This window comes from Calidris pugnax, unplaced genomic scaffold (assembly GCF_001431845.1).
Source record: "Calidris pugnax isolate Ruff unplaced genomic scaffold, ASM143184v1 scaffold111, whole genome shotgun sequence".
Classification (NCBI taxonomy): domain Eukaryota; kingdom Metazoa; phylum Chordata; class Aves; order Charadriiformes; family Scolopacidae; genus Calidris; species Calidris pugnax.
The window spans coordinates 1595256-1666711 of record NW_015090872.1 but is presented as its reverse complement, the minus strand read 5'-3'; the positions used below and the strand labels follow the sequence as shown (position 1 = coordinate 1666711).

General features: G+C 41.6%; 2 protein-coding genes across 3 annotated transcripts in view; one reads left to right on the top strand and one right to left on the bottom strand.

Moving 5' to 3' along the window:
• LOC106890140 (ovocalyxin-32-like) overlaps positions 1 to 5800 on the bottom strand; it is a 10255-nt gene extending 4455 nt beyond the window's left edge. Inside the window, exon 1 of the mRNA XM_014945757.1 lies at positions 5556 to 5800. Coding sequence (XP_014801243.1) covers positions 5556 to 5774 — 219 coding nt within the window. The 5' untranslated portion in view covers positions 5775 to 5800. The remainder of the gene's footprint in view (positions 1 to 5555) is intronic.
• A 29225-nt stretch (positions 5801 to 35025) lies between these two features.
• MFSD1 (major facilitator superfamily domain containing 1) lies at positions 35026 to 49974 on the top strand. 2 transcript variants are annotated; one of them, XM_014946028.1, is made up of 17 exons: positions 35026 to 35220; positions 35292 to 35344; positions 35480 to 35592; positions 35967 to 36009; positions 36553 to 36620; positions 37411 to 37519; positions 38682 to 38784; positions 39653 to 39751; positions 40621 to 40732; positions 41231 to 41287; positions 41457 to 41613; positions 42647 to 42744; positions 43064 to 43176; positions 43783 to 43830; positions 44586 to 44646; positions 48095 to 48209; positions 48456 to 49974. In XM_014946028.1, the coding sequence occupies exons 1-17, from the start codon at positions 35040 to 35042 to the stop codon at positions 48513 to 48515; spliced, it is 1590 nt and encodes a 529-aa protein (XP_014801514.1). In that variant the 5' UTR covers positions 35026 to 35039; the 3' UTR covers positions 48516 to 49974. The 2 variants fall into 2 exon arrangements, with proteins under 2 accessions (XP_014801514.1, XP_014801515.1); XM_014946029.1 differs by lacking the exons at positions 48095 to 48209; positions 48456 to 49974 and adding an exon at positions 47096 to 47893.
• The last annotated feature ends 21482 nt before the right edge of the window (positions 49975 to 71456 follow it).

The window sequence follows — 71456 nt, the reverse complement described above, 5'->3', positions numbered from 1 at the left end:
ATTTTGTCTCTTTTAACTGCTAGGTACATTTCCAAGCCTTACTTTTTGTTAAATCGGCCAGCAATAAATGAAATAAGTCTTTTTGTATGATAAATCACAGTATAAAAGACAAGCCGGGTCGCTTCTCTGTCTGAAAGCTTGTTCCTTTTGCCTGTATTACCTGTTTAAGAGGCATTCTCTCTTCTCTTAAACCTTTTCTTGCTTCTTGTTGTTCCTGGTGTAGGATATATTGTTACATGGGGGCATGTGTGAGATATACTTCAAAAGGCAACTTGCATTCTCCAGTAAAATGCATTTTCTAGTATCTTTAAGTCACATTACTGTATTCCAGCAAGTGTACTGATTTTTTAGTCTTACTTGTTTTTAAATACAGTACTTTTCAGATAAACAGGAGGGGAATTGTGGCTGTTTGCACAATTTTGAAGGTTAGAACCCAAAGCAAATGTGCACACTTTATTTATCTAAATTTGGGCACCTTTGTGTTCCCATCATGCTTTCTTCCAGGAATTTGTAGAGATGAAAGAAGGGTCTAATCTCTCACAATCACTGTAGTTAAGTCTACCCAAGAGGTATTATCTATGTTATTTCTGATGTTATTTATTTGATCACGTTTGGGTATTTTTTAAGTACAGTGACCTTGACTTATTTCTTTTCTTGTCATCAGTACCGCTGATGACAGAACCTGAAATAAAGTCAGTTGGACTACAACACTTCTTAAGCCAGAGAAACTGAGCTCTGATTTAATGGATGACAGTGGATGAGTTTTCCTGCTGAACCTTTTCCTCAAAGGGTACAGCAGCCTGACTGCATGCTCCCAGTTACACCACCAGGCTCTTAAAGACTGTAACAGAAGCTCTTTTATAGGTAAGCCAGATCTTTTCCATCCAGCATAACCAGTCATTTAAAATATGTTCAACTTTTCTTCCAGTATTATTTGTAATTGCATTGGTGTTGCCTGTTCTCTCTGCTAAAAAAAAAATAAATCATTTTTATAGCTGTGGTCACTTTGAGAATAGTTTGTAATCAGATTCTGACAAAGTATCTCAGTGGGTTCATTGACTATTGAGCACTAATGAAGAAAACAATAAATTGGGTCTTCTTATGAATTCATCATTCAGCCTCCAGTTCTTCTCAATAGAAGGATATAAACAATGAGTAATGACTTGGTAAATACTCACTTTAAAAAGAATACATAATTCTGTGCTTAAGTGTTTTTTTTGAAGGAGATACTATCTCTTCATTTGCAAGAACTCCACCATAGCAGTACTACATCCCTAGAAAGCGTTCAAGTGGCACTACACAGCTAAAATACACATTTGATACTGGGTACACATACCAGACACCTTCTCTGATCTTCCTAGGGAGAGTGAGAAGATATGTTTGGCACGGAATAATGTTTTTACAAAAGTATTTCTAGTTTCTAAGAAAAACATCACTTTTATTTCCACTGTTATTTTCCACTATCGTCCCAAAATGCATCACTGTCAACCATAACAAGTGTGAGTTAAGTAAGAGCTCAGAAATATTTGACATCGCACAACGATGGCTGGCTTGAAGGCAGCCAAAGATAAAGGCATCCAAAAGAGAAGAAAACAAGTGAGTAATTCATTTTTCTACTGAATATTCGAGTCATGGGATTGTTTTATTTCCGGACTCAAAATTAATACAGCTTTCATGACAGATTTTTAGTATTGCGTAAAGGCCAGAATAGCAATATAAAAGCAGTTCATTCCAGGTCCCAAAGGAGGTGGTTTCACAGTCGGTTTACACAGCTCTAACTCCCCACCAGCACGGAAAGGGGTGATCCCTCTCTCACCCCTTTGCCACAGGTTTCCATCGCTTCACCTCCATGTTTCCCCACCAGCAGTTCTTCTCTGGGACCAGTTTTCAGTCGCTGGATCCAGAGTCGCCTGGAGAAGCTGGCACCGCTGAGAGGTGACAGAGATTTGTCCTTCAGGGGCTTACCTCGAGGGATCCCACCTCACCACCCTGCCACTGTCACCACAAGCCAGCTCAGGTGGCCTGTGGCTTCTGGAGGGGTCAGATCCACAAGCAGCCAGGTGAGCTCTCTGCCCCAGGCAGGAGGGAAAAGCCAGCTGAGGTGGCTATTTTCTCTACCTCTCTGTATCTGGCTTTTCCTAGATAACTTACCTGCCTTTCTGCACCCTAACATGGGATCCTGACTGTTGGAAACAAGTGGAAATATTTTAACTGACTTCTAATATTTGGACCATAGTCCTGATATTACACTGTTTTGTGTCAAGATGAGCTTGTGAAGAGAAATACCCAGCTGTAAAATTGTATTTTGTAGTCCAATTTAAGCAAATGTTGCAGTTCAGCCAAGAGGTTAGCTAATTTTACCTTTACACTTCATCTCCTGGTTCACCTACCTACGGCTCAGACAGCTTGGTGTGGGAGACTGCTATGTCAGTGTTTTGAAAGTTTCTTTCTCGAATTCTAGCATCTTCAGCTGGCACACACTAATGCTTCTCTCCTCAAAAATGTATTTTTGAAGTGCAGCTGTCAGCAATTCCATGAGATGCATGCTGCTGTTTCTTAGACGATACTCACTAAAGTTAAGAAAAAACCCACGTCAATGAGAAGGGACAACAAAAAGCAAACTGCAGCCATTGGCAAGGTAGGAATTATAATATGTTTGGTGCATCACTGCTATTTGTTGCTAGGAGAGAAAAGCACTGAAATTTCATTTTACCTGAACTTGAAAAAATCCTCCCCATCTAACAGAGTTACCATACTGGTGACTATCTCCAGTCCTGTTTCTAATTACCACAGTTTAACTGGCTATTGGGCTAATAATATCAGTTTTAAAATACAATGCTCAATTTAATAATGCTCATTATTAAATTCCATGAGAAAATTATCTTATTTTTACTAGACCCAGTAATATACTAACCAACAGGAAACTAGCCTGCTATAAAAAGAAAAAAATATTTAAAAGAAAAACCAAACAACAAAAACCAAACAAAAAACCCCCAACCTCCAACATTTCTTTCTCTAGAATTCACATAATATACCACATTCCTTCCAGCAAATTCTTTTCATTTTTTTTTTATTTTTACAGTGGAGGACAGGAAAGAAGGAAGTGACCCTGTCTAGTACATTTTTCCTCGTTTTCACAGAGCATGCAAAGAAAAAGGGGAAATAACCTGCAGAAAGGGATTACAGCAAGCTCCTACAGCATCCTACAGCATCAAGGACTTTGAGGAAAGGGATTACAGCAAGCTCCTACAGCATCAAGGACTTTGAGGAAATAAAGCATTTCACTTCTGTACTGAACCAGTGGGGTTTTTTTTCCTATATTAAAAGGCAGGTGCCTGATAGCAGGTGGAAAAAATCCCTTTCACTCCCCACAACCAAAACTACCTTGCAGATACTCTGTTACCCTGGGGTTGGAAAGAGGATGTGCACCAACATTTTACTCCTGATGCATCTCTCTACAAGACCAGTGCTCCCAGAAACCATGCTGTAGTCCTTAAAAGAGGCACAAGCATTTGTATATGTAAATATATACATATTGGTAATACCTAGTAAATACAGAAGGAGCCCTTGTAGGTTTCAAGAAAAGCATCAAATATCATAGTAAATTTCTGACATAGATGTCTGCAGGGATTCCCCAGGAAGAGTGAAATGCCACACCAGCACATCCATCCTCAGCCTGGACTACACTATATGTTTACTGAGGTGTTTGGGAACGATGATGAGACCAGAGAGTTACCTAAATGGTCTCAGATAAATCTGTAGCAGGACATTGTGTTCGCATTCCCAAACAAGGAGCACAACCAACGCTACCTTTCAGCCTCGTCTTACACAAAGTCATAGGCAAATTCCAAGTAGTTATACAGTAATTTGTGTTTGTTGTCAAATTTAATCGGAAATTATTCTGGTCTGTTATATATTATGTGCAACTCAAACAGGCTTCAAGTTGGTTTGGAACCACTGTCAACTGGGATATATGTGGAAGATGGAGGCTCAACTTCAGTGATGCAAGGACTGCAACAGTACATCCTTAGCACTTTAGGCTGGCTTGGAACTTCTTTCTTGGATGAGAAGATTTTACACTACAGACTATTACTGTAAATTTTAAGACTGAGGGCCTGGATTGAACAAGCCATGCAGATGCCAAAGGACAAATGTAAGATCTCCTGTTTTCCTTTTCAGATGCTAGAGCTGCGAAAAGGATCCAGTAGAATCCAGTGCTCCATTTGGCACTTCAGACTGGTAATCCAAAATAACCAGCCCTCGCTTTAGGGCACTGCCCAGCACTAGCCTAGAGAGAAAGACTAGGTTGAGAAGGGCTGGTTTTAAATCCCATCCACTGTGGCAGCTCAGACCTTCCTCAGCTCTGCAGGAAGGCGGTGCTTTCCTTCCAGCAGCTACAGCCTTGAAGAAACATTACTCAGAAGTTTTTGCCTGTTCTTTTACTTTCAGAAACAGAAAAAGCTGTAAAAAAACCCAAACCCACCCTGGCCAAAGAAAGAGAATCCCTTGCCAGGGTACACTGGGCACATTGTTCCTATCTAGGACTCTCATCCCTTTCTGTCACCTCAATTTGACACATTTTTTTGGAAGATACAGGCATGTCTTCTGCTGGCTACTGCATCGTCTTTAGTTGAGCTCCTGGTGTCCAGAAATAGAAAGCCAAAGCCCTTTCCATCCCTATTCACACGAAATAGCTTGTTGCTCCAGCAGTGAGTCTGCTGAACATGTTATCAAACTTATTTCTATTGTATGCCCGCCGAGTGCCTCCCTTTCCTCTTTCCCTCATCTACACTATGGTGCTTTGGATTCCAGGTCGGGGCCACCTCAACCAACATATGGGGCACTGGCCTTGGATTTGTGGGATATTTAAGTCATTAGTAAGCTAACCTTCCAAGGTGGACCTTCACTCCCCACTGAGGGGACCTGGTGCCCTGATACCCCCAAGGGAAAGGGTAATGGGACAGCGGTGCCCTGAGTCCCCTGAGGGAAAGGGTGGCTGAACAGCAGTGGCATGAGGGGACCTGGGTACCCTGAGCCCCCTGAAGGAAGGGGTGGCCGGACAGGAATGCCCTGAGAGGAACCAGTGCACCAAGCCTCCTAAGGGAAGGGGGTGGCCGGAGAGCAGCACCTGGGGGGACCCGGTACCCTAAGTCTCCTGAGGGAAGGGGGTGGCCAGAGAGCAGCGCCATGGGGGGATCCAGTGCTCTGAGTCCCCTGAGGGAAGGGGGTGGCTAGACAGCAGTGCCCTGAGGGAAGGCAGTGGCTGGACAACAGTGCCCTGAGGGGACCCGGTGCCCTGATCCCCTGAGGGAAGGGGGTGGCCGGACAGCAGCGCCCTGAGGGGATCCGATGCCCCGATCCCCTGAGGGAAGGGGGCGGCAGGACCGCAGCGCCCTGAAGGGACGCGGGAAGGTGCCCGATGCGGGGCTCGCGCTACCCTCAGGCGGCTCAGCTCCGCACCACCGCCCTGTTCTTTCATTATAACAATTCTCGTTAATTGTCACTTTAAAGACCGCGTCCCCCCGCCCCCTTCCCGCACCGCGCTCTCCCCTTACCTTCAGCGTGGCCTTGCGGATCTGCCCCAGCTGCTGCAGCGCCCCGGGGGAGCCCGCCTGGAAGTTGAGGTAGTGCAGGGCCACCCGCGCCGCCGCCGTCGCCAGGCGGCTGCTGGGCTCCAGCTCCTGCTCGGCCCCCGCCGGCACCAGCAGCGGGCTGAGGAGGCTGAAGAGGAGGAGGAGGAAGGCGCCGGTCGGCGCGGCGCTGAACCCCTGCATGGTGCTAAGAAGCGGTAAGGGACCGAGACGGCTCCGCACTGAGGGGGGGCTCCCCGGGGTGCGGGTACTAATAGCGATGGGGGGCGCGGCCGCTCCCTCCCTCCGCCCCCTCTCCCCCTGCCCCCGCTCCCGGTGCCGCCCAGCTCCCGAGGAAACGCTCCGCTAAAATTAGCCGTAGGACACCAGCGGAACCGCTCCCCTGCTTAGAAGCGCCTCTTGGCAGTGTAGAAGGCTGCCGTCTTCCGATTTATTGATCTCTAATGACCTGCTCTTAACTACCCGAGCAAAGGGGTCTTGATGGCGTTCGGCCTTGAACCTGTTTTTATCCCCCTGCACGTGTGTGTTGGGGCATCCTAAAAAACAAACAAAAAAATCAAAACAAAGAGCTTAAAGGGAATTAAGGGCTTGTTGATCTGGCTCTCTGTCAGTCGTGCTGGAAAAGCCTGATGCTCGAGGGCTGAGGCTCTGACCCCGTCCATAACTCGGGGCGTTCTTCTGGGATGGGGCGTCAGCAGAGGCAATTTAAGTCTTGGTTAAAGACTCACAACTGCCTCTCATGGAGCATTAAACTGCCTTTATTGCTGTGAGGCTTTTTCATAGAACTTGAAATTCAGTATCTTTTGAGGCTTCCTTAAGGGTAGGAAAGAATTATTACGGAAAAAAAAAAAAAAGGCATGACAACATTCTGTATTAGACAGTTTTATTTAATTTAATTGCCCTGACTTTACTGGTGATTATGATTTTCCTTCCTGAAATACTTTCAATAAATAATAGTTCATATCATCACATTCTCTTGCACGCTGTTTTCTTTCTTTCTGCTGGGGTAGCAAATGCAAATGTAATTCCTCCCTTTTTTCTTACCTTCCCAGAAACCCCTTACTGTTTCTGTGTCGTCCTTTCTGCAGCTTTCTTTATTCCTTTTTGTTGCTTGTTAACAATTTCTGTTACAGATTCTTTGTAACAAAGTCTAAAGTACCTTAAGAGAAACGGGCCACGTTTTGGGTGAAAATGTAAGATGAAGACAGCCCCATGGGGTGCTGCTGAGGCCAAGGGCTCATCTAGTCCAGTGTGCTCTGGCAGCGCCTGTGCTCCTCTCCAAGCCTAATGATTGATGATGGCTCTAGACAGAATGACAAATGTGTTCTTTCTTAAACTCTTTTTTTGCCATTATTTAGCTTCCTGTCTTCATCCCCAGAGAGTCTGTGTAACCTGTGTGGCAGTTTCCTCCAGGACTTGTATTAGGAAAATAAAAGAATTTGTTCTCTGATACCAATCGTATTGGAAGACGGTGAAGTTTTAGTAAATTCAGACAATTTCAGTATCCAAGCATTCAGTATTCAGCATCCAAAAGAAAGTGTGCAGCTATACAGCTCAGGTTTTTGTGCCTTCAGTCTTAATTGACAGTGTCAATAACTTATGCAGCAAATTAAGTTTCTTTTATCTAATTTAGGGGCCAAACTTCTCATCTGCACCTGACTTATATCCCATATAGAAAGGTTAGCTTTAATTTGGCATCTCTCCCAGTTTCACAATGTGCTGCTTTACTTAATGTTGTATCTGGAGTCACACAGCTGCTTATTAGAGGGTAATGGCACTTTTCTAACATTTTGGGGGGGAAGTGTTTATAATACATTGCAGAGGGAGCAGGCTAATTTTTTCCTTATTGAAACACTTGCCATGCTTGTCTCTTCAGCTGGAAGAAACCAAGATCCGGTCTTTTCTCATTTATCCTCCCTGCGATGACAGTGCTGGTGTTACTTTTAAAATGAAACATGAAAGACATGATTCTCCTGAGCTGGTGCTTGGAGTTTCAAGCAGCACCAGGTTCTCCTGCTGCTGCCGTGCTGTGTTTCTCTCAGCAGGGCCCCGGCAGTAGGACGGGAGGCTGAGGACATCATGGGACCAGGGGTGATGCAGGGATGGCTGGTGAGAAAAGCTTCGGTGCTGGGTGGGGAGGGAGGAGGAGGAGGCAAGGACTGCGAGGGGCCAGCTTCTCCCACTCACAGAATTAGTGCACTCATCTGCTGCAGCTGGACCTGGTCAAGGAAAGAAGTTAAAACCACCCTGCACAGAGGTTTTGTGCTTGTGGTTTATGCCTAATAGCGATGGGGGGCGCGGCCGCTCCCTCCCTCCGCCCCCTCTCCCCCTGCCCCCGCTCCCGGTGCCGCCCAGCTCCCGAGGAAACGCTCCGCTAAAATTAGCCGTAGGACACCAGCGGAACCGCTCCCCTGCTTAGAAGCGCCTCTTGGCAGTGTAGAAGGCTGCCGTCTTCCGATTTATTGATCTCTAATGACCTGCTCTTAACTACCCGAGCAAAGGGGTCTTGATGGCGTTCGGCCTTGAACCTGTTTTTATCCCCCTGCACGTGTGTGTTGGGGCATCCTAAAAAACAAACAAAAAAATCAAAACAAAGAGCTTAAAGGGAATTAAGGGCTTGTTGATCTGGCTCTCTGTCAGTCGTGCTGGAAAAGCCTGATGCTCGAGGGCTGAGGCTCTGACCCCGTCCATAACTCGGGGCGTTCTTCTGGGATGGGGCGTCAGCAGAGGCAATTTAAGTCTTGGTTAAAGACTCACAACTGCCTCTCATGGAGCATTAAACTGCCTTTATTGCTGTGAGGCTTTTTCATAGAACTTGAAATTCAGTATCTTTTGAGGCTTCCTTAAGGGTAGGAAAGAATTATTACGGAAAAAAAAAAAAAGGCATGACAACATTCTGTATTAGACAGTTTTATTTAATTTAATTGCCCTGACTTTACTGGTGATTATGATTTTCCTTCCTGAAATACTTTCAATAAATAATAGTTCATATCATCACATTCTCTTGCACGCTGTTTTCTTTCTTTCTGCTGGGGTAGCAAATGCAAATGTAATTCCTCCCTTTTTTCTTACCTTCCCAGAAACCCCTTGCTGTTTCTGTGTCGTCCTTTCTGCAGCTTTCTTTATTCCTTTTTGTTGCTTGTTAACAATTTCTGTTACAGATTCTTTGTAACAAAGTCTAAAGTACCTTAAGAGAAACGGGCCACGTTTTGGGTGAAAATGTAAGATGAAGACAGCCCCATGGGGTGCTGCTGAGGCCAAGGGCTCATCTAGTCCAGTGTGCTCTGGCAGCGCCTGTGCTCCTCTCCAAGCCTAATGATTGATGATGGTTCTAGACAGAATGACAAATGTGTTCTTTCTTAAACTCTTTTTTTGCCATTATTTAGCTTCCTGTCTTCATCCCCAGAGAGTCTGTGTAACCTGTGTGGCAGTTTCCTCCAGGACTTGTATTAGGAAAATAAAAGAATTTGTTCTCTGATACCAATCGTATTGGAAGACGGTGAAGTTTTAGTAAATTCAGACAATTTCAGTATCCAAGCATTCAGTATTCAGCATCCAAAAGAAAGTGTGCAGCTATACAGCTCAGGTTTTTGTGCCTTCAGTCTTAATTGACAGTGTCAATAACTTATGCAGCAAATTAAGTTTCTTTTATCTAATTTAGGGGCCAAACTTCTCATCTGCACCTGAGTTATATCCCATATAGAAAGGTTAGCTTTAATTTGGCATCTCTCCCAGTTTCACAATGTGCTGCTTTACTTAATGTTGTATCTGGAGTCACACAGCTGCTTATTAGAGGGTAATGGCACTTTTCTAACATTTTGGGGGGGAAGTGTTTATAATACATTGCAGAGGGAGCAGGCTAATTTTTTCCTTATTGAAACACTTGCCATGCTTGTCTCTTCAGCTGGAAGAAACCAAGATCCGGTCTTTTCTCATTTATCCTCCCTGCGATGACAGTGCTGGTGTTACTTTTAAAATGAAACATGAAAGACATGATTCTCCTGAGCTGGTGCTTGGAGTTTCAAGCAGCACCAGGTTCTCCTGCTGCTGCCATGCTGTGTTTCTCTCATCAGGGCTCCGGCAGTAGGACGGGAGGCTGAGGACATCATGGGACCAGGGGTGATGCAGGGATGGCTGGTGAGAAAAGCTTCGGTGCTGGGTGGGGAGGGAGGAGGAGGAGGCAAGGACTGCGAGGGGCCAGCTTCTCCCACTCACAGAATTAGTGCACTCATCTGCTGCAGCTGGACCTGGTCAAGGAAAGAAGTTAAAACCACCCTGCACAGAGGTTTTGTGCTTGTGGTTTATGCTGGCTTAGGTTTTGTGGGAGTTCAGAGGTATAAAGAGAGGTAAGAGCTTAAAAAGAGGTAAGAGCCTAAAGAGAAGTATGAGCTTAAAGAGAAGTTAGAGCTTGTAGATCTGGCTCTTTGTCACTTGTGCTGGAAAAGCCTGTAAATGCCTGAGCATTGAGGCTTTGACCCCATCTATAACTTTCTAGGTACATCTTTTCTCCTTTTATGTTGTCCTCCTTTTCCTGCTTCCTCAGCCAGCACCAGTCAGTGATATGGCTGCTTCCTTCCTCCCCAGTGCAACAAAAAGACCGCGAGTAACTGAGACCCGAGGGTCAGTACAGCAAGGACAGAGAACCTGTATCACAAAGCAGGGACAAGAAGGAATTTCCATGGCAATTTCGGGAATGGCTGTAGATATTATGTTGCTATAATTTGCTGTTGATTGAATGTGACTCCATGTTTACGAAGAAACTTTTTGACTTGGGAAAACAAAAGTTGAAATGTTGAACAGGTCCAGGTCAGGGTTGAGAGGATGCTCCTGAATATGTACAAACAAATATACATATTTTAAATCCTGATTTTACGTGTCCCTTAAAAACTGAAAGTACATGTCCTGATGGCCAGGCCTCAAGCCAGGCTCTGCTCATTTGCTTCAGAGTTTGGTGGCAGTAAAAATGAAACTGTACAGCATGTAACATCTGAACACAAGGAACCGCAGTGATCAAACTCAAAGTGACATGTATATTCTTGTTGGCTAGAATGTAGTGTGTGAAGGTTTTATCTTTCTAGAGTATCTTTTTACTTCTCATCCCAGTTAAGTTGGTCCAGATTCGAAAGGGACAGTGGCGGTGTAAGTTACATGTTAAGAAGCCTCTCTCACTCTTCCCTTCCCTGTTCTTCTTTAACAGACTGTACATTATGGCAAATTTCCCAACGTTAACATTGAGCGGTGGTTTGCATCACGCTTATGTCACATCTGACTTGGACCCTTTAGAAATGGAAATGAGGGTTGTTTTAGGCAGCTGGTCTAAAAAGCATTCTGAGGTTTTCATTTTCTTACCATCTTTTTTTTCATACATCAAATGCTTGTTTAGAGGCCAGTTATTTCTAATTTGTTTCATATTTGAAGACTACTTCTATATCCTTTGTAAGCATTTTACAACAGACCTCACTGGCTCGTAATCACTAACAGATGAGGGTAATACAGTACAATGAATTTTGGACAAACTTCAGTTTATTTTGTTTTGCAACTTTTCCAGTTCTAACTTCAGCATCTTGCTGTAGTTAAAAACAAACTCTGTTACTTGATTTTAAGTGAATTGTTTATGGCTTTTTTCCCCCCTGCCATCAATAATTATGGCTTGATTTTATTCACAATAATTAATCACAAGAGCTTAATTTCTGTGTAATTAGTCTCCAAATTTTTTGCTGGGTAAATCAAGCATTGAATGGGTGATCTAATGCATTGCTGGGCCGAGCTTGCCTATGGTTAAGCACAGGTATAAGTATATTGTTTTTAGTGGGGCTTTTTTTTTTTCAGGAAAATTGGGATTTTGAAGGCTTCTGGCTATTTTTAAATATTTCTGTTTGTGGGCAGGATGTTTTTTTTAAAAGACAAATCGGTTCAGTGTCAGCAGCAACAGATGTCCTTCTTGTATACCCAGTGGCAGAATTTTTCCATTGGTTTTTATATACGTGACTCAACACAGACTGCGTTTCTGGCAGGTGTTGGTGCTCAAAATGGTATGATAACTTGCATTTTTTTACAAAAGGCAATGTTAAAGCCAAAATTAAGTCTCTCATGTTTTGAGTGAGTGTAGAATAGACAAGTTTCCTAAAAACCTGTGTATCCTACATGTCAATTGGCCTATAGGGAAGTTTGCTGTGTAGCTGTAATAGTTCCATAGGGAACTAATAAAAAATAAGCAAGAAGAGAGAAAGCAGTTGAAGCCAATAAAATATTCTTTGTGACATTAATTGCCTTCAAGGCCTTTGACATGGTCTCCTGTTAAACTTAAGGGATTTTTTTGACCAGGATTGCTAAAGCCAGGAAAGAAAGAAAAGTGAAAAGGACTTGGAAACTTTCACTTCCATGTAAGTTATTTGGGTCAGTACAGGAATAACACTTGACATGTAAGGGACTGCAATATCCATGTCCGTCAAGAAGGTCTAGTAACCAATTCTGGCCAAAAACCTGCAAATAGATTGATTCTATCTGTTTCCATTATTTTGTATATATTTATATTGCTTTTAAAATGCATACAACATCCTATAAAAGTGAAATAGTCATGAGTAAGCTTCAGAGCTCTCTTTTAATCGCTCTTGTGTTGTTGACAAACTTTTCCAGTGAACTACCCACCAAGTCTTCTGGTCTTGTTGCTTGGGTGCTCCTTCAGTTCAGAAGTGATGTTTGATGATACAAATCATCTTTAATCTCCCATTCTGCTCTCTTTCCCTAAGGTGTTTGAAGCCAAGTGCCATTACTTTGAATCTACTGCAGCTTCACTGTATCAAATCAATACCTTGTACGGTGTCACACGTTTTAAGTGCAGGAAAAAAGCTTTGTAAGCCCAGTGAAACAGAGAAGCACAGAAATTCTCAAGCATATGATCATTTCTAGGATCCTTTTATGGTAATTTCCCAAATGTGAACAGTGTTTGCTGTATAAATGTGCTAGCATCAATTCTAGCAGCACAAAGCACATGTAATTTGGATCTTTCTCTTTAATGGTGATATCGTATGTACCTGGGGAATTCAGCATGAAACCACATTTACCTTGGGGAATAGTCAGAAAGCTTAAGATTTACCGCTATTTTTCCTTTCTTCACCTTTATCAAGTGTACGAGACTGATGCCACAGGCGTTGCAGTGCCAGCACCTCTGGAGTCTGTCTGGCAGAGAAGCAAGAGGCTCAGCGTGTCGGTCTGTAAGGTCTGGATGGTGTTTCTTGGAATGGACTTTGCTTGGGGGTTTCTGGGCTCAAGAAATGAGTCAGTCTTAGAGCAGATGGCTAAATTTAGGAAATAAATAATGGAATCAGAAATGGCATTTTGCTAGAAAATCAGAATATATATGAAATGACCTAAACCCAAGAAAAGTGAAAGGCCATATATTATAACAAGGGGGAGTAAATAATTGCAGATTATTATCATTGTTTTCTAACATTAAAAGGAAACACAGAACATTTTGCTGATGTGTTTAGGTAATTTTCTTTTGCTTATGCAACAGGTATGGAACAGAGAAATCTTAGTTTTTGGACTGGCCCCAGAAAACAAATCCCTTATATGCCCAGTAAGATATAATCATACAGAGCCAAGAATAAACACAAGCAATAAATAATGCCTATTAATAAACTCAAATCACAATTCTGCCTTGTAAAACTAACCAATGGATCTTGGGCACATGCTCAGGCCTGTCTAAAAATAAACAGAAATTACACCAGCCATTTAAAGATGAAATTCTGATGGTAATCCACACCTATTTGCGTATTTTGTCCCATTGATGGCTGTCACAGAGGAACCCAGTGGTAAGGCTAGGCAGAGCTGTGATGTTTTTCCTTCTGGAGTCGTTCCTTCCTCTGTACAGCTCTTACAGCCATAGTGCCTCTCTGGAGATGTTTGGACACCGCTCCAGATCCCCAAAAGATGGGTCTAAAATGAAGCCTCTAAAGCGCTGTTTATACTAAATTCCTCCCAACAGATCCAGATGGATCCTAAGTCATGACCCCTCACCTCACACACAAACTATTTTAATTTGTTTGAGGCTGACATTTACTCATAGCTGATAGCAGTAAAAATACCCTTGAAATTCCGGCTTTTTTTGACACTGGTTTTATAAAGATCCAACGTATGTCACTGCTAAATAACTATTGCAACAGAACAATAATTTTTGAAGTGTTCAGTTGCACAATGTTTGGACAAGGTATTAAATATTTGCACAATAAGGGAATGACGCCTCAGTTTGTGCTTTAAATAAGGTGGGGACAAATGAGTGAATTCTAACGCTAAATTCCATGAGATGGAATCACAAACTGTCTTTCTTGTGAGGTGACGTATTTGAAAGGATCCGGCAGAAGTAACAATTGAGAGGAAACACATTTCCCATGTCCTGCTCCCTACATCCTCTGGTTTGTCCCCTCCTTTGTGACCCCTGTTCTCTCTGTCCCTTGCAGTGATGGTTTCCAGGGCTCTGCTCTCCCCGGGAGCCGCGGATGCTGACCTGTAAGGTCCCCAGCTCCTATAATCGAAAGCCAAAACACGGGCAGAAGCACAGCTGGGGACAATCCTACGCTGTCACTCCTGAGCAGATCACTGGGCAGACAGACCTAAAAGGTGATCCTAACTTATTTATTTTTTAATAATTTCTGACGCCTCTCGGACAAAAGACGAAACATACAAAAATGGATTAGCTAGGGATGTTGTTTAGGCTGGAAAATAGGTAAAATTTATTGTTAATTCTCTGGTAAGAAGAATTCTTGTTGCAGGGAGACTTTTGAGAGATTGATTGATCTATGTGTGGCATTTTGTCTTCACATAATGAATTTTGTGCTTACTTTTTTTCTAAGATTTGCTCAAAATTAAATACTGTAATCTGTATTTATGTTAGTAGATATATTACCCAGTTTTCAGCTCACATCTATGAAATGGTGTGAAGACAATTTGCAGGTTGCTAATTTTATTCTTCTGCAGAGTTTCCTGTAACACCAGATTAGATAGAGTCCTGGAGCAGATTGGCAATAAAGGCAGGTTACCCTTCAAGAGCTTTTGAAACCATCTCACAAAACAAATCAAAACCCATATTATGATTTTTTTTTCATTGCGAGGTTCATATTTGGTTATTGTAGATACCACTTATGTGGCTTAAAAATTGGAACGTTTCCTGTAACACCAGATTAGATAGAGTCCCGGAGCAGGTTGACCATAAAGGCAGGTTACTCTTCAGGAGCTTTTGAAACCATCTCAACAAATCAACGACAATCAAACCCCATATTATTATTTGTTTTCACTGCAAGGTTCATATTTGGTTATTGTAGATATTACTTATGTGGCTTGAAAAATGGAATTATATTTTTATGCTGAGCATTAGATGAATATGGAATAAAATCATTCAGGCAATTGTCTCCAGTTCTTTAAGTAATTCACACATACATTATGTCCTTTCAATGGTTTGTTTTTATCTCCTAATGAATGGGTTTTTTTCTCAGCACTTATGATTTTTTTTTCATTGCGAGGTTCATATTTGGTTATTGTAGATACCACTTATGTGGCTTAAAAATTGGAACTATATTTTTATGCTGAGCATTAGATGAATATGGAATAAAATCATTCAGGCAATTGTCTCCAGTTCTTTAAGTAATTCACATGTGTGTTATGTCCTTTGAATGGTTTGTTTTTATCTCCTAATGAATGTTTTTTTTTCTCAGCAGATCTCTCATTGGTCAGTGCTGCTCCATCTCCTGATAATCTCATTCTCTCAGTTCTGATTAGGAATAGAATTATAGAATGGTTTGGGTTAGAAATTTACCAACTGCCCTGCCCTGGGCAGGGACACCTCCCACCAGACCAGGTTGCTCCAAGCCCCATCCAGCCTGGCCTTGAACCCCTCCAGGGATGGGGCAGCCACAGCTTCTCTGGGCAACCTGGGACAGGGTCTCACCACCTGCACAGCAAGGAATTTCCTCTTAATATCTAATCTAAATTTCCCCCCTTTCAGTTTAAAGCTGGCATCCCTTGTCCTATGGCTCCACTCCCTGATCAAGAGTCCCTCCCCATCTCTCCTGTAGCCCCTTTAGGGACTGGAAGAGGCTCTGAGATCTCCTTAGAGCCTTCTCTTCTCCAGGCTGAACAACCCCAACTCTCTCAGCCTGTCCTCACAGCAGAGGGGCTCCAGCCCTCACATCATTTTTGAATAATTCCTTCTTTGTCCTTTTCTGCATCACCTTGTGTTCTCAGAATTTCTGAGAAAATGATTTTATTTTTTTTTGATTAGTCATACTGGTTTGACAAATATGTACTTCTTTCCTTACGGAACTGTATAAGAACGATTGTGTTTGTTTCTCAACATTGCAGAGTTGGGCTTAGTCAGCAGGATGATGGTGGAGTCAGAATGAAAATCTCTCTGTTAGATCTAAGGATTAAAGAAAACAGGGGAAAAGAACTCTCTTACAAAGTGCAGACTTCAGCGTGGCTAATGCCGTACTTTCCGTGAGCATTCTAGTCCCTGACACGGTGTTTACACTGATAAAAATCCCAGTGACAACCGAAAGCTATGATCTCAGCGGCGGCTTTCATCCTGTAGTAAGACTGACTAAAAGACTTTCAGCCATTCAAAGCTCAAGGAAAAAACAGTTTGTGAAAAACAGTGGAGGAGCACTAAACAGGAATTCTCAGCAACATTAATTCCAGTTGGAGAGACCACAAGGAGAAAGTTCTTCAGCTTTCCTTGCTGTTAAATTTGAAGTGAGTTTGTGTAATCTGGTGAACCACCGCTGCCGGGAGCTGAGTGCTGCACGAGGGCATCGTCCCACAGCAGGGACTGAGCTGAACACTCCTGTGGTCACCTCCTGCTACAGGCCATTGTAAAAATGGGTTTTATCCCTGTAGTCAAAAATGCTGAAAAAGGTGTTGTTGTTTAGCATTTTTCCTATTAAGAGCTTCTATGAGAAATAGGGCAATTGAAAATGGGAAACATTTAATGTCATGTATAGCCTAAACAGTAGTTCTCCTGTGGTCACCTCCTGCTACAGGCCATTGTAAAAATGGGTTTTATCCCTGTAGTCAAAAATGCTGAAAAAGGTGTTGTTGTTTAGCATTTTTCCTATTAAGAGCTTCTATGAGAAATAGGGCAATTGAAAATGGGAAACATTTAATGTCATGTATGTCATATAATGGTCTGGGAAAATAAGCATTTAGTATATTCAAATGTTTGATATATTTTATGAGATTTTTTTGGAAAATCTATACCCTTGTTTCTAATTTTACACATCAGCAGATTGGTAGGTCAATACGTAAGAATTTTATGGATTTTTACTGATATTTTACTGACGGGGAATGTGATATTTAATGAGTTTCCCTGGAAACGACTGGCATTTTAGTATAGATCAGGAGATGTTTATGCCCAGCTCCAGCACAAACCACTGCTTGTTTTTGGGGTGGGTTTTTTGCATATCTAGATCTAGACATAATGGCATTAAAGAGTCACTGGGTTTCTCCTGCAATTTTTGGAACACATTAGTTTTCACCTGGTGACCAGCCTTTCTAGCGCTGTGTTTGTTATCCCTAGCAAAGTGCATCTAACTCATTAGCTAAGCCCCTCCTCACAGGCAATACAGTGTGATCTGGGAAATCATCCTGCTGTTTCACTAAATCAAAGTGAAATGTCAGGGATTTGGGTTTGATACCCTCCCAAGTCTTTAAGAAAATGCAATTTATGGCAGAAAACAGATTAATATTTTTGTATTTCACAGATGCAAATTTGACATTTTCTGTTGGAAGATCTCTGGTTCTGCTGTCACTGACACATTAGCAAGGAAACCCTGGGGTAGGGCAAGGTCTGACCAGGAGCTGTATGTGATGCATCAAACAAAACTCTGTGCCATTTTGCGTTTATGGGCAAGTTGCTTTTTAATGTCACACTCTCTGTACCGACTCGGTGTTAGTAGGAAATATGAGGTTTGGGTTATAATGTAAAACTATGTTCAGGATGGTTTTGCTCATTTTTTCAAAAGAAAAAATGCATTCACGATTATGGAATTTTATTCTTCCTGATATCATTGTTATTAGGTGTTATTATAACGTGCTAAACTATTTGTATCGACATCTCAGATGAAATTATTTGCTGCCAGTTTAAAAGCCTGATGCTATAACCTTCTATTAGGTAGGACTGGGCTTCAGATCTGCAATACATTCATGACCAAAACATATTGCCACATGTATGAGGCAAAAGTATATATATAGAGATAGACAGAGGTGTAACACACACCACTGAAGTACTGCTGTGAATATTGTGTTTAAGATTTCCTTCCTGAATCCCTGATCGCATCCACCCTTTCCTCTTGAAGGAATTTGTAATAGAGGGTAGTATTCCATTCTTGATCTTGTCCAAACAAATCTAGAAGATTTAAGGGAAATTATTGTGTAAAGAAAAAAGAGGGAGAACTTTTACTTTTTTATCTCTAAGACATGATGATTGCAGAGTTTTCCATGCGTATAGCTCAAACCCATACTGACATTTTGTTTTGATTTTTTTAAAATAGTCCTGGCCGACCTTGCTTCCAAAGGTGAATGTGAAAAACAATAGCAGGGCAGCGAATGCCGAGCGTATTTAAAGCACAATAATGGGAAATGCTGGTGACCTCCCATTGCCACCGAACCCTTTTCCTTCCCCTGGCAAAACCTATGGCTTGTCCCCACCTTTGCGCTACTGGCCTCTGATTCTGTGAGCCTCTTCCATAAGGTAATTGCTATCAATATTAAAAACATATATCTTCTAGTGGTAACATCTTAAGGGTGTGATAAATTCTGATCACAACAGGACTAAGATAAACTTTTAAAAATTATGCATAATTTACTGCTTATGATAGAGACAGGTTAATTTTTAATAGTGGATTTGTTCCAGTTTAGTTTCTAATGAATGCTTGGTTAAGTACTATTAGTGGTCACTTTGAATAAAAGCATTGTTTATTCCATACTTGGATTTTTCCTCTTCACATTTTTGGGAAGCATGAGGTTAGGTTCAATAAGTCTGTTATACATTGGCTTCTTACAATAATAGATGAATTTCAATTTTAATAACTGGACTTTTGTACTGACCTGAGTCAAGGTGCTTTCCAAAGTAACTTCATGTAGCCCAGTTATGATTTAAATCGAGAAGTTGAATGCAAGTTCCTTTATTGCTCTGGTTTCTGTATATTCTACTCTGCCATAGTCTAGAGGCTTTCTTCAGAAGGTTATGCACGTATTTTTAACTGTTACAACTTCACCACAATGCACAAACTGCAGAGAGAGATGGAGAAAATAATGTACTTTCATAGTAGCTGAGGATTTTCAGCCGCCAGGTCTCGGCCCTGTGCAATTGCAAGTTTGCACAGAGAAAGCCCAGGCAAGGCAAAACATGTTCCTGGACAGAGAGGAGAAGGCAGGGGGTTTCATAAAGCACTGGTGAGAGCAATGTCGTTTTGGCTAGTAATACGGCACTGGAGACACCAAAAGCTGGGAGGATGGTACTTTTAACTTATGTTTCCTCATGGGCGTAAACACAATCCCCGTTTTGCACTCTGAACTTTTATCAGTACAGAAACCTACAGATTTAACCTCGAATTACTCATGCAGAGCTTTCATTCAGCCTTCTAGGTGGAGCCCAATGTAATTATGTGATCAGTTGTGCAAGTGCCTTGTGAACAGTGGCACTGCTCAAGGGACTGGGTGTAGTGACAGGGGGAATTGTCAAATCTGCACGTGTTGTACCGTAACTGAGGAATTAGGAATAAAAACACACAAAGAAACTTGCTACATACAAAGCTAGAAGTAATTGCCTCTAGCTGGTTTTCACAAGTGATGTTATGAACTAGGCACCCTTACTAACTTCTGGTGTAGACAGAAAATATTTCTCTGTATGCAACTTTGAAATTGTGAAGAGAATCAAAATCTACTGGAATAGATTATTTTATGCTGAGATTACACAGATGTTATGATTTTGGTATTTATTTTTAATAATTTTTTTCCTAGATTTCTGGATTCTAATAAGCAACTTCACATAGTTGCAGTGAATGCAGGATTTCAGAAGGAGCAGAGTAAATTTGACTTAGGCATAAAAACTTGTTTCTTAACAAGACACTTAAAGTTGAGGGGTTTTTAATATTAATATTTTGCTTATGAAGGCAGCCTATTGATTGAAAGAGGAAATGCCTGGCAATTCCAGTGAAAGAGTCACAAGCGCTTGCTCTTGGGTCAAACAGATTTTTGGCAGGAATGGTCTAACTGCTCATGGTGAGTGGGGTAGAAAACATTTTCTTGTACAAATAATGAAGGTACCTGAAAATAGATGACTGTATCATGATGTGACACCACTGAAATTAAAGAAAGTTTTAAAATGAGCTAGAGAAGGTAACAGAAATCTGCTCTTAAAGTAAGAATATATGAGATGGTGGAAGATCAACAGCAAAAATCACAGATGGTGGGATGGGGATGGACCTGGGGAAGTCCTGTAGCCCATCTCTCACTGATTGACTCTCCCAAGAATAATGTTTATTGTTTATCACAGGAAAAAATAGGGTTTTGTTAGGGTAACAGTTACAAAAACCTCAACTTATGATATTGCACCTGATCTTGGCCCACAATTTGTGTGACTCTGGTGTGGGCTGCATATGGGTGTTTTTGCATGTTTATAGACATATATATGTATATATTGGATACCACAGATATTAATTGTCAAGTCTGTAGGTAGCTATATCTGCCTGTATTCTTTGTTAGACACTGTATACTCATGCCTGCCAATACAATTCCTCTCTGTTTTGTTCAAGAGGTTTCTGCTGTGAGGACTTCGTGTGACAATGTTCTTTTCTAAAAGCTCGCTTTCAGTGACTGGGTCATCAGGGAGTTCGAGAAGGGAACAAAATGTTAGATATGAAAGCAAAGGTACAATCTAACTTATGGAGATATTTATAATCCATCCTGAATATTCGCACAAAATACTTTCCACTAGTTCTGTGAAATGTTAAGAAAATGATTTTTTTTTTTTTCCCCTTCAGTTATTTTTGATGTGTTTCCATCTGCCAGCAAAGTAAAGAGGGAGCAGGAGATTAGGACAGTCTTGTTCAGAACAGTCTTATTCAGGACAGTCTTGCTGACACTTTAGGCAGTTCAGATTTCCCTGATTGATCTAATTAAATAAAAACACAGAATTGAAAAAATATGTTGGATTTTTTTGCATTTTTCTGCAGCAGTAGACTTTTCTCAGACTAAAACAAAGATGACCTGTTCACGAAACTGGCGTGTGTCCAGGGTCTGAAGCAGCCTTGCAGTTGTTGATCAGAAAAGGAATTGCAGACATTAACTCCTCAGCTTTACCCCTGTTTTTTCTTGCTTATCCCTTCGCTGAGAGGTGCTGAGAACAACCGGCAGCCCCTCAGGTGGGAGTGAAGGAGCATCTCACAAGTCCCAGGAGCGAGTTGCTGTTTGGGAGCTGGACTTTTGATGAACCTTTGTTGAGCTTTATGGCTTATCCTAAGACAATGGCATCAACATTAAACTGCCACTTGGGGACCAATATTTAGTGCTAACTCAGAGAAACGGCAGGATTGCATACAAAATAAATCTTGAAGGAGGAGCATATCCTAGTTTAACAATGCCTGGTTGCTAAATCTGTTTGCTGAGTACCCGGTGCAAACATAAATAAGAAAAGCATTCCGACAGCACAAAGATAGTCTTACAGATTCAACACATTGTGCTGCGTCAGCAAGACCATTTATTGGTGGACTTTTAGTCCCAAGTTTGTTTTCTTAGAGCCCCCTCTGCCCAAACTGTGATTAAGCCAGTTACTGTGTACATCAAGATCAGGGTGGTACAGTTGTAGCCAGAAACATGGTCAGCAAAGGGTCCCCCTTGACTCTCAGGAAACCAATTATGGCATTTGGAACTCGTTGATTTTTCTGACTTCCTTGAAGACAGGTGTTGTGAGCAGTGATTCATCCACCAGTTCTTACCAGTCCCGTGGGACATTTGAAAGGGTTGTTTAAAATTGCTGTGTTTTTTTTCCATTTCCTGGAAGCACTCGGTGTTTGGGGCAGGTTGCTGGGCTACATGCTGCTGCTGGACATCTTCCACGGCCACACCAGGGCTAGGGCTGGCTATCAAAACATTATCTCCTGGGTCTAATGTCCATGACATTATCTCCCTGAAAGTCCCAGCCCTTCAGTTTTGTAGGAAAATTATTTTTTCCTGCAGGCTGGCTGTGGGAAATATTCCCAGGGAATAAAGGCTGGGAATGTGCTGAAAGCAACATAGTTCTTTCAGGTGTTGGTATAAGAAACTTATAAAAAACTTCGGTCTTGCTTGATGAGCAGAAAGTGCAGTAAAATGGGAGCCAGGGCTAGGAAAAACTGGATTTTGCTGTTCTTTAGATTCATGAAAAAGCAAATTCTAAACCCAGAGTGTGTGTTTGCTGCCAAAGCCTCTTTTGCAGACTCATTCTCGCAGGGTTATTGTGATGAGTGCGGGGTTCCTGGCTTCGCTTTCTTTTTCTGTGGAGCAAAATAATTTTCAGCAGGAAGTAATTAATGCTCCCGTCACCTGTGTCCAGGCTGTACACAAGTTCTGTGTGTCGCACACGTCTTGTCTAAAGCATTGCTGCTGCCTGGGGACCAGTGCTCCATCCTGCCCCTCACCAGGGGGATTTTTGATGCTGCAGCTCTGCCTGGGCTGATGCGCTTCCTAGTAATTACCAAATTACCAATCTAGTCATGGTAATAACCACCAACTTGATTTTATTTTGGGCCAGTTCTTCAAAAGTTTACAGCAGACAGAGATCTCAGGATGCTGGAAATGTTTTTCATTTTGTCAGTCAAAATATTTTGGCATGTGTAATACTTTTAATAACCATAACAGATCTGTTGGAGCATACTAATATAACAAGAAGAATTTGTTCAATGCTCAGCAAGAAAAGCAGAGCTGGATGTAGTAACAGGCAGCCTTTAAAGGAAGAGGAAACTTGAAAACATAGATTCTAAGCAGAAATTTATACAAAGATGAAGAATTATGATTAGTTTGCAGTGTGACTTTGGTACATGTGAACTGATTTTGGAAAAAGAGATTTTTGACTCCTAAGCAGTGCAGATTTTGAACACCTGACTATCAAAGCTATGTTTTTGCTCAGTGCCAATAGTTGTGACGTGCTCACTAAATTATCTAAATCGAAACAGTAGAACATCTGAGTCTTATTCAAATATACAGGTCTAGCTCTTCAGTCACACTGAGGTGACTTTCAGGATCCAGGACTAAATTATTGGAGAAAAATGTAATCTTTGGCTGCAAGAGGAGAAGGAAGCACGGGTGCTTTGTGCTCACTGGTGCCACCCCCCCTCCACTGCATGTCCCAGAGCACGGTTTAGATGCGAGTGCCTTGATCCGCCCCTCTCACCTCCCACATCACTCAGGACTGCATCCAGGCAGGTCTTGAAGATCTCCAGAGAAGGGGACTCCACAACCTCCCTAAGCAGCCTGTTCCAGTGCTCTTGTCACCCTCACTGTAAAGAAGCTTTTCCTCATAGTTGAATAGAACTTCCTATGTGCCAGCTTGTGCCCGTTGCCCCTTGTCCTATTGCTGGAAACCACTGAAAAGAGTCCAGCTCCATCATCCTTCAACCCACCCTTTAGATACTTATAAGCATTAATAAGGTCTCCCCTCAGCCTTCTCTTCTCCGGGCTAAAGAGTCCCAGCTCTCTCAGCCTTTCTTCAGAAGGGAGATGCTCCAATCCCTTAATCATCTTTGTTGGCCTACGTTGGACTCTCTCCAGTAGTTCCCTGTCTCTCTTGAACTGGGGAACCCAGAACTGGACGCCGTATTCCAGTTGTGGCCCCACCAGTGCAGAGCAGAGGGGGAGAATGACCACCTTCAGCCTACTGGCCACACTCTTTCTGCAGCCCAAGATTCCATTGGCCCTCTTGGTGACAAGGGCACATTGCTGGCTCATGGATAGTTTACCAACCTCCTTTTCCAGAGATCGTAAACTTTCCTTTTATTCCGGAGGTCCAGCCAAAGCTCTCTATTGAGCCAGGCTGGTCTTCTTTCCTGTTGACTCGTTTTACGGAACCTTGGATGGCCTTCTCTTGTGTTTTTAAGAGTTCCCTCTTGAAGTATGACCAGCCTTCCTGGGCACCTATGCCCTTCAGGACTGTCTCCCAAGGGACACTCTCAACCATGCTCCTAAACAGGCCAAAGTCTGCCCTTCAGAAGTCCAAGGTGGTAGTTCTGCTGGCTCCCTGCCTTCCTTCTCCAAGAATTGAAAACTTTATGATTTCATGATCACTCTGCCCAAGATGACCTCCAACCTTTACATCCCTCACAAGACCTTCTTTGTTAACAAGCAGCAGGTCAAGTAGGGCACTTTCCCTGGTTGACTTTCTCACCAGCTGTGTTAGGAAGTTGTCTTCCACACACTCCGGAAACATCCATGACTGTTCCCTCTCTGCTGTATTATATTTCCAGGGCACATTGCTGGCTCATGGATAGTTTACCAACCTCCTTTTCCAGAGATCGTAAACTTTCCTTTTATTCCGGAGGTCCAGCCAAAGCTCTCTATTGAGCCAGGCTGGTCTTCTTTCCTGTTGACTCGTTTTACGGAACCTTGGATGGCCTTCTCTTGTGTTTTTAAGAGTTCCCTCTTGAAGTATGACCAGCCTTCCTGGGCACCTATGCCCTTCAGGACTGTCTCCCAAGGGACACTCTCAACCATGCTCCTAAACAGGCCAAAGTCTGCCCTTCAGAAGTCCAAGGTGGTAGTTCTGCTGGCTCCCTGCCTTCCTTCTCCAAGAATTGAAAACTTTATGATTTCATGATCACTCTGCCCAAGATGACCTCCAACCTTTACATCCCTCACAAGACCTTCTTTGTTAACAAGCAGCAGGTCAAGTAGGGCACTTTCCCTGGTTGACTTTCTCACCAGCTGTGTTAGGAAGTTGTCTTCCACACACTCCGGAAACATCCATGACTGTTCCCTCTCTGCTGTATTATATTTCCAGCAAACAAATAACAGTTGTGCTTGGAAAGACTCCAATGGATGCATTCCTCAAAGAAATTAAAAGTCAGTTCTTGTTCACCAGTGGGTTATATGTAAATTGGATAGCAGGACATCTAATTAGAGATCTCGGGGTCTAAGTCTGCCACAAAGCACTTATTGTTTAGAGTAACTATAAACTGGAAGAACTGTGATTTTATGCAGTTTGTCAAGGGAAGCAAACACTCCAGATCTTGTGCCAGGGCCAAGATGGGATGTTATTACTTAGCGTGTTCTCAAAAGCAGAATTTTTATCTGTTCCCTTTCCTGAGATCAGTTTTCTCTCTCCATTTTACATTCCATATAATTTTACAAAGAAAGATGCTTGGGATTTGTTGTTAGATGTCAGATATTTGAAAAAAAAAAAAAAAGTGTCACAGCAGTTCACAGCCTTGTATTTTATTTGAATGCTTTGTGGTTGTGGATCTCATTGTAGATATGTCACATGAACTGACTGCTCAAGTTTCCAGAAAATTTTTTGCATTTGCTTTGCAGATAAGAGAAAAGAAGAAAACTTTGTACTTTATTTTCTTTTCAATTTCTTTCTAACTAAGACTTCACCTAATGGTTACCATGCAGACCCTGGGCTAGACCTGTATGAGGAAAGCATTGGATGTGCAGAACTTGGAACCAAGAGCTTATATTCACTCAAGCTCTGTGGAGGGGGCAGAGCAGGAGAGGAAGCTGAAGCTGTTTCTCATGGAGCTGCAGTCACTTACACATGGAGCACCTGAGACAGGGAATTCCATCAGCTCAGGGTAGGTGAAGCCACTACAAGCCCTTTCCATGCCACCCCTTCTAGGCTGATGGGGAACATTGGGGATGTTCAAGGGACAAAGAGGTGTGCTCAGAAGTTTCCCGTACAGGCAACTGCCCAGTGTGAGCTCTTTGCTGAAACTTAGCTTTCTCTTCAGGCTTGGGCTTTGCTTAAAAACAGCAAACAACTTGTTATAGCTTGGAAGGGTATCTGCATGTCTGAACAGTGTGTAATCAAAACTGAGTCCACAGGAAATGGCCAAAGCCAGTTCAGCATAGTGTGATTTGCCTTACTCACCCAAATGAGATCATGGGTTGTACATCCAGTTACGGTAATTTAAATATCAATGTTATTGGGAATTGCATTCCTGACAGAAGCAGGGAGAGGTAAGGTTGCAGTCTTCCCATGTCACTAGGATCGGTTTCTTGTTGTGTTGCCCTACTGCTGGTGTTAAGAAGCAGATGTAGTTTAGGATTTGCCTAAATGGAAAAAGTTAATACATAAATAAAACAAGTTGTAAGTAGAAGGTTATACAAGCATAGCATAATTTCCAATAGGAATCATTGCAGAACTTTTGCTTCATCCATTTCCTTATGCTCAAATAAGTTTATTTTCAAAGAAGTCTTTATTCTTTTTCTCCTTTCCAAAAGGAGCCACCTAGAGCCCGGGAAGAGCTGTGCTTTGCTGCTCGGGTTGCGAAGAGGTGACACGCACAAGACAAGGAAGGATACCTCGCTTGGCAGTGGGGTGAGGAGCGTGTGTCTGCTCTGCTCAGCCCTCACCCTGGATGGGGCCCAGGCAGTTCCCTGGCTCTGGGTGCCATGCGGGAGGGGGAGAGAGAGGGGCTGCCCCTTTCTGCCAGCTGGCACACAGGGTCCTTGGGGTCCTTGGGGCCACAGCGTTTGCTTCTCCAGGCACTCACGCCTATGAACGCATGTCTCCAATGTGCAACAAATTTAAAAACTTCAGACAAAAATATATGCAGTATACACATTTTAGACACCATCTATGGACATACACATAACAATATATGCTATATATACAAAGCATACAGTATATACGCTGAAAGGATGCGTGCATGCCACTAAATAATCCTCTCCACCCGTCCCTACATTGTAGAAAGAAGGTGAGTCCTGCAAAAGAAACAAAGTGTCTTAACATAAGGTAGAATTTTCCATGCTAACAAAGCCAGGATGACCTGTCATTGAAACCCTGGCCTAGGGATAACGTTAGCTTTAACACGCATTTACACAGTATTGATTACCATGTTGTACAGCAACCATGATATGCCTACAGTGCCAGGCAACGTTAGTGTAATACTTCCGTTAGTCACGCGTATAACTTGTATTTATTCATTTGTCATTTATGTAGAAGAACCTGAACCTACTTGATTTTTTTTTCCTAATGCTGTGAATAATATTTATGAAGTTGTTTGTACATCAAAACCAGAAGGTGGTGAACTCTGAGATATAAAAATGCAAAGACTTGTAATCTCTAAGGAATGAAAGCGTGAAATCAAGTCTTGAGCAAGATGCTTCTAAAGGAAACAATATATTTTCTGAATTATATTATGGGTGATTTTCTTGCTGTGCAGAGTAATTTTTCATTCACTGTTTGAAGGAAAGTAAAAAAGAAAACTGTGCATTTCACCCCCTTCTCCAGCCCCTTACTTTAACAAATGCTTAGCAGAATGTCTTGTTCTCATTTTATTTTTGATTATCAGTTTGTGAATTTTTTTCCTCCCCTCTCCAGGTAGATAAACTCATTTCCAATTCTTTGCCAATGAGGAAAGAATTACACTTTTAAAAATTATTTTTTTCTCCTCTTCTCTTCTAAATGAGAGCTTTTTGTGATTTTTTTTTTTTCCCCCATGGTATCACTTTCCTGGGGTCTTATCAGTTTGTGAATTTTTTTCCTCCCCTCTCCAGGTAGATAAACTCATTTCCAATTCTTTGCCAATGAGGAAAGAATTACACTTTTAAAAATTATTTTTTTCTCCTCTTCTCTTCTAAATGAGAGCTTTTTGTGATTTTTTTTTTTTCCCCCATGGTATCACTTTCCTGGGGTCATGAAACAGAGCAAAGCCTCCTAGTCTCAGAGATAAAGCTGGATATGTGGAGAAGGCTCAGGTTATTAGAATGATACTGATTTTATATTTCTTGGTTTTATTATGAAAGGTCTCAATCCAGTAAGACTGTTTAACATACACATGTCAAATCACACAGGTATAGAATATTTCTTTTTTTTAGGAAACTAATAGGTCAAATTACATCTCATGAAACAGAGCAAAGCCTCCTAGTCTCAGAGATAAAGCTGGATATATGGAGAAGGCTCAGATTATTAGAATGATACTGATTTTATATTTCTTGGTTTTATTATGAAAGGTCTCAATCCAGTAAGACTGTTTAACATACACATGTCAAATCACACAGGTATAGAATATTTCTTTTTTTTAGGAAACTAATAGGTCAAATTACATCAAGCTTGTCTTGATTCTTTGCTGCTCTTTGTGGGCAATCATACAAAATCAGTGAATTTTGAGAATTCCTGCAGAGGATGAAATATCAACTTATACTGTGCCACCTGCCAAAAGTGTTGCAGCTAGGATAAAAATTAATGTAAATGCCGGAGCAATGAAGCAAAGGGAAAGTGACCATAAATCAGGAAGCTAAAAATTGTTGGCAGGGTGTCTCCTGGAATAACAGTTGCTGGATAAGAGTGTGTGAAACGTGGGGTAATGGTCATCAGGGTGTTGTCAGAAAAGAGCTGGCACTCTGTGGCAAGTTGTACCTAGATAAATAGGACCTCAAGTAGAAGGTTGTGCAGTGGAAGAGATGTTTCAAACAAATACAGGTTGAAAGTGGAAAGCGATCTTTCAGATCTAGGGCCTAGGAGAGATGGTGAGGAGTGAACTGCACAAAGGTGAGAGGATTCAATTGCAAGGGAAGGAGCAATCAGATGTATCAGCAAAGGAATTAATCACAAAGTTCAGGGAACAATGGTGCCACTGAATAAAGCTGTTTGCTTGGAAAGTTCTGCTCAACTCTGGGCTGCAGCCCAGAGAGAGAAGAAAAACAACCCACCTTACCCAGGTGTTGGAACCTCTCAGGAAAAGTTCAGTAACTTGAGGGTGGAGGAAATGCTTGAGGAACTGCTTGACGTGCATAAAGTATTCAGCCTCAGGGGGGAGAAAAGGGAATTTGACAGGAGATCTGCTTTTGGAAGACGAGTAACTGAGAGAGATAAATCCAGAGGTAGGTGGGGGCACCGTGATGCAGTTAGAAATAAGAGGTTCTTGTTGGGTGCTTAGAATGCATGACAGCCTGCTAACCAAATTACCGGGTGGTAGTAATATATATCCATTTAAGAACAGAATGGTATCTGTGCAGTGAACTATGCACACAATACATTTGAAGGGCTACTAAGGGCAGACTGCAAGGTCTGCAACGGAGTCAGTGGGGAAGAGTTTCTTTCTCCCACCTGTTTCTGCGTTTCTATATGCTTTAGTTTCAAAAGAATGAAAGATCTAGCCCTGGTGACAAAGAGCACCTTTGCACCGCTGTCACTTGGCCAGAGTCCTTGTGAAAAAGTCCCTGACAAAGTCCTTGTCAAGGGTGTGAACTTCCTTCATTCCCAGGGCTGCTGAGCCAGCAAGCAGTGGCAGTGTGTCGCACTAGCCGTCGAGCATTTTATTCGAAATCGAAGCTTCCTTCCAAAATTGCTGGGCTTGGTTAAAAAATACCTCATGTTCATCCTGCTGAAAGAAACAGTAGACTTTTAAAAATGTTATGAGAATGCATGTTTTCACTGACAGAGTATCCAGTAAATGCTTTAGTCATTACAGACACTTTATTTAATTTGGTTCTAGACCAATACATGGATGCTAAACAGACTCTGGCAATTTTTTTTTTTTCCTAAGAAGGCTTGTTAGATATATAATAGCTGTTTCTTTCACTGACAGAGTATCCAGTAAATGCTTTGGTCATTACAGACACTTTATTTAATTTGGTCCTAGACCAATACATGGATGCTAAGCAGACTCAGGCAATTTTTTTTTTTTCTTAGAAGGCTTGTTAGACATATAATAGCTGTTTTCAAAGTGAAAAACACTTCGAACTTCTCCAGGTTACACTTAGGAAAGCAACAAGATGAGAGAGCTGAATTAAGCTGTGGAGTACACATGCAGTGCTCTCCTGCTGGGTGCTTGAAATTACACAGCTCTGCTCACTCTTGTCTCTGCCAGGAGGCACAAAGAAAGCGGGAAGGGATCTTTTTGAGCAATGCAATAAAGCAACCAGCAGCTGGGAAACGGGCTGGCTTCAAAATTACACCTGTGCAGATGAGCCCATGAAAAATAGCAGAAAAACTATGCACTTTAGTGCCCACAGGAGTACAGATACCAAGCACCCACTGCTTCATGAAGGGTCAGCGTTGGCAACAAGAGCAAATGTGTCCCCAGGCATCGAAAGTGGGCAGCTAGGGCAAAGTGGTCCAGAAAGAAAAGGTTTAGAGGCCTCCTGTGTCTCAATAGCCTGTTCACGGGAAGTTGAGCTCAGCATGCAGTCTGTTGTCTGACTAAACTGAGAGGAGAGGAGGTGTTTACTTTAGCAGAGTATCCTTTCCAACCTCAGGAGTTCCTTAAGAAGAAGATCTTTGGTCTGAGATAGACTCATGGTGCAAAAATACTTCCTCAGGCTTTTCACAGGTATTTATAGAGATTAGACATGTCATAAGGAGATTAAATACGTGAGTCAAACAATATTTGAGTGAGACAAGAAGCATACAGAACTCGGAGAGCTTTGTAATAATGCATTCCTTAACACATGAAGTGATTAAAAAAAACATATCTGCATGCCTATGTATGATGGATCTTTCATAAAAAGTTGCTAATGCATCTTGGAGGCAAAGCAGGAGATTCTTCTTTCAGAGAATGGGTAATAGTCTAATGATGGTAAGTAAATTTAATCATGTTAAGTGCAGTTCCTGCTTCTTTGCAATTTTGTCATATTTTGAAGCATCTTCACTGAAGATGGTAATAACTTAGAAGAACTAAACTCTGAAAGCTAATCGTTGTTTCATGTGAGTATTTACTATCCAGAATTTTCAGGGGACTTGATTGATCTGGGCAATGCAAAAAGGTGCGGCCACAAGCACAAGAATTTTATAGCACCTATAAAGTACTGTATACAGTTTTTGCTCAATTTTATGCTGTTAAACTAAGCATTTGGTATCATATGGCACTTTAAGTACTTTGATTTATGTTAAGACAGAAATTGCATCTGTAATAAACATTCTAAAGTATGAGTTTAAGAGCAATCCACTGTATTTATTTGTGACATAAACACTCACCTGCAATGCATTTGAGAATCATCTTAGACTTAACACACACTGCACATTACAGCCATTAAGCGTCAGGCACAGCAAGGTCATATCCAAGGTGAAGACAGAAGTGACTGGGAAGAAAGGGGTGGAATGGCAAATATTTTGAAACAGCAAATGGAAAAATATTCTTTTTCTCCTGTTAAATATTCCAGATACATGAGTGTAATTTCTTACTCCACTATAAACGGTGCTATGTTATACCAAACAAGATAAAGTACAAATCCAGTCTTGTATAATATGAAATATTTAAGCACACAGCCAAGAAAATAACATTAAAAACCCACTGACATCTTTGAAAATGAATATAATAAAATTGCATGTGTTTCAGGTTTATGAAAACTCCCTCAAGAATGAATGAAAGCACAAAAACCCTTTCTTGTACTGGAACCTGCCACGGCTGTGCTCCACGTGGATAACCCTCCTGCCATTACATTTACTATTTTGGTATTGAATTAATTTTGCTCAGTGGAACCTGCTTAGAAGTAACATAAGTAGTAAGTTTTAAATTATTTAGGTAGCATTTTAAATAGCTTAAATCCTTCCTACTTCACAAGTTTCTGTGTGATAGTAGGAGAATGGGAATAAAATAATTGATATTATAAGGGATGAATGACAAGGCTTCATTGGCAAAGTGTGACATTAACACTCATGCATTCATTTCTTAGGAAATCATAGAATAAGTGAATTTCCTGGTGTCCCAAGAGCAGGTGGAAGAAAGGACAAGAAAAAGCAGACACATTATGAAATCATGAACTTGCGGTTTTCAGGGTAACACAGCTCATTTGGGTAATGACTGAAATAGAAAAGGCAAATCCAGGACTCTAGTATAAATACTAAAATTAGAGAGAGATCATTAAACAGTATTCAGCCTTTGAGGTGGTATGTGCTGAAGCAGACTTGTCTCTCTGTTTTTACAAGAAAAGGAAGGAGATGCTTTTTTTTTTGATGTTTTACTGACGCAACAGTGGCACACAATTTCTTTCAGTAAGGAAGGCTTGGACTGTGATGCTACAGGGATTTACATAAACTGAAATGTGACAAGAAGGTGGGAGAAACAGTGCTTAAAATCCTACTGCTATGTCTGCAGAGAGTCAAGATAATATTCTTTGCTGAGTGATTATTTTTCCAGGAATTCTTTGTCATTGTACTTGGCAGTGACAACCTGCCCCCGGTTGTTGGAAGTTCTCAAAGATACTTTTGCAGAATGTGGGTTTTTTTGGCTTCAGTGTACAAAACACTGCAAGAAAAGTACCCAGAATGAAATCCTGATCCACAAGTCAGCTTGAAAGATCACAGGATTTTTTGTGCTAGTTAATTCATTAATTGAAGTCAACCAAACAAGAGCTTTGGTGAGGATATCCCCAGAGTCTCTGAAAGCTGTTCACTTCCATTCTTCCCATTGGCATAAACAGCTGAATCTGGCCATAGTATTATCATTTTACATCACAAATTGTAGTTTAATGTGTGTATTTGCTATGTGGTTTTGCCTATTGCTTTGATTATGGAGCTAGAAAGCCCTTATGATCTTCCTTTAAATGTCTTCACTAATAAAATTGATCAAAAGTTACATGAAACAGTTTCGGTGGGATCCTTTTATCAGTGCTGGCCATATGAGTTACACATCAGATTGATTTGAAACTGATATTAGAGTTTAAAGAATAAAATCAAAGTATTACTACTTAAAGAACCTTATCTGCTTAAGACTCTTATCTTCCTTCACCCACAATATAAAGCCTCGGGAACTCCCATGGTTAAGATTATGCTCGAAATGAAGCAGGAGGATCTTGGGGAAGCAGCTGTGAGCCACAGAGAACTCACTTCATTTGGCTCTGGCCCTGTATTTCATGATCAGAGTGGGCTTGGGGCTCCTCCACCCTCACCAACGATGGATCCAGTTGTGTCCTGAGTTTTTCAGCATTGCCTTTCTGAGAGTGATGATGGGAGGGTAGTCTGGGGACTCTGGCCTTTTGCAACAGCCATATTTGTGTCCTGGAGGGAAACTAGAATGTGTGCATGAAGAAAACATTTTCTGTGGATCGAAGAGACCTGGAAAAATACTGAGTGGCATGACAATGGACTCCTGGAATCATTGGGCTAGTTGGGTAGGAAAAAGATTACATTTACCTTCTGTACACAAACTTTTGCTATGTATAACTTTGCTTTCCAAAATTATCCCTTTTATTTGTGTATATAAACTCTCTTCCTTTAATTATGCCCCCCTATGAAACTCAAGGTGATCTGCATGGCCACGCATTACCTTTGAGCTCCCTCAAGCGGCCATGAAACCGGCAGTTTGTTTGTTGCACGGGTGCTTTTGCAACGGAGCAGTTTAAGACCCTGTTTTTACAAGCAAATACAGTAAACTGAAAGAGCTGCTCTGATTTCAAGCAATCTAGACTACTTTAGGGCAGTTGAAATTGTGACCCCATCATTTCATAACATAGTTCTCTTTTGACAGATCTGTTAAAAGGCACGTATTGAGTGAAAAGTAAGCATTTTATGCCCAATAGTAGCTCACAGCAGATGCACAAGCATGCGATACCAGCATTTTTTGAATGGTTACTGATCAAATTAATGACAGAGAAGCTGGAAGTGGACCTTTTAGTTCACAGCACGTCAGGTAAAACACAACCCTTTTTTTTCCTATCATCTTGAAAAGGTAAATAAATCCTTTGGCTTAAACACCAAGTATTTCTGCCCTCATTGAGAACATATTTTAATCAAAAGCACAGCACCATCTCTCACTTGATGATGTATACATAGGATTCAGGTAATCTTTGGTGTAAGAAGATGAAATTTGACAGAAGGGTGGACATTTTTAAAGTGAGTAAGTACCTTTTTCAAGGGTTTGTCTAATATGGGAAGGCCTTTTTGGACCAAACAGCTGAAGTAAAATGACTTTAATAGCTGAAAGGAGCAATAATGGAGCAATTTTACAAGCTTTTGCATTTCCCTGTATGGTTACTGTAGGGCTTATTGCAGTCTACACCTTTAAGCTGGGTGGTTGTTTTGTTTTTCCACTTTGCTGTTGCTTACAACAGGTTTATTCCTCTTGAATGTCTCAAGCAAAATACTAATAGAAACCAGTGAAGCCTAGCTATGGGAGGAGAGAGGCTGGCAAAGCTGTGGAGGATGCAAGGGCCCACAGCACTGGCAGGGGAGCCTCCTTGGCAACCCCAGCACCAGGCAGGGCGCACACGGAGAGGGGAAACCTGCCTGCTGGGGAAACAAAATGACCCCCCAGCATTTCACATTTTAAATCAACCAGAGGCAAGAGAGACACCCTTCCTCCATGGAGCTCGCTTGCCGTTTGACTATAGGCCTGCCTTTAAATTCCCTTTAAATAGAAAAGGAGGCTGTAGATACTAACACCGCAAATAATGCCCTGCCAGCTGTGTGCCTACCACACCGTTTTGTCACTGCCGCAACTCTGGGCACAGTCTATATCGCTAATGCCCTCACCTGACCAGGAGGCCAGTTCAGGGGGACCTTTCCAGGGGATTTGGAATCTAAGGGATTCAGGGGACTGGAGCGAGTGCAGAGGAGGGCAATGAAGCTGGTGAGGGGGCTGGAAAACAAATCGTATGAGGAGTGGCTGAGGGAGTTGGGACTGTTTAGTATGAGGAAGAGGAGGCTTAGGGGAGACCTCATCACTCTCTACAACTTCGTGAAAGGACACTGTAGAGAGGTTGGTGCTGGTCTCTTCTCACAGGTAATTAGTGACAGAACGAGAGGGAATGGCTTCAAGCTCCAACAGGGTAGGTTTAGATTGAACATTAGGAAAGAATTTTTCACCGAAAGAGTGATAGGGCATTGGAACAGGCTGCCCAGGGAGGTGGTGGAGTCACCATCCCTGGCTGTGTTTAAGGGCCGTTTAGATGCAGTGCTAAGGGACATGGTGTAGGGGAGGACTGTGTAGAGTAGGGTAGATGGTTGGACTCGATGATCCCAAGGGTCTCTTCCAACCTAGACGATTCTATGATTCTATGATTTTAAGGAGTTTAGCGGCACCCTTATGTTCCTGTTTTAACTCAGAAGCCTCATTAATCGCAGTATCTGACGGTGGGGATTTCATACTTCTCACTTGAGCGCATTCCTCCTCCCTCACAGACTTGGGAGGGGGACCGCTGCCAGCCGCCATGCCGCCCCGCGCGCCCCGCTGCCATGGCAACCGGCCGCGGTGCATTGTGGGCCGGGCCCGCGGCCGCCCACCTGACTCGCGGGGAGCCCACGTGACGGCCGCTCACGTGATGGCGGCAGCGATGGCGGAAGAGGAGCGGGCGCTGCTGGGCCCCGCCGGTGGCGGTGATGATGGCGGCGGCGGTGGAGGGGGTTCTCCGGGCTCCCTCCGCGCCCTCCCCGCCGTCTGCGATCCTCGGCGCCTGCCGCACCGCCTCATTGTCCTCGCCCTCATGTGCTTCCTGGGCTTCGGTGGGTGGCGGGGGCGGGCAGGGGTCTGGGGTGCCGGGGCCGAGCTCTGAGGCCTCCCCTTCTCCTTGCAGGCAGCTACTTCTGCTACGACAACCCGGCGGCGCTCCAAACGCAGGTTCAACGGGTGAGTAGCTGCCTGGGGAAGAAGGTTATGGAGACCGGGGAGCGTCAGGCCGGGTCAGACAGTCTGCCTGTTCCTACTCGGATGCTTGTTCTGTGTCCCTGTGGCAACTTTTTATTTCCCCCCTTCTGTGTGCAGGATATGAAGGTGAACACAGCGCAGTTCATGGCACTCTACGCCTGGTATTCCTGGCCCAATGTGGTTCTTTGCTTCTTTGGAGGTTTTCTGATAGACAGAGTGTTTGGAATACGGTAAGTGTGGTGTTGGCGTTAGTCGTGTCCAATGGATGGTAGACTTAAAGTGCTTGTGAGGTATAGCCTTTATAATACAAAGTTTTTTCAGGTTGTAGTAAGCGTTTTCAGGTGTTGATTTTCTTTTTTTCACAAGTTCTAGGACTTTCCACTGGTATAAACAAGCTTCTTTCTCTTCATGCTTAAATAAAGTGGTGCTGAAAAAAGCCAGCCTGTACTGCCTCTTTTAAGGAAACTGTCAAGCTGTAGCATTTATTACAGAGAACTTTTATGGCATGCCAGACTCCCCTTGTTTCTTTGCTGTAGGCCTAATAAAGTGTTTTATAGGAAAAAAGAGTCTAGCTATGTATTAAGTGACTTTATTTTTCTTACAGGCTGGGCACTATAATATTTAGCATCTTTGTTTGTGTTGGGCAGGTAAGTGCAAATGAGAGGGTGAAAGATGATATTGTATCCGGAGCTTTTCTACTAGGGGTGGGGGGAAAAGCCCAAATGGGTTCGTGTGTAGTAGCATATGTTTCAGCAGGGGGTAGTCAGGTGAGGGAAAACTCTGAATTTTATTGGGGCCCTTAGGAGCAGGTGGGGTAATGGGGAAATGAGGACCTTGAAAGATAAGTGAAATAAGAATGTGAAGGAACCAAGTTTTTGTCTGTTTGATGTGGAACTGCTGTGTAGGTTTATTTGGGTAGAGTATGAGGATAAAGGTGAAGCATGACTTGAGCCTGTCAAGGTGTGTTCTGAGTGCAGTTTCAGAATGGGCCACGTTGAATGTTGTGCAGCCAGTGGGATGATGAAAAAGGTAGAGGGAGCCAAAGCAAAAATCTAGGAGTAGAAAGTGGGTGTGCAGGATTTCTGCAGGTCTGGGAAGGGAAAGCATTTTTGTTTCTCTTTCGAGGCCGTTCTAGTTTGTTCCATACTTCAAATATAAAATTATAATTTTTCCTTAAATGTTTGTGGCAGGTAATTTTTGCTTTGGGAGCACTACTTAATACTTTCTGGCTGATGGACATGGGCAGATTCATATTTGGGTAAGTCTAGAAGAGTATAGTGTGTGCTTTCCAAGGTAGGGACTGTCTGTGTCCTAGAAAGCTGCTGCCATGTTTACACTCAGAGACAAAATTGTTGGCTGTTGAAGCATGCAAGATCTTTGGTTGTATTTCCAGTCAAAGTTAGAAAATAAAAGATAAGACCTTGCAGGTCTTACTGAATTCACAAATTATGAAACTACTGATATAAAGACATCCAGTAAACTGATAAAACTTGTAGTCCTCCTTCTGCCTTAATTCTTACTTTTCTGGGTAAAAAGAATTCTTAGCAACAACAAATGCAACAGATCTGCTATGGTGGTAAAAATGAGAACATATGTCAGAAGAAATACCTCCAAGTTGTGGATATGCCAAAGTATAAAAATGCTGGAACATCTGACTGACTGTAGCGGGGCATGGGCAGATGATTCTTTGAAATTCAGATTCCAGGGAAGATCCCTGGTTTTGGTTTCATTTGGGTCAGGATCTATATCACCTGGTTCTTTAATGCAGAAGAGAAATGAGAAACTGCTGCCTATTGATTTAATTTCTGTAAGTGACTAAAGGCAATTTTAATTGTTTCTGAGGTAATTAAGATACCTTGTACTCTTAATTATTCTTAAGGTGCTGCAATTCTCTTTTGAATTTCACATATATACGTTAGATCAACCTGTACATAGATAAATTTCTCTGAAATACTGTCATCTTGGTATTGCCAGCAACTGATGGACTGCTTCCTTGTTGCTTTGCATATTTTAAGTAATGTGTCTTCTTTTGTGCCTTCTTTTTTTAGAATAGGTGGAGAGTCGTTAGCGGTGGCACAAAACACATATGCGGTCAGTTGGTTTAAAGGCAAGGAGTTAAATCTTGTGTTTGGATTACAACTAAGCATGGCAAGAATTGTAAGTGTAAAACTGTGGAGCTTTAATTCACAGACCTCAAGGTGTGCAGCTTGTCTTAGTAGGGAGACAGGCAGAAAATGGCATTTCTAATGCTCCTTAGGGAGTTTTAGTTAATAATAGTTATGAAATTTAAATTTGAAATGGTAAAAAGTTTGTGATACATAGACAAATGATACACAATTAAATAGGTTAATAAGGTTTCTTAAAACTTATGAAACCTCTAAAGAAGCCTGGGGGCATTACTAGTATAGGTTACTGGGTGGGATGGTCACAGTGCTGAATTTTATCAGTTACTGATTCTTGGCATATCATAAAATGTTGGCTTAACTGAGTGTGGTTTACAGCTTGGGGACTAGGTGAAGGCTCTGGTAAACGAGTTGGGGTGGCTACTTTTAGAACTCCCATCCTTATCTGCTGTTTTAAGATGTTTTTTGTCCCTGTTGCTGGTTCTGATAAGAACTGTGTGACTGCATCTCAGCTGTACTGTTTTGGTTTGATACAATCACCTTAACTGCTGCCAGAGGTGGGTTTGCATTAATGCACCAGGCTGTGAATGAAGAGTGGAGACCTGCCTCTCCTGTTGGGGGTCCTCTTTAGCAGCCTGTAAATACCACTGCAGTGTTTACCTCTGTAAAAGAGTTAGCTGGTCGCAGCTGGGTCTGAGTTGATGTTCAGGCTGTGGCTAATTAGCAGTTGCCTCATCTCAGCTGAACTGTAGTTAGGTGTCTGTTGTTAGCCATGGGATTGCAGCCCTGGGTCCCTGCTCTAGGGGAAGAAAGGGGGGAAAAAAAACCCCAAACTGTTTCTTCCTGGTGCCTCATGAGAATCCTGTTGGCTTTAACATGTGGTATTAAATTCAACTCAGTTTATCAGCTCATGCAGGGTACGATGTAAATTTATGGAACTTCTAATGTCTCCATTGGAACACGGTTAGAGTTGTATAAAGTTTCAGTTTGTGATGGTATATTATTGTTGCAATGGTGAATTTTCTACAAACACTGACCAAATCATCAGGGAATACTTTTATTGTTGTTGCTGGTGGTTTATGTTCCCTGTGTAGCATCTTACCTGTTTTTCTTTAAGCACTGTTCTATTTAATATTCCTTTTGAATCCATATAATTGTGAAATACGTTATTCTTCACATGAGTCTGTTTTGTCTAGGGGAGCACGGTGAACATGAATATCATGGGATGGATATACTCTAGAGTTCGAGATCTTCTGGGCTATACTGGTCCCAGTACTCTTGGGTTAACTCTCATGATAGGTCAGTAATATTTTGAATTGATGTCACCTGCTCTTTTCTGCTTCTGTGTGTTAATGATTTCTTTCTAATTTAAAAGCAGGATAAATATATTTGAGACTAGGAAGAGCAATTCAAGTACTGTTTGTATCAATGGCTAATATGCTTATGCATAGTGTATTATTAGTGTATCTGATAAAATGGTGTGGTTTGTGTGTTAATGATTTCTTTCTAATTTAAAAGCAGGATAAATATATTTGAGACTAGGAAGAGCAATTCAAGTACTGTTTGTATCAATGGCTAATATGCTTATGCAGAGTGTATGATTAGTGTATCTGATAAAATGCTGTGGTTTTTTTTTGGTTGCCAAACTCAAGTTTGTATCTCATGGAGATGAAACATTTCACATGCTTTGAGTAAAGGACAGTCTTGAAAATTTTTTCAAAAGTTATAATGTCAAAGCTTGTGTGTAGTTGTCAGTCTGATGTGTAAAAGTGAAATTTCAACTACTTTTGGCTCTGTGTTCCTTTCCTTCAGAGCTATGGGTATTAAGGACTTAGTAACAAGGCCCAGGCTTTGTTTCTGTTATCACAAGGTACAGATAAGGAGCTTGGCTGGGCTAAGTGGGAATGGTAGTGGTGGTCTAAATAAAATAAATGTAGTTACATGTTTGCACTCTTCTTCAAGGCAGATATCTCTCCTGTGGCAGACTTCAGTCTTTACACCTTATTCTTTGAGTTGTACAGAGACTGAGTCTTACAAGAAGCTGGTGTTAAACTTGATTAAAACTTGATTTGTATTAGATATGTAAAGGTACGCTACACTAGCTGTGCTTAAAAGCCAAATTACTACTGGAGTCAACAACTAAACATGTCGCATTGCCTTCTTGCAGGTGGAGTAACATGTCTCTTTTCACTGACCTGTGCATTGATCCTTGCTTATCTGGACAAGAGGGCACAGAAGCTCCTTTGTAAAGAGCAAGGGAAAACGGGTGAGTGCTGTGTCTGAACCTAACGTGGGCTTCATTCTTTTGTTCTGGAACAGACCTTCCAGTTACTCTGTGCACTGTGTAGGTTTGCATTCTGTGTAATTCGGTGGCTGCCCCTTAACAGTTTTTTCACAGTTATAGCTTTAATCATAACGTTACTCTGTGCACTGTGTAGGTTTGCATTCTCTGCCCCTTAACAGCTTTTTCACAGTTATAGCTTTAATCATAACATTTAGTCCATTTTTATATCAATAGGAAGTTTTGGAGTTTTAAACACCAGTTTACAGGCAGATGCAGTATAGTCTGTTTTATTTATAAAGCATGTGGAGAGCTTCCCAGTTCACATCAATTGGATCTGTGCCATTACCTCTGGCACTTTTTTTGTTGGAATTGGCTGTATCTCCTTTAATAGGTGTGCAAAAACACACAGCTCTTCTCCATCAATGTGTAATGTTGAGTTTTTTGTGGGGGAGAATTTGAACCAATTGAAAATAAGCTAAATTTGAGATCCAAGAGCAAGCATATGACATGAGGCTTCAGACCTAAATTTTGTGAGCTTATTAAACACTTCCATGAAAAAGTGGTTTGTATTTAATTCTGCTGCTAATACTTTCAAAAGCTTTAGAGAGCTTGTACATCCAGCTTAATGTGGGGAGAGACAACTTCTTCTTGACTTTGGCACTGTTGATTTAGGACCTGTGTATTCTTAACAGAATCTTGCTCTGCAAACTTTAAGCAAGAGAGTAGATAGCAGCAGGAACGTATGCTTCAGTAGTGACTTGTGATCACCTTAATGTTTATTCACTGAATAAACATTATTCAGATAAACACTTATGCTGGCTGAAACAATGTTGTCTCTTGCCCCACTCCAGGTGAAGTGATTAAGCTAACTGATGTGAAGGACTTCTCTTTGTCCTTGTGGCTGATATTTGTAATCTGCGTCTGTTACTATGCAGCGGTTTTCCCTTTCATTGGACTTGGAAAGTAAGTTCTCTCACATACTCATTCCTCTTGAATTTGGTCAGGGTTTAACTAGCTACTTATAAAGGGAGAGGCGAAGGCTAATGCTTAAGAATCTCAGGTGGTTACAGAACCACTGGTCTCCCAGCATGTCTGTGCTGTGGTTTGTCATTTTTTTCTATGGCATTGTTTGCTATATTTGTGATATGAATTAAAACAGCTCTTACAGTTTCCTTATCTGCTGAGCTTTGTGGGAAATACCATAGGCTGAGTTGTCAGAACTCAAAAGCCTAACGCATGCTCTGTTTCCTGATTAAAACTTGATACAGAGTTAAAGTGTGACATGAGTTTTTTGGTGTGGGAAGCTGTGGACAGTTGTGTTTATGTCAAAGCTGTATAGGTATATTTAAGTGTTACCTGTAAACTAGGTTGTTGTGCCTTTATTCTGTCTAGCTTAATTTTTCTTTCGTGTCATACAAGTATGTATTTTTCTAAATCTGTGTTTTGTTTTTTTTTTTTTAGGGTTTTCTTTATTGAGAAATTCAAATTCTCATCTCAAGAAGCAAGTGCAATTAACAGGTATGTTATGGTTGATTTACTGAGCAACGACACTAAATGAATTATGTTTTCCTGGTTTGAAGATGAATTTGTGATGGAGCCAAAAAACCAAACAGAACCCCAAAACAATGAAACACTTGCTGGTATATGATTCCAAGAGTTCAGTTCTTTTATTTTTATTCTCTTGTAGTATTGTGTATATCATATCAGCGCCCATGTCCCCAGTCTTTGGACTCCTGGTGGATAAAGTTGGAAAGAATATCATCTGGGTTTTATGTGCTGTAATAACTACACTTGCTTCTCATATTATGTTGGCTTTTACCTTCTGGAACCCCTGGATAGCAATGGTAACTAATTCTCTGAGACCTATAGCTAAATGTGATAAAATAAGAAACGGAGTTGATGCTGAATTATTCTGCATACGTTGCTACTGTCTTCTGACTGTTTAGATAGTATATCCTTCTTGAAGTCAGGGACATAAAAATAGGCTTTGAGGACTATGTAAACTGAGTTTGAAGATGGTGGAAAAGCAAAGAATGCGTAATACAGGCAGAACTAACGTGAAGTAACTGTGGTCTGAAGACAACACTTCAGGTTTTGGTGTTTTGTGGAAGGAAGCAGTAGTTATGCATCTCTGTTTTGAGGTGAAAAAGGCTGGCTGCTGCAGTCTGTAGTAGTAATTCTGTCGTTTAGTGCAAAAGGATGTTCAGCTTCCTGGGAAGGATGGGATTAGATGGGAGGGCTGTATGGAGTGGCAATTCCTTGTCCCTTCAGAGATGGCCTCATTTTGTCACAGTATCTGCAATTTGGTGGTGTTCTGATGCAGAGGTCTCCTTTCATGGCACTCCTTATACTAGCTATTGCTAGATTACTGTATTAAGTGCTTGCCTTTCTCCTAAAACTTGTTCTTTTGGTGTAGTTCTGAAGCTTATTACTGTTTCTTAAACTATCTCTAATGTGCTGTATTGGATAGTGGCAAATGTCAATAAGAATCTGTTATTGGTTTACTTTCCTAGGGCAGATTCCATGAAGAATTGCTTTTGAACTAAGGTTTACAGGGTTAAATACCAGTGTATAAGTGTTTAAAAACAGGATCCTTGCTTTCAGGTATTTTCCTAGTGAGTTGCAGCATTAATCGTTTCCTCTGGATATTCAAGTCAAGCTCTTTACTTAATGATAATTAGATAGGGTCTAGTTTGTGGGTCATTCCTGGAAAAACTTCTCTCTCCTTCTAAATGTGCATACTTAGGAAAAGTAACACTTGTTTTCCAATACTGTTCTCTTTTGGGAGAAGGGGGAAATCAATATGTTCAGTTATTAGAACTTTACAGCAAAAATGCATCTCATCTAACATCTGTTCACTTGCTCTTATTTCACCAGTGTTTGCTAGGAGTGGCCTACTCATTGCTTGCCTGTGCCTTGTGGCCCATGGTGGCCTTTGTTGTTCCAGAACATCAGCTGGGAACTGCTTATGGCTTGTAAGTACTTAAATCTGTCTGTTCCTGGTGCTATACAGAGACTGTGTCCTGATACTATTGAACCACTGAATAGCAAGTGGTTAATGGTTACTGGTTCCTCCAAGTTCAATCTAGTGGGAAGTCTTGTGTAACTTCAGAATGTGTGTGGTGGAGCATGTGGTTGTGGCAGATGCACAGAAGCTTCTGCAAAATGTGGAGTCTCTGTCATATGTCATAACAAATGGGGAGAAGTTAATCTCATTGTTTGTTCAGTGCCTCTAATGATGTTTTCTTCAAAAATAAACTTCTACAGAGTGGTAATCCTTTGTTTATGTATTAGTATGCAGTCTATCCAGAATCTTGGTCTGGCAATTATTGCTATAGCAGCTGGGATGATTCTCGACACAAGAGGATACTTGTTTCTTGAAGTCTTCTTCAGTGCTTGTGTTTGCTGTAAGTACTAAAAACATTGAAAATGGATTCTGTACGTTCGGGAAGCTTTATTTGGCTTTTTTCTTAGTAAGAGTCATTTAGATCTGGTGTTGGGGGATATGGTGTAGGGGAGAACTTTGTAGAGTGTGGTTGATGTTTGGACTCGATGATCCCATGGGTCTTTTCCAACCTGAATGAATCTACGATTCCTGGAAAACAGTAATAAATTCTTTTGAGTTAGAGCTTTCAACTGGGGCAATGTTGAAAGTAATTCAAACCTAGTGAAGTGTTTTGTGGTTCTTTTGAAATGATTTAGTGTAAGTAGTTTCAGTGTTTAAAAAAAATAATAAAATAAGACTGAGTAAAAGGGTAGGTGAATGATACTCTTAAAGGTGATGTTTAGGAGGGCTGTTATTGATGTAACTAAAACTAAAATTACCTTTTTTTGAGTTACCATGCTACTTATGAGCATAGTGGAATTTTCAAAAGCAATTAAGAGATGCTGTTGGCAAAAATTTCCCCTCATTACAACTACCATGATAAATCTTGGTTGTATGTTAAAGCTGTTCTGTCACTGTTGTAAATTTATTGTCAGCTAAAACTGTTCCTCTGTTCCTTTTTTTTTAGTGTCACTAATAGCTGTGGTCATGCTGTATTTTGTGAATCACCTCACAGGTACGTGTTTTCAGCTTCTCTTGATATTTGTTTTTGTCATAATTCTTGAAGTTATCAAGCTGAACTGTTTACAGGTGGTGGCAGGTGCTGAATCTCCTGGCAGGTCCTGTGGCAGGTGCTGTATCTCATGGCTTTAGCACCAGGAATATCTTTTGATGAGGCCTTGTCCTTGTACCATCATCTTCATAGATGCTGTAGTGTGTAATTCCCTGAACCTTGCTGTGGTGTTAAATCTCATCAGGAGGGCAGTGGTACTTATCCCTTCAGCTGACTTGAACAAAAGTGTGGCATATTCTGCAGCTTTTTCTAAAGTGCATATCAAATTTGACTGTATGTGTATCTGCAAATATAAAAACTTAATTATGTAGGCTTTCCTTCAAATAGCAGTATTCTTTCTCAACTGTTCGTTTTTTTGAAGCAGTAAATACTGAAAGATCTGGAAGGGATATTAGTTTGTTTCTTTCAAAGTCGTTTCCACTTTCCCTACAACTCAGTAAAATACTAAAGAAACTTTATTGTTACTCAACAGAAAACTGGATCAGGCTTGAGAGCTTAGTTTGGGTCCTGATTTTGCTTGCTTGGATTATGAGCATGTTGATCTTTCTCTTTACCTTAGTTTCTGCTTTTGTAAAATGACTCCACTGATTTCTTTTGTCAAGTGCACTGAGAACTTCTGTAGTGAGGTATGATATCAAAGATAAAATGCAAAAAAGACCAATTTAAAAAGTTTCAAAGTGTATATTACTTCTGTGCAGGTGGTGATCTCAACTGGTCTGCAAAGAAAAGGGAAAAACTGCAAAAAGTAGCTGCAAATGAGTAAGTATAAAGAACAGTGTCCTTATGAAATGTTTACACTGAAGTAATTAAGTAGATTACTGTCTGAAATCAGGCTCTTTGTAGCTCTGCCATTTGTATTGAATGTTGTTTTCTTTCTTACCAGTTAGTAGTAGGATTTCATATTCCTGCCTCCTGTGAATTAATAATTAGAGGAGGTAGCAAGTAGCAGGGAAAAGTGCCAGAAAAAGACACCTGGTTATTTTTCTTTATTTCTGGTAGCCTTCCAACTGAGTGGAACTGGAGTGTGTTTAGAATGTTTTATCACTTTTTAAAAAATGTGCTTCATATATATGGTGCATACCTGACCTGGTCATCAGCGAACATTACCTGGGTTTAATGTCAGGTTAGGCATGGACCAATTATTTTAAGTGTAATTAAAAGCTACATTTCTCTTCAGAAGAAACTACACTCCAGTCACTTCCCTTTCAGTGTCAGCTTGCTCTTCTTGCAGTCTTATTTAGAAGTTTTAATTGAACTTGGCTCTGAAAACTGTGGCTTGAGTCTAAATTGCAGTGCTAATGTGAAACAGTTTGTGGTCAGATGTGTGTCATAAATGTTACTGATTAAAGCGATATCCTTTAAGGATATCCTTGGATATCCTTAGTTCTAGGGCACTGGATTTATCCCCTTTGCAGAGCAGAAAGTTTACTTGCTTTTTTATTTGCTATGCAAGAATGTTAAATGAGGGGTAAAGCTCTCCATGGGTATGGAATGCTGTACAGAGGAGTCAAACACTGGGTCAGTCTTACAACTTTCAAAATAATTGCCTTGTATTAGGGGAAGAGGGAAGAAAAAGCATTGTATCCATTAAGAAATGTCACCTTAAAGACAAACAAAAGACCCTTCCACTCCAGCTTCTTCATTATCTGCTTAAATGTGTAGAAAAATTTGTTTTTTTTTAAAGTAGACATAATGTAAAGTCTGTCTATCAGACTGAATTTGAGCAGCCTAATTTGTCCTGAGGACATTGTTGAAGATGCTTCTTCTAATAGTGTCTCAGCACCCAAAAATTGTGTTACCTTTTCCTAGTTTTAATTAGCGCTGAGGGGATTAAAAATATGTGCCTTGGAGAATGTAGTATCAATGGGGATGAAGTCTTGGTTAATTTATTGGCTTTTTAAAAAATAAACTTAAAGCAAATGTTTAATTTTCTTAAGGGTAGAACATGTCTAAGAAATATGAGGTTCTGATCTAAATCTAGATCTAAATCTGTTTTGGTGAGTTTGTGGTTGGGAACTGTTGGAGAGGGCAGAGTGTATGACTCTAGTCATATTTTAACACTTATGTGTAAGAATAAGTCAATGTGCAGCAAGTCACAGCTTTCAAGATAACATCTGTAGACTTCAAGCTGCTTGTAGGTGAACAACACAGAATTTTTCTTTTGAAATGCTTTCTGTTCTGACCTAATTCAGCTCTGCGAGTCTCTTCAGATCTTGAAGCTCATTTGCCTGTAATGTTATTGGAATTCTTTACTTTTTCATAGATAACTACATTTCACCTGCAGGTATTATAAATCTCACAGTTATATATAAATTAATTCCAGATAAATACTTTGCTAACAAGATGTCTCTTGTATACGGGCTTTATGGACTTGTCTAAATCTGGACTATGTAACTGTCCATATGATGATAATTAGGTTAATCTTGAATAAAAACCCCAAATGTCTGTTAACAAGGTCTAGCCAGGTGACTTGTGGGGTTTAACGTGGTTTGGTTTCTTGTCCTAATTTGTGGGCTTTTTTTATGTATCATATAAATCTCACAGTTATATATAAATTAATTCCAGATAAATACTTTGCTAACAAGATGTCTCTTGTATACGGGCTTTATGGACTTGTCTAAATCTGGACTGTGTAGCTGTCCATATGATGATAATCAAGTTAATCTTGAATAAAACCCCCAAATGCCTGTTAACAAGGTGTAGCCAGGTGACTTGTGGGGTTTAAGGTGGTTTGGTTTCTTGTCCTAAATTGTGGGCTTTTTATGCATCGGTCTTGAGAGAAGCTCAAGGAAACTAAAATGTCACCATGATGAACGTGCTGCCTTAGTTGTGATGAGTATGACCCTTGGAGAGAAGCTCAAGGAAACTAAAATGTCACCAAACATGATGAACATGCTGCCTTAGTTGTGATGAGTATGACTCTTGAGCCAAAAGGTCACAGCCAGATTTTAATACAAATGCAACAAAAAATCCCCCACCTTATACCCAGGAGCAAAGGAATTTGATGTCCAAATAGAGCTGCTTTTTCAATCAGCCTGGCCCATATGGGATGTCTGTAATTTCCAGTATTTACTGTGAGAGATGGCTTTGTACTGATGTCTGTAATTTCCAGTATTTACTGTGAGATGGCTTTTTACTAGTGTATGCTGTGGGATAGAGTGTCTTAGAAGGATATTTTCAGTAATTTCTATTACAATGTTTTTTGCAGAAAAGAAATTTGAATAGCAAATATCATCCAGAAGTGGGGAGCATTTGATCAGCATCATGTCAACTTGAAGAATTATAGTGTTTAGTTTGGTGGTCAGCACTGGACAGTAGTTCTTTGGAAAAGAAACTAACATGCTGGGCATTTTACAGTAAATGGCTAGATTTTATGCTTTGTAACCAGTTTTAACTAATGCCAAATCATCTCTTAATTTGAATGGAATGGGTTTACAGCGTTTTACGCTGTGTTTAAGCTCTGCTGTTGGAGAGGGTACTCTGCAACCCGAGACAAACGTGTTTATGTTGAGATAAAGGCTAGTATAAAGTATCTTCTATATGCAGCACTACCATTTTGGTGGGGGTGGAGACTTCTTAAAGTAATGGCATTTTATGTTCTGTAATAAGGCTTATTGCTTTACAGAGCTTAGAAATGGGTCACTGTTACTACTTTTGTCACTGTCTTAATGCAAACCACTGTCTTAAGCTAAGTGTATTTAGAGCTCTGTTGGGTCCTGGTTAAGACGTACGTGGAAGATGAGCGACAACGCTCTGGTCAAATATTGACTCTTTTGTAGGAGACTGCTATTAGTTCTGAAGACTGCTGAGCAGTCTTTTATTTGCATTTTTGACAATTGATTCTTTTTGTATTGTAATCTTTATTTTAAGGACTGAAAGCTTGTTGAATAAAAAAATAGTAAAAATTGATACAAAAGCTCACCGAACGTGTTGTAATCTGTGAAAACCAAAAGGTTTATCTTTCTACTGAAGTCTTGTGATCTAAATAAAAGGAAACTGCAGAAAACAGCCTCTCTCTTTCTTTACACTGAATTAGAGTGATCCATATGCATCTCTTAGGCTCTTTTAATCTGATATCCAGTATTCATCTATAAACATTACAAGCTGCTTCTAGTTATTAAAAATAGAACTTGTGTGCATGGCAATATAAAGTTGCTTGGGTTTGCACTCCTCAGTGCGAATATCTTAAACCAATTTTCTTTTCCAGAGTGGAAGAACAAGAGAGACTCAGACGTCAAAATGAAGATGACTTGGCTAAATTACAGCCAAAAGCTGATGACTTTAGTTTAAGGAATAAATACCTCTCCAAACTAGGCGCTCAGGTATAATAGTGAAGAATAGCACAATGAGATGTTTATTTTAAGAACTTGGTTTATTGTTTCAAAGAGCCAGCAAGTCAACCTCTAATTAAAATGTTAAATGTATGCTTGTTTTCAAAAATTAAGTCTCACCAGTGGTAATTAAAAACTCAATGAAGAAAATGAACCAATGACTGGCAGATCAAATAAGTTGAGGAGCAGGCTTCTTTTTGATGCATGATTTTTTTTTTAATTTTATTTTTTTTGCAGCTACCAGATAATTACTCTTCCTATTTATCGACAATGGTGCACAGAAGTGTGTTGAAATAGCAGCTTGCCCCACTTGCAAAAGCAGAAACACATTGAAGTTCCTGGTCCACAAAACTCTGTTTCCAGTACAGACAACTGCCACAGCAAGAACACAGTGATGCATCATACTTTTCTGCAAGCATAGATCCTATTTTCAAAATACTTGGCTTAAGCTCCCCATTCTACACTTTTGGTAAATCAATGAAGGATCATCTGGCTGTTTATTTGACCCCGTGAGCTACTACACCCTCTTGTCTAAAATAGCCAGTGAGTAGCTCCAGCAAAGACTTGATCTCCTCAACAGTGTCTGAAATGTGAAAGCTTTGTTTCAGTAATCAAACTGCTGTGAAATGAGCCTTGATGTGGGTGTGGGTTGTTTGCCCTCTCAGGTTGGACAGCTTGGTTACCAGGTTGGAAATGGTCTGTTCCATTTTTCTTATAGAAAAATCTAAGGAAAGACTACCATTTTATTTTTGGTCCTAGCAAATATTTCAGAGGAAACCAAACTATACAATTTCAGTGTTACAGTTCAAAAAGTGCTAGACCTGGAAGTTAATACCAGGTCACAGGCTTAGCAATAAAACCTCATGTAAGTCCTGATTAATGTGAAAATTGATGTATTTTTAAGAAGTTGTGATTAAAAAAAATGATGAAAAGAGTTAAATGTAAGAACTGAAGGCTGTTATTCAGTGGAAAAATGTTGATTTCATAATGAAACTCAAGGCTTTTCCGTAATTTCAGTGAAAGTGAAATTTTCAGTGAAAGGCTTGTTGCTGAATATCTTAGTAGCCACTCCTGCGGAGTACTTTCCTTTGTTTTTTATTAATGTTAAAGGCTCACTTATGTAATCGAACAAATTATTCCTCAACTAAGCTAATCTTACTTTAAAAGTCAAGATCATCTGGCTTTTTGAAGCACTAGCTACACAGAATGAAGAGCTGCTACACAAGTAGAGGTTAAGGCACACAGGGGTGTGTGAGCTTTCCTTGGCTGACTTCAGGGACTCCTTGTGTGCTGCAAAATGCTTACGAGCCTTTGAGTTGCTTGACTGCAGAGAAAGTAGTTTGTTGTAATAAAAATGTTATATTATACCTGTAATTTTTTTTTCCTACAGTAATTTAAGCAGACCTCCTGGAACTCATGGTCTTAAGGTGTTTTTCTTTAAAGATGCTTTTCAGTGGAGATTTCTTTCGTCTTCCTGAACAACTGTCATCTTCATGAAAGACTAAACCAGGACTATTTTGGTTAATAGTTCTGTATTCTGAAGAATAATCTAGGAAAATCAAGTAGTAGGTTGTGAATTGTGCCAAGCTTGCTGCTGAAGGGGAGTGGTGCCCTGATCTGTGATAATTGTTGCTTTCTGTGCTCCCTTTGAGAATCAAACACTATCAGCTCTGAGACTGGTTGATGCAAGATGGTTTATTTTTCCATGTAGACTTGTGAATTCTGGGTCTTTTTTAATAAAAGCTTTAAATGGGTACTGGCACCTGTATTTTTATTACCTGACTTTTTAGTGTTACATTGTTGCCCTTGGTTGTTGAGACTTACACATGCATTTTTATTTTTAATAAACAAGCATGACTTCTGCTTTCCCTTGAGAAATATGTAGAGTTTCTGGGGAAGTGTATCTTTGAGGATCTGAAGGTAAAGTTTCATCCGCTGAGGGATGATGCATTTTTCATTCTTGGGGAGGGAGGGTTTTAGATTCTTGTTCTTCTGGGTCTCTTCATCTCCTTCAGCTGCCTGCTTCTCCTAATTCTGGCATGTTATGGTTGTAGATAATTCTTCTGCTGTTACCCATGGACCAGCGTTTCGTGTGTGACATGACAGACAGTAACTGTGAACTTAATGTCTTACTGAAACTTTATTTTCAGTTCCTAAATTCTTTCTACCCTTGAGCATTCTACCCTGAAGTACTGTGGTGGACTTCTGTAAATGACATAACTTCCCATGTCAGCTCAGTTCCAAACACCCTAGCCTTTCCTTTCTGAGGGATTGCAGCCCATTGATTTCCTTTAGTTTGCTTTTTCATTTGTGGACGTGCAGCATAGGAGCCATCTGGCTTTTGTTCCCTTATCCCCCAATAAATTTTTGGTAGGATAGAGCTGCCTTCTTGCTATTGCCAACCTTTTTAGTCTTGCTGCTGTGTTTGTGCTTCAGATTTTCAACACACACACTTCATAGGTTCAGGTCAGTCATCAAGAGGAAGATGGATTTTTTGGATTCTCAAATACAGTTTCTTTTTGATAGTGAAAATCTGGTTGTGGTTATTGTGGGAGGGATGTGGCCAGCATCTACAGCAGCGAGCAGGCTGCCTGCCATGGCTGGGGAGGGACTGTTTGAGCACGGGCTGCTGGAGTGTTACCTGGCAGTATTTGTGCAAGTGCAGTTTGCAATGAATTCGGAATGGCTTGAGCTGTAAGCTGCTTACCCTTATGACTGCCTCCTCCTCCTGTGTAGCTTCCCTTAATGGCTTCTAACCCCATAACCCTAAGAAGCTGTTCATACAGTATGGCTTTCCTGACTGGTTTGGTTTTTGGTTTTTTTCATAAATTCAGAGTTTATGGATTGGGCTCTGCTTGTGGACTGCAGTGGTCTGACTAAATTCTTCTTGTGGATATGCACACTTGCCTGGAGATGTTTACAGAGGAGTTAGCAACTATGGTAGTAAACAGTAGTTCAACACAATATTTTATCAAATTTATCTGGGTAAATTTCTGAGGGGAGGTGTAACTTACGAAGAATACAAATGGTGTTATCCATCCCTGCTATTACTGCTGCTCATGTGGGGTATGCCAAGGCTTGGGGGCTCCCAGAGCTGCTGTTGCTTTCGGGTGGGTCTGTTCCTTTTTATTGGGTGTGAGGTTTGTGGGTTTTTTGCTGTGGATTTTTTTTTTCTCCTATTGACGTGTCTTTCCTTCAGGGGTTATTGCTGGATATTTCAATAGGCTTTCTCATTAAAAAATTGGTTAATGTTCCATTGCCTATCTTGGCCACTGTAGGTGTTCTCTTGTTACTTCTGCTGTTGTGCAGATGATCAAGCAAAGAGGTGAAGCAGAGCTGTTCAAATGAGCTCCATCTGAGTAAGGTAAAAATCTCTATTCCTAATACGTTCCCGCTGTGTTCTGTTGGATGGGGCAGATGTGCCTTGGCATGAATGGGAAACCAGAAAGCCCTAGACTTCAGCACACACAGCATGCTTTCACACGGACCTCTTCAAAAGGAAATGTTTAAAGCATAGAAATAATCTCTAAAGATTTAAGCTTCCTATGCATATGAATCATGAAATACCTCTTTCAAACATTCAGTAATGGAGAGGCTGCCCAAGTGACCCTGTGGTGCTCCAGATCTCATGGTGTTCTCCAAATATGTATGCAAATGTTTTTTTTTCCACGTTTGAGATTTTTTTTTTTCATAAATACTGGTCACTAAGAACATCATTTGTGCCATAGAGATAGTACTTACGAACAAGCTTTTTATTCTCCAGGAAGTTTTGTAACAGCAACAGTAGTGAACTCTTCTTCATCCCGAACCTTCCAAGAAGCCTGTCTTTGAGGTGGCCCCAGAGCAAGCCGGCAGGAATGGTTTTGTTTGTCATAACCCATGAGGGACTGTGCTGAAACCAGCTCACGTGGCCCTGCTGAACAGCTGTCAGAAGTGGTGGATTTCAGTTGTTACCAACCTCTGCTGAATTTGAATCAACAGATTGGAAATCCAAGCTGCTCTGTCTCATCGCCAAGCCTCCGTCTGCTGAATGTTAGAGGAAGAAATAGCAGCAGCCTTGGCTGAGGGGGTGGCTTAATCTGGATTCCCTGGTTGAGTTTGCCCATGTTCTCAGGTGGGGAGAAAGCAAATGCATTTCTGCCCAGAGTTCCGATGAAGGTGATCTTGAATGTCTGAAGGGTTTGGATTTTGTTTTATTTAAATGAGAAAAAAGTGTTTGTGAAAACACCAAACTCAAAGTAGTTCTGTCTGTTTAGTCTGGGCTCTGGTTTGTGTCAGCATATGTAAAATTGGATAGCAGGAGCAGTTACCATGTCCTGGCCATCTGGTCTGCCCTTCTGAGAGAAGCTGTCACTGCTGTTGCAGAGATGACTTGAAAAACATTTTTTTGTTTGTTTAATTTTGTTGTTTTTTTTTTTTTTAGTTCCCCAGGTCAATAATTTTTCTAATGAGTGTTCAGATGTGGCAAGATGGTTAATTACTATGCTTTTATTCCAGATGCACTATATTTTCCAGAAATTCCTGACTTTATTGCGGATGGAATTTTGGTTTTTTCACCAGTTTTGCTGTGTACTGTGTAAGTTGCTGATATCATTTCTCTTAAAAAGGCTGATGGTGAGATTATCTAGCAGGGTTGAGCATCTTGTATGCTCCTGTATTGGTTTGATTTTTTTTTTTTTTTTTTTTTTTTCCCAAGTTCCTTGAAGTTGAGTGTTATGACGAGGTTTTGAGCAAATAGGACCCAGTTTCTTGGCTTTTCCTAAACTTGCTTTCTGCTACCATGTCTCTGCTGCTTCTTAGCCGTATACCATAACTGCTTTTCTGCCTTTTTTTTTTTTTTATCATGATGCTTGAGTGGATGCAGTGAGTGTCCCAGCTAGGTCATCTGCAGTCAAGTCTGGCAGGGTAGGAAGCCAATGGGGTAGCAAATGTTTAGAAAGTGGTGGATGCTGATGCAACTCAGCAGCAGGATGCTGCTGTACAGATTGATGTGAAACAAGAAACGTAGCTGTTTGCAGAGCAGCTCTCTGAAAGGCCGTGTGTCCTGCTGGATGTAGCTGATGATCAGCAAGGGCAAAGAGAAGAGGTAGAGCAAGTCCACCACAGCCAGATTCACCTGGTCGATGGTGGTGCAGGTCTCATCCTTAGCTCCCTCGAGGAGCAGCCTCAGCACGAAGATGCAGCTTTAAGTAATGGGTAACAAGATGTAATTATAGCTTTCCACAAGAGGGCACAGACCCTTCCTGGAGGTGCTGTTCTCCATTTCCTTCGGTGCCTCCCATTGCTGGGTGCAGCTTTAGGCACCATCCACTGCTCTTCTGCTGCTTTAAAACTCTCCCTGCCAGAAATAGAAACACCAGCACTCGGGAGTCATTTGTTGCTCTTGCCTTCTTGCCACCTCAAAGAAATCTGTAAAATCCTAATTAAAGCACGCACAATTCTCTGAAGAGATGAAACTGTGATGGAAATGGTGCGTCACTGTTACCACTTAAATTCAACCAAAGCAGCGACTGCTGCAAATGCTTGGTGATAAGCCCTTGGGGACCAGCACTGTGTTGCAAGGGCAGTTAAATGAAGTTTATTGCAAATGCAGGCTCTGCCACCCGGTGAAATTCCTCTGAGCTTCAGATGCTTTAGGGGGCTGGTTGAGGAGAGGGCTCAAGCAAGTGTGTGTTTTGCAAGGGGCCGTGCCCGGGACTGCTGCTGGTTTGGTGTTGCACGCAGGGTGGTTGAGAAGAGGTGAATTTACAGCTTGCCCACAGCAGTAACAAGAAAACAGACTTGCTAGGTAGCCACAGGCAGCCTCACTGGCCAGGGTGGAACCGGAGCCAAACTGGGCAGGCTGGGGAGGGGTTTGCTCAAAATGTGCATTCATTGCAATCTGAGAAAACAGACATCATTTCCCCTTACCCAAAGGAGCAGGGCAGAGGTGTTTTTCTGCTTTCTAGTGTCCTCCTAGTCCCATTTAGGAAATATTAATAGAACTTACATAGACTAGATGTTTTTTTTTGAAGTTTATACCCAATATACCTCCCAAATTTCCCAGAAAATCAAGGGAACCAGGAAGGGTTTGTTAGCAGGCAACCCGTCTAAAGAGGGCAAAGATCAAACCAAACTGATAAACGATTGAACATCTTGTTGTTCTTAATTAAGGGGAAAGCTCAGTAACTTCTGCCTATGGTCACCTGAGCCAGAACTGTTGAGGAGTTTTCTCCTGGCAGAGATGATCACGTGTGTGTTCTGGTGAGCATCCCTAATTTTTATCTACCTGGGATGCTCATTTTACACTCTGATGTCAGGCCCTATTTGGGTTTGCCTTCTGTTGTGAATCAACAGCATGATCCCCTTGGAGCATCTCTGTCTGAGCTGCAGGCTCCTGAGACCTTCCCTTGCCACCGTTCTGCAGTGAATCTGGCTGTGGAGGTTCTTGGCTGGCTCTTCTTGGCCTGGTCATCATCCTTATTGCAAAACCCTCCAGGCATACACTGGCCTCTGGGTATGGAAAAGGGTTTTAGCCCACAGTAGGTAGTGATATAAATAACTACCTTAACTTAAAAACATTTACTTACTGCTTGGATTTTGAATTATTCTAACAATTTCTTCGTAATCTGCTGTGTAACTTGAGCAGCAAAATCTCACTCAGGTGTCTCTTAATATTTTGGTCCTTTGAAAAACTGCTTTGTGTGATAAGGATGCGACGTTCATGGTATTATCAAGGAATGAATGCCTGGGGTTGCTGGGCGCTGCTCACCCTCCGATGGCAGGGGAGATTAATTTGGACTGGTGGATGAAATCAGGAGGGAAGAGGTGGGAAGTGTGGTTTATCCCAACAAATGCTCCTGTATTCTGGGTTATCTGTCACTAGAGGTCAGTACTGCAACATTACTATATAAGAAATGTGTTCTGTAATGGGACAAAAAGTCTGATTTCAAGGCTACAACTGCTGTTATTCTATCACTTATTTACATGACTTTGGAGGTTGGTTGCCAAAGACAAATTTTAATAACAATAGTCTTCAGCAGAAAGAGGTCACTTTTCATTCTTCTCATACAAATAAAACATGGTAGGGTAATAAAGTGACCAAACTTGCTATTTTTTAAAACTGACTCAGAGAACGGTTGAGGTTGAAAGGGACCCCTGGAGATCACCTAGTCCTGCTCAAGCAATCATAAATTTTTATGACTCATTTTCTGAAATACTGGCCCATTTGTGTCCCCTGCCAGCTGCCTGAGGCTGCCGTGTGTTGCTGCTCAGACTCTCCCACTTTCCATGTCACTGACAAATATGTTAAACAGCATGAATGCAGCAACCCGAACTGGAGCTGTTGACTGGCAGCATTTGGCATCCTCAGAAAAAATCCTTTTGACCCCCTTTGGATGTGTTTTGTGAAGCCTGAAGTTGCTCAGAGTGATGTAGGTCTAAATTCCAGCTGGAGTGATCCCTGCTGTCATCCATTATATATATGAAACCAAGATATTTAAAACAACTCTCTCTCAAAAGAATACAACCCTCTGAATTGGACAGAAAAGGGAGGAGTGGTTCAAAAAAGTCCACAAATTTTACAGTCTAAGACCTAAATTTTGTCCTTTGTTAGAGAAGTGGTGTGTGTGCTCAGTGGTTTCTTATGTAGCTCTGTGTGTGTGTGTTTAGGCTCAGGGAGCACTGCTGACCCCTTTCATGGTCAAGGTTGGTGTTGCCATCACAAAACCCTCTTGTTTTCTGTAATTTCACTTCTATCAAGAGCTCCTTCTGTTGGTATGGTCTTGGTGGGTTGCAGCAGGATAGAGGAGTTTCTGCTACATGGAATCTTGGTCTAGCCAGGTAGTTATGTCCCCCAAACCTCTCAGTTCTCTTAAATTAAATTTGTTTCCAAGTTGGGTAAATTCTTAGTCTTCTCTGTTTCCTTGGGAGTGATTCAGTCCATGTTGCTTAGGCTGCTGGCCTGGGAATAGATTGTTTTGGAGACTGGTGCATTGTTCAGTGTGTTACTGAGTGGTTTTGGGGTGCAGCTTTGTCTGATCCAGCCGGAAAGATGCCACTGGAGAGATTCCAGCTGGGTCCTGTAACTGGACCTAACCTTTGGAAGAAATCTTACGCGTCTGTCCTAGGGTGTCTGTAGAATTAGGGCTGAAATCTCTTTGTTCTGCAAGCAAAAGGTGGGGCCTTCCAGCAAACAGAAGGAAGGAAATAATTCCTGTTCTGTTTCCTCTGAACAAGCAAATTTTACTATTTCTGGTATTTTTATAGAGCATCTGCAGATCTGCAAACATCAGGCTGTTCCTCAAATTATTAAAATCTATGTTACTATAGTATCTTAATTAATTGACTTCTTTACATGTTTACAAAGCTCTGTCTGTAGATATAAAACAGCTGTTAATGTCAGTTAATTCAGAAATAGTGGAGTTGGCATCCTGCATTTCTCTTGTCAGCTGAAATGATGATTGAATATAACTGGCCACTTCAAATTAAGGTAAGTGAAGTAACTGCCTTATAGCAGCTGGGGTGAAATGGCTCACTTACAGCTGTTGCAAATTGATGAAAAATATCTCAGATGTCACTTAAATACTTGTTGGAAATTGGTTAACCTACTTAATGCTAAAGACTTAAAGACTTTTCAAAATTCTACTTTGTTCATGAGCCAGGGAATGTCTTACAGGTGATTGTTACGTTTTTGTTTATTGAGATTATTTTATATTTTTAGATAATATATTTTTGGGGGTTTATTTCATAACATACTAGTGGGAACAAGTCAGCTTAGATCTGTTGGCCAAGATGAGGTCTGTTGCAGAATTGTCTCTTAAAACACAGTGTTCCCCATTGGCCTTTTCCATGCTGGATGGTTTTGCATGGCTGTTGGGCCATCTCTTCCAGTCAATATTTCTAAGTAAATCAGTCCTGCTGACCTGAGTTGAAAAACCATTTCTTTTTGGCTTTGCCATTGCTTTAACATGAGCTGGCTGACTTGGGGTGACCCTCATTTACTATCCTGCATTTCAGACCTGCATTGAATATGAGGTTAAGAGTAAAACCTCACTTGTGATAGTTAGGCTATCAGAAACTACATTGCTTATAAAAAGAGCTCCCAAAAGCAGATTTTTCCAATCTTTGTATGTATAATTCACTTAAAATAGTTTTTAGTGAGACTAGAGGTGATATCCCAGTGTATGAAATCTGTCAGAGATGATTGATACACATATGAGAAGCTGAGTGAAAATTGAAGGAAAGATATGGCATTGCCAGGCTTCATTTAAATACAAGAGCTATGCATTTAGATTTATTTATTTTTATGCCAATAGGTTCTGACATAAATATAGTGATATATAATGTATTGACTATAATGTCAACATTATTTTAAAGCTGACTTGAGGAAAAATATCTCATTGTTAGTGCTGAAATATAATGCTTTGTTCTGCTGAAGGGAAAGTCACGATCAAATAACCTCTTTCTTAAGACCCTTTGTAATGGCTCTTAAAATGAGTGAGTAACAGCAGAGGTGACCTGTCTCGGAGCACTGTGTGTCCTGAAATTGTTTTGGGACTATCAAGGCAATAGCAGACTATGAATAGCCACGCAACTCATGCTTTATCTCTCTGGTTTTGAAGTATCCTAAACTTGCATCCTCGCTGCACAGCAGGTTGGCTCTTATAGAATCATAGAATGGTTAGAGTTGGAGGGGACCTTAAAGGTCATCTAGTTCCAGCCCCATTGCCATGGGCAGGAACACCTCCCACTAGACCAAGTTGCTCATGTTACATTGGCCCTTAGTTTTTAATGTTAATCATTTTTATACCGTGCAATATGCATGTTGTACTATGTCAAACTACTGGGTTACAAGTCTGTTGGCAATGTGCTATTGCCCTCAGCCCATGCTAAGATGTCAAATTGACCTTATTTGAATTTCGCTTTGAGGTCTTTAGTTTTTTTCACTTGTTTTGGAGCTAACCTTGCTAGAAGTGGAGGCTGGGGTGAAAGGGTAGCTATTCATTGAATGAACAGTCTGATGCAAAGGGGATTCAACTTTTTTCTTTACTGCCTCTGTTCTTTGCCTTCCATTCTGAATTTTCCAGGTCAAATCTCTGGATATTGAGGCAATATGACCTTCAGGACAAGGTCGATTGGTGCTGGCTGTAGCCATTGGAAGCCAGTGGAAACCACAGTGGGTCTGCCTTTCTCAGTCCCACTGGTCCCTAGGAGAAATCTTTCAGCCCACTTCTGACTGATACCACTTCTTCCACATCCTTCTGTATCTGCTTTATTTGCTTTGCTAAAACAAACAAAAAAATCCAGGCAAAAATAAGTGTAGGTATGACATCCTGGCTGTGCAAACAGTGGTGATGCTGGCACAAAGGTGGCTGCTACACGCTAGGCTTGTGATGTGGTCCTGCTGTAGCCCCTGAGCCATAATGGCAGAGAGAGACTGGGTTAGCTGAAAACTTTTCTTCTACTGAGTATAATGTTTCTTAGCTTGCATTTAGACTGCTTAAATTATGCCAAACTGTATTGATTTAACCCAAGTTTGCCTTTGCAAATTCTACAAGCTTTCATCTTCATCCCTTTTTATCCTTAGCATCCTTCTAGTAACTTCTTCTGAAGGTGTATGACTTGTGAAAGTGTTTGTGGCTCATTGCTTGGTGTTGCAGCTAAGAGGCAAAGCACTGTCTGCAGTTTTGGTTGGAGCCTGCTGTTGATGTACCACTTTGGAAAAGCCCCTTGGGTGGGTAACGCTGAGTTTCTTGACTTAGGTGGCCTCCAGGTCCAGATGTGCTGAGCATCTGAAGCTCCAAGAGCAGCCAGTAAAAGCTCCACTTGGTTATCACCTCTGAAAATCGCTGCTAGATAAATTCATCCCAGCACCCACAACTCACGTCTACATTGGTTTTAGGTTGGCTTCAGCCCACCAGTGGGGAAGGGCAGCTGTCAGCATCAAGACTCAGCAGAGGAGCCCTGGAAGGCTCCCTGGATACATAGGAAACCCTTGCAGCAGGGCTGGGGAGAGTGGGGATGCAGAGGAGCGATGCTTCCACCTGGAGCTGGGTCTGCTTTAACCACTGAATGATGCATTAATAATTTCATACATGCATCATAGCGTATGACCATAATGGCATTATGGTCACTTCTATAAAACTATACCTATACATATTGGTACATCAACAACAGTGACATTTCTATTCATGTATAAATTGCTTTAAAAGTGTCAGATGGAGAGTACTATGCATAGATGTAAGTTTTTCCCTTTGCATGAAACTATTTTTTCTTCCTTTCTCATTTTCCCCTGCATTTTTTTGCTTTCACTTTGTACAGGCTGCTGATATAAAGGGTTTATTCATGAGGTTAACCTAATTACTGTCTTCAGAAACAAAGCCTGTTTCTACAGTGAATATCCTTTTGATATCCATCATCTGAATATTGCCTAATAAAGTTAGCAAATGGCCTCCAAATGAACCAAAATGATTCAGTATCTCATCTAGCAAAGAATGTATTATGGTTTTACCGATACTGACAGAAATGTTTAAAATTCTCAATGCATTGCTTTGCTGGTGGATTAATATGCATTTTTTCTGTCTTGAGATGAAAAACACCGTCTGGATTTAATGCAACGCTTACAAAATTGCTGATGTGAGTCTCTGTTAAAGCTATTTTATATACACACTGGAGGGTTTACCGGAGACAACTGGAAAGTTCACTTTGAGTAGCTCCAATACTTTTAATCAGTAACCAAAATGTGTTCATGGAGTTGCAAGACCAAAAGGCATGAATTTAAGTGTCTTTGTATATTTTCCTTGCATGGAACAAAGGTGATACATTTTTTTTTTTTCATGTGAGCAAAGCTCCTTGGAGTTGAGTGTGCTCTGGGCGGATGATTAAGGAAGATCCACATATACTGATTGTTTGAGTTTTGACCTGCATATATACTTTCTGTCTACATATCATGATGGCCAAGCCTTCACAATTGTCACAGGCCACGTCTGACTGTGGGGCTGGTTGTTGGGTCCCTGGGCTGGCTGAGCTGCTCCTGGAGTCATCTTGTAAGACTGTTGGGTTGACAAGGGGAATAGTTTACATCCATTCGATTTCTCTGGCTTTTGTGAGAGTGTTGATTTAAAAACCTGACATAAAAGTCCATTTCAGTCCTTCCTAGTACCTGTCTCAAGACAAATATTCCTTGCTCTACTCCTTTGTTTGTCTTTTCATTCTGGGGAGAAGAAGTGGTAAGTGAAAATAAAAATGACCTTTTTTTCCCTAAAGATCATAATTTTATTAAGTGACTTCTTGGACAACAAAATTTAGAGTTAGCTTGCCTTCTCTGAAGCAGAATCCCAGCTAATCTTGTTAAAAGAGTGTAACCAGCAGATATCAATGTTCTCGCTGCTACCTACCTGCTTGATTCTTGCAGGTATTCACTGAGAAGACTGAGGCAGAGTTTATGTTCTTAATCTTCTGTCTGTATTTGGACTGGACCTTTTATAAATAATTTAACTTAATTATCCTATGTCCTTATTGGAAAATATTAGTTTATAGAAGAACGTTTCAGAAAGCATACTGACAAACTGCCTTGTTCCACTGAATGCAAAAATCCAACATTAAGCAATGATGATGTTCGATGTGTCCAAAGGAAAATCATTATTTCAGTTACTTCTTAAATAGCTCTCTGGTTCGGAAAGAGTATTTGAGTTAATGGTAGTTTGGCATCATTATATATTAATGGGTTCCATCTGATTTATTTTTTCTGGCAGTTATCCGCTCGCACGATGTATTACGCCTGACCATTCCATTTCCCCTGCTATTGAGTGGTAGATGGTGGATTAGTATCTCGAGCCAACGAGAGAGGCTGCATGGGAACATAATGGGACCTCGCATCATTTTTAATGGTGAGTTATGGACTGTCATGCAGAATATCTGGACACACTTAATAACTTTCTGATGACAGCTGTAACAGAGGTAAAGGTAGGTGTTGTCACTGAGCTGCTAGAGAGGCAGGCTCCTGCTCTCCAGATGCTGTTACACTGCACTGAGTTGCCTTTGTAGATATTTTTCTAATTACAAACTTTTTCCTAGCTCCAGTAGCGCTTAAATAAAAAATTGATCCCATGGAATTATATTGCTGAATATTAAAGTCGGTATTTATTTGCAAGAGTCACTTTGGGGTGCCTAATTTGTCCGCAAGAGCAAGGTTTTCTGCTCAGACTGCAAAATGGTGCAATAAAAATCAGTGATTGATGTTTATTATCAGATTAAATGGTTTAGCTGTGGGGATCAAAGTTATAAATTACAGCCCTCCCCAAGCTGTGATTGGCCACTAGAGATCTTTCGAAGTGCCAGCGTTTTTTAATGAGATCGTATATTTTCAAGCCTCTAACAGTATCAACTTTTGTAGTTTATTGAAACTGTGTTTAAAATAACAGCTTACCAGGTGTCAAAAATATTGGACATGTTTTGTATTTGCTTGGTCAAACGTCCCAGAGGGAAAAAACCCACATGAGTTAAAAGCCAGGACTTTGACTCCCGAGAAAAGTCTGAGGACTTAAGGAGGGTGAGGGATGCCATCCTCTGGCTCTATGCTGGTTTAATTTTTGCTGCTTCTGGTTTTTGGTCATTTCACTGTAAATGTGAGGCTTCAATGTACAGCAAATGTGTATGCTCTTTGGCTCTCCCTCAGGCTGCGGAGGAGAACCATAACCTGGTTATTCACAGAAATGAAATGTTTCCATTCCTGAGTCTTATGGAGAGACTACAGTGTTCTCGTAGTGTTGGTTGGATCAGTTATTGGTCAGCTTTTTTCCCTTTTGGGAAACTGGCCCCTGTGACACCAACATTTTCACCCACTGCTCATCAAAGTAGAGGAAACTGGAGATTGCTCTAAATGGCAAAAAAAAAATGTAAACACCCTGATATTATTAGCTTAGAGCCAATAGGGCATGCCCTAAATATCAAAAGGATAATATTCAAATAATAGATGTTTGATGAAAGGAATACTGATATAATCTTGGTAGGTTGCTCTTAAACTCTCTATCTGAAAACTAGCAGTCAAAAAATAGCTAAAATTTCATCTGCCATTAGAGAAGACTAAAATATATTTTGTTGCTTGCTATGGGAGATTTATAATTGGGGTAAAATCTTAACTGTGAAAGCATTAATCTCAAGTACAGCATTGTAACATCAAAAGCACGACATTGTCTTCCTGTCCTCAGGACATTCTTTGTTAGAAAATCATTTGTTTTACTCGCAGGAGGTCTTTTTTCTTTTTATATTAAAAAGTTTAGCCTTTTTTTCTTTGTGGCTGCATTTACTCTCAGGAGATTCTGATTAAGCAGCTCAGTTCAAAAGAATTTGAACTGTACGGTCATTTTGGGAGTGGGGGGAGAAATCATTAGGCGTGCTGTGGGTATTGCAGCCGCTCAGCTGGGGAGGGTTTCAAAGCAGGCTCTCTTCTTCCATTCCTCCTGCATCAGCACATTGGAAGCTCTTCCCTGGGCGCCAGGATAAATGAGGGACTTTTTCAAAGGTGAGAAAATAATATTTAAAGAGATGTACAAGTGTCATAAAATCACAGAATGGATTGGGTTGGAAGGGACCTTAAAGATCATCTGGTTCCCACCCCCTGCCCTGGGCAGGGACACCTCCCACCAGACCAGGTTGCTCAAAGCCCCATCCAGCCTGGCCTTGAACCCCTCCAGGGATGGGGCAGCCACAGCTTCTCTGGGCAACCTGGGCCAGTGTCTCACCACCCTCACAGTCAAGAATTTCTTTCTAGTATCTAATATAAATCTCCCCTCTTTCAGTTTAAAACCCTTCCCCCTCATCCTATTTCTCCATTCCCTGATCAAGAGTCCCTCCCCATCTCTCCTGTAGCCCCTTTAGGGACTGGAAGGGGCTCTAAGGTCTCCCCGGAGCCTTCTCTTCTCCAGGCTGAACAACCCCAACTCTCTCAGCCCCCAGATCATCTTTGTGGCCTCCTCTGGACCCACTCCAACAGGTCCATGTCCTTCTTATGTTGGGTGTTTGATGCAAATCAATGTATCCATTGATTGATTTGCACCCAGTCATGCAAGTGTTATTTCCTTTGTTATGCTAATGTGGTAAAAAGGATTTGCCCAAAATGCTCCTCAGGCACGGGGGCATCCCCATTTCTGCACCCTGCTTGGTGTTTGCTTGCTCTAGCGTTGCTGGAAGGACATCAGTGAATGAAGTAACATTTGCTGTAATTATAACAGATTCATACATGGAGCGATTTGGTCTGTTGTCAAGTCAAATTGGTCTGGGGGTTTATATTCAATTTTTTTTTTTTAATTATTTTTTTTAAGGGCTAAAATGAGCAGAGGCAATCTGCAGCTACTGCAGTGGAGGCAAAGCCCGGTGTGCAGCAGAGATCTGGGCTCAGGGGCTGGGCACTGCCGTGGGGCTGTCAAGGATGCCGGCGCTCCCTCGCTGTGAGGAGTGGCCCTTGCTGCTGTAATTGTACCTTTACCTTGCAAGCCCTGGTGGAAAATAATTAAATTTCATAAAAGCCTGTCTCATTTTGAGCCCCTGAGGGTATCAATTAAATGTAATAATGGTAACTGCAGCTTTTAAGCAAATATATAGGTTTTTTTTTTTAAAGAAATTAGGCGAAGTCTTTTGCACAGCATGGAGCTGAAGACTTTATTTCCATGTTCCTCTTGCTGTAAGTACCGCTTCTGTGAAGTCTTAGGAGGAACTGTTCATGCGCAAGAAACAGAGGCAGGAAGATGATGTTCAGGGTTTTCTTCAGTGGCCAAAGGCAGGTCCTGGAGGTACCAAGCGTGCCCATCACTTTATGTTTCTTAGCTGGGATATGCCGTGTGTAGTAACCTTAAACAGCCCGAGCCAGCTATTACAATTCATTATCAAGCATGTTTAGGAATAAGTCACCATAGATTTTTTTTTTTTTTGGTGTCCTGCCACAAATGAATGCACACCCCCCACATGCTCAGGTTTTCTACACCTCGGGATATCTGCTTTAATTAGCATGGACTACATGCCTGACATGGAGGTTGACCCTTTTGGAGACGGGGGTGTTTGTTGCTGGGCTGCAGCTCTGTTAGCAGCAGCACGAGCTGCTTTATGGGAGCATTCTAGAAACACCATACACCTTCTGCAAGGTTGCATCAGAGGGAAATAAAACACTGAAATTATCCTAATAAATTATAATAATTGTGCCTGGCAGCATGCGGTAATTTAAAATAGATTAATCTAACAAGCTTTAGATATGAATAAATAATAAACATCTTCATGCATTGAGAATCTTATTCTATTTAATTCTGAATGAATATTAATTACCCCTCATAAACCCAATGCAAAAATCGATCCGTGTGGAGAAGGCACGAGGTATTAAGTATACCAAATTGGACAGAGCCCAAATGAATATTCTCATCATCAATTAAAGTCGGATTACACTGCCGCTCGACTCTGTCACCGCCTGCCTGGTGATGAGAAGCAGGCATTAAAAACGGGGTCTGTGCTGGGGGGGGTTATATTCAATTTTGTATCCCTTGTTTCCTGGCAGGGCTGGATGGCTGGCTTACTGCTAGATGGGTCAGGAGTTACCTGCTGTTCCTCTGAGAAATGAGGAAGCCCCAGATGATCCTTGGCCATCGGAGTGGTGGCTGGTGCCGGCCGCCAGCATCCCCCTCATGCCACGGCACGTCCTCCATCCCACCTCTGTGCAGATCCCTGGAGCTGAGAGACGGGAGTTTTGCCTCAAGCCTTCTGCAGGGGTAATATGGGAGAAAAACTTTCTCATCTTGCGGAATGACCCCTTGATCCATGGTGACATTGAGTAGGGAGAGCCACTGTCCCAGGCGGCGGTGCGATGCTCTGGTGCCTGTTGCGTTATGCCTGGTGTGTGCAACCCCAGCAAAACTGAAGACTGGCTTGGTTTTGAGTTGGAACATATGGAAGATGGATGAGAGGGAACATCTGCACCATCTGCTGTAGGGGAACTCCATCCTTCATGCTCGCACCTCGCCGCGTTGCTGTTGCGTTTGGATGATATCCTTCATTCCCTCCCATTATTGCCTTTCTCCGAAGGCCAAGTCTTTCTTCAGCAAAACGCTTTGCTTAGCAGGAGGCTGCACGGGGAGCTCCTAAGTGGAAATTTCCTCTGCTGCCTTTATTCCGTGTGAGGCTTGGGCAAATATATTTTGCTTGTATCGGGATCTTGTTTTTTGGAAAACATACACTGCATACCAGAGTGTAGAGTGAGCTGGGGAGGGTAATTGGGGTGTTTGGAGATGAAATGTCACACGGGGGCCAAGGCAGGGAGCTGGTGGGAGATACTGGCTGCGGCGTGAGGCTTGGTACAGCAGGAGTGGTGCTCCTGTGGGCAATTGCTGGGTAAAAGTGGGTTTGTGTATGGGAGGGGGGAGTCCAAGGCAGGCACATCATGAGCAGTGTGCTCCTGGGGATGCGGGGATGGCGTTTTGCATCTTGGTTTAAATCGTAAAGCCTGGCAGAGTTAAATGAAGGTCACTGGCTGTAAAAAGTGACAGGGACATTTTAAGACTTATCGTAAAATAAACTGTAGCCTAAAAAAAGCTTATGATGGTATCTGCTACAGGCTTTGGCCTCCATTTTAAAGCTGCCTTGATCTTTTAACATGGAAGCGACTCGCTGCTGTTGTACCATGCCTGAGATCTGCAGATACCATACTTAAAAGTGTTTGGAGGCTGCTGGTATCCTCGGGGTTTAAAGATAAGGGGGAAGGAGATTGGAGGGAGGAGGAAAGGAAAAATACTTCTGTGTGTCTTCCTGAGCCAGGGGCTTGTTTCAGGTGTATGTTGAGCAGCTGCTCACGGGCTGAAGTGTGCAAGTAAAGGGTGTAAGGGAGAGCATGTGAAAAAGGAATGGATGAAGAGTGCGGGGGGGATGTTCTGTCTTTCTGGCATCTGCTCCCCTGCAGGTTCTTCTGGGACCCAGGAATCTTGTAGCCCCTCACTACAAGAAGGACATTGAAGTGCTGGAGCGTGTCCAGAGGAGAGCCACCAAGCTGGTGAGGACTTTAGAGAACAAGTCATATGAGGAGAGGCTGAGGGAACTGGGCATGTTTAGTTTGGAGAAGAGGAGGCTGAGAGGAGACCTCATTGCCCTCTACAACTAACTGAAAGGAGGCTGTAGAGAGGTCGGTGTTGGCCTCTTCTCCCAAGTGAATAATGACAGGACTAGAGGAAACAGTATGAAATTGCAGCAGGGGAGGTTTAGATTAGATATCAGGAAGAATTACTTTACTGAGAGGGTGGTCAGGCACTGGAACAGCCTGCCCAGGGAGGTGGTGTAGTCACAATCCCTGGAGATATTTAAGAACCGTGTAGATGTGGCACTTGAGGGCATGCTCTAGTGCCTGAGATTGTTGGGTGTGGGGATAGTTGTGGTGATGGGGTGTTGATGTTTTTGTTTTGGTGTTGTGTGGGGGTTTTTTTGTTGTTTTTTTTTTTTGGTTGGACTTGATGATCTCAAAGGTCCCTTACAACCCTGAAGATTCTGTGAATCCAGAATGCTCCTGGTTCAGTCTGGTACCTGAACTGATGTGTCTGTCCAGGGTTCTGGGAGATGGAGTGACACCGTATATGGGTGCAAGGGGTGTGTGTGTTCTTGTACAGGATAAAAACATGTTGGCTGTATGAATTTGCTGACAGGTCTTACGGAGATAATACATTCTCTGGCTTAGGGGCCATACTTTTTGTGAGGGTTGTGAAAAACCTAGGAAATTACCCTTTTGCACACAAATGGGCTTGCTAAATAAAAGCACTGCATAAAAAGATGACAAAAGGAGCAGATGATGTATGGGCCAGTTTCTCTCTGCTTAGAACTTGCAATGCTGTCGTTTACCATTTGTCACCCTAAGGACGAATTCTAGCAGTGACAGGTACAAGTTTTTGCCAAACCTGCCTTTTTTTTTTCATTTCATTTAATAAGCTTCTCCAACCAGCAGATATTGCGTTTGTGGGGAAAGAGAAAAAAATCAGTATTATCACCTGATATCATATTATCATCACTATCATCATTAAAGCCATAGGTTCATTGAGCTTTGGACCAAGACCAGCAAATACTGTCTCTGCAGATCCTCTAAAAAGGGTAAAGTTAGATTAGGTGTTAGGAAGAAATTCTTGACACTGAGGGTGGTGAGACACTGGCCCAGGTTGCCCAGAGAAGCTGTGGCTGCCCCATCCCTGGAGGGGTTCAAGGCCAGGCTGGATGGGGCTTTGAACAACCTGGTCTGGTGGGAGGTGTCCCTGCCCATGGCAGGGGGGTTGGACTAAATGGTCTTTAAAGTCCCTTTCAACCCAAACCATTCTATGATCTCCTACCCAGGGGAAAGTTTCCCAGCCCCTGCCCTGGGAAGCAGAGGGATGGGGGATCCAGGAGAGGAGCAGAGCATCCTGAAAGGCAGTTGCACGGCGTAGGTAATCGATATCTATTATCAAAGGGGCAAGTAGGCTTTAAAATCCAGAACACTCTTGAGAGTGGAATCGCCAGTAGATTGCTGGTTTCCAGATGGTTTATTTTCATTGCTCTGTTTGCAGTGTTTTGTGCAAATTTTGAAGGACCTGTGACACAGGAAGCAACAATGGTGCTGTCCCTTGTGCCCTTGCAGCAGCTGCACAGCAACTGTGTGCTCCCAAAAGCCCCCATTGATCACAGATAGCCAGCAATATAAAAACTAGAAGGGGAAAGAGTACACAAAAAGGGGGGTTGTAAGACTGGAAGTTTATAGGTTTACAAGTATCTTTAGAGGATGTTTCACTGTAGCTAAAAGCATTAATTAAATGTATGGCATCGGTGGTGTTTGTTTTTTTTTTTAAGATGGGGAGTGCTAGAATGAGGACTGAGTTGCAGCAGCTTGTGTGGACATCACAGCATCTGCACTGCTTGGGCATGTGAGGCAAACCAGCTGAAGCACATACAAAACACAGTTATAATGTAGCTTGTTTTCATCCAGGGTTTTCTGGAAATACCTGAAATCTGACACGTCCGATTAAAAAAAATTTTTTTAAAAATATTTCTTGTCCTCCATGCTGACGTGGGGACTACTGGCCACTTTTTTTACAGTGTAGGGACATGGCTTAATATCCTGGGGACAGAAATAACTTGTGGGCATTGTTTTTCATCCAGTCCATGGTGGTGTGAGTGTTCTCTGCCTGCCAGCTTGGTCCCTGCTTGAGTCAAACCCCTGCGGCCGAGCCACACGTGCTGCAGTGTGATGGGCTGAGCTCTTGGGCTCTCTCCCAGGAGAAGGCTGTTGAACACAGTCTACAGTGGTTGAACCTGGCATTTACAGGGCATGATCCCAAAAGCTGTGTGTAATCTGTGGTATGGTATCAGGAAAAACGTAAGTAGCAGCAATATGGTCTAGCTGGGGCCTTTTAAAAGCATTTTTATATAGATCCATTACCAAGGACTTCAGAGAGATTGCTTTTTGGTCTTTGCTGCAAAGGGAACAAAGTATTATGAGTTTGACCTGTCTGAAGAAGCAGTTCCTTTGCCTTGCTGCTAGGCAAGATTTAAATCCTGCTGCCGTATTGCATTGATCCCAAATAATTGCTGTAATAGCAGTCCTGGTGTAAACAGTGAGTAGCTTTCTGTCACTCAAGTAATGAAATTACATATATTTTTGCTGTGAAAGAATTTGTCCTGCAGATCAGTGTTGTCTCCCCAGGATGAGGAAGCTCCTTGCTCTGAGCCCGGGCAGTGCAACCCCACATCTCCCAGGAAAAATAAATTAAGGGGGAAGATGGTGGGAGGATAGAGGTTTGGGGAAATAAATTATTTAAGGCATCAGGGCAGTTACTTCTGTTAGACAAGAAGATAAGGGGTTACTGCTTGTATTGTAGGCTGTAATTCCAACAATGTTCATGGTTTCCCTTTGTCTAGGCTCTTTTAGTGTAACACCCAGTGTGATTTCCACTTTTACTGAGTAGCTGTTCTCTAGCTTAGCATGATGCTCTTCAGTTGATCAAATGAAAATCGCATGGGTTTTGATTAGAAGAAGTCAGCAGCATCTTTCTCTTCTTCCCCACCATAGTCTATTTTGTGACCAAATAGAGACCGCCTCTTGCTCTTCGCATGGCAATCTCCTCTTTATTTACATTTCTCAGTTTCCAGCAGCGGGTAAGAAGCTAACAGAATTTGTAAGGTGGAAAAAGAGTAGTTTATGAACCAAAGGTCTAAGTTCAAGAATAAGAAACACATCATCCCAGCTCAGCAAAGTGAGCCTTTGCTCTAACAGAGCTTTGGGACGGACCTTAGTTTCCTTTTTTCTTTCTTTGTATTTTTAAATACACATGAAGAACTTCGAATGGCCCAGCATGCAGCTGGGGCTTCAGCACAGTCTTTGGGTGAGTGCATTGCTCCTGGTGAGAAATGAATTTGTGACACCTGTACATTTGTCCGAGTGTTTTGTAGAGAAATTTTTCCTCTGGCAGAAAGCAAGTGAAGATGATTCTAGCACAAAAATAAGACTCATAAACAGCCCAAAAGGGAAATCATTACAAAACCAGAGTAGTCACAGCATCTCTATATGTAATAAATGGCTTTTACTTGAAAGAGTGATGTGCAATATAGCAATAACTGGCAAATTGTGTACGCTTGAGTGATAAATTCTTGGTAATGTGGAGCTCTAAACAGTTAACAAAATTCACCACATCTTTATAAAGTGTGGAAAGTATACTTAAAATATATATATGTATTTTCTACAGTGCAGTAGTTTCATATCATTGGATCTACTGCGTACAGGCAATTTGCATGTGATTTAGTGCAGTATTTGTACCAGGCATTTCGTGTTGGTCTAAGTAAATGAAGTAGTGCTGGAAATCCTTTCATTATTAATACTGCTAGAAGTAATGATTTTGTATACCAGGTTGCAGGGTTTCAGCAAGCGGATCCCTAGTTAATGTAATGTGTTTGACCTTCACGCTTAGCGGGGTGAGCTCTGATGGTCTATCTGTTGTGTAATTGCCTTTTGATTATTATTCACCAACCCTGGTATTGTTTAATGGGCAGATTAGTATCTGGCTTGTGAGCTTTGGTTCATAACCACGTTTCTACTAAACATCGTGCTATTTTGTCCTTAGTGAAATCACCATAGTAACATTGCAGGGAAAATAGTGTGCCTTATGGTTTTACCCTGTGCTGAAATATCAGGGCTGGCTAATGTTTTTCTTTGTTTTGTCCACCTCTTGTCTTCAACACTTGCGGAGGCCAGAGGAAGTTGCGCCTTTGGCTTCCAGACAATTGCAGTTTCTCCTGTGGATGTGGATACAGCTGGGCTGTGCAAGACCCCGTGATGCTCGTGGAGCATGTGAACATGTTGTGTAGCTGCTCCTTATACCACGCCGCTCTCAATCCCTTGGGCTGACCACTACAAGCAAGATGAAAGATAGTCCTTGCTTCAAACAACTGGTAATCAAATGGCACAAACCCAAACCCTGTTTTATGCGCAGGCAATTGAAGCAATGAAGAGTAAAGATATTTCAGGGTGTAGCATAGAGTATTGGGGTTGTGTTGTGCCACACTGCGGGTTTGCATCCTGCAGAAGGTCTCTGCTCTTTGGGTCCTGTGTTATTCTCGTTAATTAATCTCCATGTTTAAGCAGCAATTGTCTGTTTAGATGGGTGTCTCTGAAGGTAAACTTATTTTCCCCGTGAGGAATTTAGTTGCCCAGCAGATCTGTGCATTTTCAGGGGAATACCACTGCGATTTTGTTGGCAATGATTGCTGAGCTCTGTTACCTTCAGGTTCAAAAACATAAGCAGCACAGCCTATGCTCTTGCACTCAATGTGGCACATGGTGACCAAGAGCATCCTTGTCCCAGGGAGGAGTGGGGTCCGGGATCAGTCAGCCCGTCCCAATGCTGTGACAACTGGTGCCTGTAGGTGCTGTGTGCCTTCTCCCCGTTACCCCGCTGTGGGGCTTCAGCGTGGGCTTCCCTGCTCACTAAAGCACACGCTCTGCTCTGTTATGTGAAACGAGAGAGAGCTCCTGTTCAATAATACATTGATAAGTTAAACTCCGTGATTCTGAAAATAGTAATTGGGTTGCCAGTGTGTGTTTAAACAAGAGATAAATTATACGTGGTTTTTTGGCATGCAATTTCACCCCTACTGGTCCAGAAACTCATTACAAAGGTAGGAGTGATCGCTAGCCAAGATTTCCAGCTTACATTCTCTTTCCAATAAGACTTTATACTATTGTGTTATAATCTTTGGCTGATATCAGCATGTATC

Bases quoted from the DNA above. Each gene is read 5' to 3' on its own strand.
- MFSD1 (XM_014946028.1), top strand. From the start codon at position 35,040: ATGGCGGCAGCGATGGCGGAAGAGGAGCGGGCGCTGCTGGGCCCCGCC. The intron at 41,614-42,646 runs GTAACTAATTCT...TTATTTCACCAG, and splicing joins GGAACCCCTGGATAGCAATG to TGTTTGCTAGGAGTGGCCTA. The intron at 43,831-44,585 runs GTACGTGTTTTC...ACTTCTGTGCAG, and splicing joins TTTTGTGAATCACCTCACAG to GTGGTGATCTCAACTGGTCT.